Consider the following 72,089-nt stretch of genomic DNA (forward strand, 5'->3'; position numbering starts at 1 on the left):
CCCTCCGGTCCTAAATATAAGCAAATTTGACTTTTTAGGTTCATTCAATTAATGATGTATGTGGTTCATAATATGGACCACATACATCATTAATTGAATGAATCTAAAAAGCTAAATTTGCTTATATTTAGGACCGGAGGGAGTATAATTTAATAAGATATTTCTAGAAATATGATTAATAAGTATTAAGTACTGGGGAAAGAAAAATATCAATAGAGAAATTATATTTTGACAACCACTTTTTGACAACTTTTGGACAACTTTCTCTTTCATACTCACATGATATTGTTATACTCTCTCTTCCTTTTTCTCTCTCCATTGTTTTTGACCAATAAGAAGTGAGAAAAACAAGGTTGTCAACAAAGTTGTCATCAAATGGATGTCAAAATATCATTACTCATATCAATACCTTTCTCTTTCGTTAGCTTCTTTTGGATGGAACATATTCTCCATTATTAGTTCCAATGTAGCTACAGAACTTCCATGCTTATTCCAGAATATTGCAAGCTCATTATTCTAAATGCACATGATTGATCAGTAGAATATACGAATGTTCATTCATTTCAGTATAACAGTATATAATTTTATTTTGTACATAAAATACAAATGGCCACTATAGTTCCAGTAATTTATACAAGCATCCTCACACCCACTCCAAAGAAAAATAAAAACAAAAGATTCAATTTTCGATATTATACATGTTAGAGCCTTGAAAAAGAAAAAAGAATAAGCCATGGATGCAGACAATACAACTTTAAACAGAACGAGATAATCTCTCATAGACAAGTTGCACATTTTTCATCCTAATAATATCCTAGAATTTCCAAAATGATGATATCCTAGTATTACCCCAATAGACAAGCCAAGATAATTCTACTGAACCAACTTGCAATTCAACACCCTTGCTTCCTCCTAATAACTCCAATGTTCACCAAAAACTTCTCCCCAATTCTAAGGTAGTGTTTTTTTTTTTTTTAAATTTTTTTTAATAACAGTGAATTATTATTTTTTGATAGACGAGCACAATGGATATTTTAGTCTTCAAAAAGGTAGTTATATTAGAGGGTTCATTTAGTATGAACCTCTCTAAATGATCCAAAGGTGGAACCTTGTCATTTAAAAAAAAAAAAGAATTTTATAATAATAAAAAATGAACACCAGATATAATATATTATTACAATTTACTGAAAATAGTAGAATTTAGATTTGGACCGAATTTATATTAGACTCATTTTTTGTCTATAGATGAATTAACAAACATCACATAAAACTCATACACACAACTATAAAGTTTCAAATTCAAATCAAGATGAAGATGTCCAATCTAACAATATTGAGTTAGACTTTACAGACCATTAAACTCCATTTATCAGAATCTAAAATGTTTTACACTACCAACACATCATAACTAATAATGTATTGTATGTGACTTTAATTGGTGTTGTGTGTGAGGTGTGTGGCTAGCTGCCTGTCATTCAAGAGGTGCTTGATACAAGTTCTATATAAAGGCAATGCTGATTTCAGTTTTGAAAGGCCAGAAAAATGTAAATCTTATGAAACTAAAAGAGGGGACTCTTGTGAAACAGTTTGTGCCTTTTCAGGAGGGATTCTACGTACGGGTGGAAAACATGGAAAATGCCTTGTGAGAGTGAAAACCAGTGAGTGATTCTAAGAGTGTAAAAAATAGAAATTTAGGGGATGTTAAATTTTTTGGTCACTCTTGTAACTCTCTTGATTAAGGGAAAAGAGTGAGAAAATGGTAGAAATCAATTTGCTTTTGGAAGCTAATTTTTTGTAACTATTTGTATCTTTTTGTAAGAGGATTGCTAGCAACATTCTCTTTAATTTCAACAAATTTTTTTTTTGAATTGTTGAAATAATTTTTTTTTTGAAGAAGCTAAATTAGCCCACCTAAATTGGCACCGGAGAGAATCGAACCTGAGATGTCGAGGAAGAGCATACTCCCAAATCCCAAGCCAATACCACTAGGCCAACCCAAGTGGGTTAAAAGTTTGAAGTCTAAGCCAATTTTTCTAATGTGGTTAACATTCAACACTTTCTTAAACAACCACTCTCTTATTGAATGAAATCAATGTACGTCCCACCACTTTATACGAGTTCCATTTCCAAAATGTAAGACTATCATTGATTTAACTCAATTAGAGAGAGTTCAAAAGAGAGTGTTGCTAACACTACTTCTTTTTGTGAAGACTTTTTGACAGTCGATTGGAGAGATGTTCACTCTCCTTCATATGTAGGACATTGTTGAACTGAATTGGATAAATAAATTTTTGGTGTGTTGTTCCTCTACTCCATTCTCTTTTATCTTTGTTTTTTTGTTCCATTGTGAATTTTCTTTATTCTCTTTTATCTTTGTTTTTTTGTTCCATTGTGAATTTTCTTTACACGCAGATTAGATATAGATTTGGATATTGTTGCTTGATTTGTTTGCATATTGGATGCCATGTTCTGATAGTTGCTCTATACATTTAAGTTTATTAATGTAGCTTGAGTCTGAATTCACATTATGCAAATATATATTTTGGGATGGAGAAAATATTTTATTTGACTAATGAACTTTTATATATATTTTTTGTTTTATTTTATTTAAATGTAGTTTTGAGTCGGACACACCATCAATATCTAAACTTTAAGCTCAACTTTAATTTGTTTCCTTTTGCAGAAAACTTACTCCCTCCGTACCGGAATATCTGATCCATTTACTAAAAAAAAAGTGTCCCAAAATAACTGAGTCATTTCAATTTTCAATACAACTTTCATCATTTCCAATACAATATAACTCTAATTAATACTACTTTCATCATTCCCAATTCAATATATTTCACTTTCCCCTTTATTTATACATTTTTCTTAATCTGTGTGAAAAACCAAACTGACTCAGATATACCGGGACGGAGGGAGTATAAAAAAGCAATGATTACAACACAATCAACCCACCATCATCAATCTGTCCCTAATATATGTCTCTGTTACCACACGGCAAGTGGGTCCAATTTTATATCCCTCTTCCTATTTTGGTACATTTCGTGGGGACCTTAATTTCGTTGTCCAATTTATTATGCCAAAAAAACACAATTCCTTAGTCACGCTACACATGTAGTAATACTCGTCTTCTCCATCAATTTCCTCATTGGTTAAGGAACGTTTCAATTTAAAATATGGGATTATGCTAACATGTTAAGGATTTCACAATTAGTTTTATTAAAAATACTAATTAATTTTTAACTTTTTAAAAAATAAATTTGCACGATTTCTAATACATAATTTTTATTTTGATACCTTATTATGTGTTCTTGAGCATACGTTAGTATATCCCTAAAATATAAGCTTTACTATATAAAAATGAATTTAGCAAACAAAACAATACTGCTTTAAAAAACACATTTTTAGACAAGATCATATTTCATTTTGGTCATATAAATTATCTATTTTTATATGCTTCCAAAAAAATTATATTTTTTCTAAGAAAGTCATATAAATTATCTATTTTTATATGCTTCCAAAAAAATTATATTTTTTCTAAGAAAGGTTAGCAACACTCATATTTAACACTCTCTCTAATTCTTATTATTTTATGGGAAATGTTAACATGTGTCCTTAAGGCATAAGTTAATGAATCAAATATAGAAAGAGTTTGTTGGAATGTGTGTATTGTATTTAATTTTTAACTTTTTAATGAATTGAATGCACAAAATTTTAGAAAATATTTATTTTTTTGGGTTTCTTAACATGTACCTAAGAGCACAAGTTAACACTACCATTATTTTATTAGGTGAAACTCATATCAGTCTCATCATTTTATATAGAGTTTATTTCTAAAAAGGAAGTGGAGGTTAGACAAAGTGTTAAAAATAGTGCCCATTGCATTTCTATATACAGTATAATTTTCTCTAAGTTGATATAGTGATTGAGGTCTCTATGACATCACCTCGTGATCATTTAATGCCATATATAGAGAGAGTTTAGTCCCCAAGTATTCCACATTTCTGTTCTGTGTGAGACTTAGTACAGCAGTTTCAAACTTTCAGTTCCTTTAGTCGGTCATTAATTTCCATGGAGGCCCACAATTCACCTAACCAACGACACTCACCCTGTATTTAATGTGCTCCCAATCCTTATACTTACATCATCATACTAAAAAAATTACATTAAAAATAGATATGGTCTCTCTGAAAAGAGTTTATAGAAAAAGATATCACAGTTTAGAACTCGAATTTATTAATTATAAATTAAGTTTAATCCAAAACTTATATGATATCAAAGCAGATCCATATATCATATGATCTATCTTATTATCCGCACACAAAAATTCAATAGTATAAGCATAATGAAGTGTATTCAATAATCTAGGTGTCCATAGATTGTGGTATATGAGTTTAACCTCAACTAGGTGTCCATAGATTGTGGTATATGAGTTTAACCTCAAATAATAAAGTTCAAATTTCTCAATGACAATTATAAAATTACTAGTATTAATTTTTTATTAATAATTATATTCCATTCTCTATTTTGTAATTAAAAAAATGTATTTAGAAAAAATCCAAATCATTCAATAAAGTTTAAAATGAATGTATAAAAGGAAATTCTTAACACTGGGAACGCTAGTTAGACACTTAACATAACCCATAAATAGTACACATATTTCATATTATAGGTTGATTTTACAAGAATGAGTTAGTAGTATAAGAATTCATATAAAAATAAAAGTACATATTATATTTCTCTTTCTCCTTTCATTACCTAATTCATTTGGCAATACTCTCACTTTTTGTCTGGTTAATTAGTTTCTACTATCCACAACTTGATGAAAACACCCTCCCTAAGGACCCGTTCCAATGCCTCATAAAGAGTTTCTTTAGTCACTTTTTAATTGGATAAAAGTATCCTTCAATTTTATTTTTGTTGGATAAAAGTACTGTTGCTTCATGTTGTCTCATTTATTGCTACAAGCTACCAAAAGCATAGCACAAATATCACTCCCCAACAGCCAAATCTTAAAGCACATGATCCTGCATTTACTCTCCTCCCCCATTTTTCCGCACCTTGTTCTTCTTCATTAATGCTATCTTACTTGGTACCATTTCCATAAATTCATTCATATTTACTTCAAATGCAAGCCACCCTAATTTGCACTACATAAATTCCCTTCTTCATTTATTAACCTTGCTTCATTAATTCATCATACTCTATTTTTCCTATTTTAAATTTTCCTTTCTTTAAAAAAAACCTCCTTCACTCTCTTTTCTTTTGAGGTTCTTGTCTTGTTATAAAGGAAACTACACTTTCGTTGGAAAAAATGAATAGGAGACATTTCAATGTGATACTAGTGCTACTACTTTTGGTGATATATTTTGTTGGTCATGGTTATGGCTCTAGACACAATCAAGTTTTCAAAGTGTATCCCAAAACTAAGGATTTTCCTTCAAGTGTCCTTGGTTTGTTGCCAAAAACAATGCCAATTCCACCTTCAGGGCCTTCTAAGAAGCACAATGACATTGGAATACAAAGCTCAATGGGAAAACCATAGAGGGTTATATATCTTATTCCTTCTTATTAATTTCACCTAGCCACTATTCTGATCTTATATAGAAAACCTAATAGGTAATGTATATGCATGGTGTATTTAACTCTTCATTGTATTTTGTGATCTTTACCCTCCTTTTTATTTTTCATTTCCCTTCTTTCTGATTACTTTTATATAAGATCATTTTCAAGGGACAGAATAGAATAATTTCAGAATGAGCATAGCCTTTAAAGGGTATATGTAGATTTGTTTTCTCTTCACATAGCTTGTGAATGATATACTTATTTAACTTAATATATGATTTGTAATATAGTATCCTTAATGTTTTGGTTCAAACCAAGAAGTGTTTTGTGGCTTAATTTGCTTAAGGATAAAAGCTTTGTACAAGCAAAAGAGAAAAAAGTAACAAATTAACCTTGCAAAGGTCATGTATATTGTTGATATTTAATTATGGTTGATTATTTTTATTATTATGATCAAGTAAGAAAAGAATGAAGTTGCATTGTTGATTCTAGTTGCTTCAAATTAAGCTCTTGTATTTGTGTTCTAATTAAGCTATGAATATTTTCTAATTAATTTCAGTGAGATCTGTCGTTTGAATGATGCATGCAATTAACTCACTGTTGGTAAGAGTGACCATACATAGATTAGATTCTCATAAAATTTAGGGAAGTGACTTGAGAATGGTCCATTGTTTTGATTTGATTCTTGATCTTAGTAATTAAATGCCAAATAAATGGTTGTACGAGGACCATTGTTTTCCTAGCTATACTGCATACTACGCCACCTATAATTGCGATAACTTGTATCTCGTCGCTAACCTAATGCCTAGTTTTTTGTAATTCAAGTACTAGTGCTACATAGTTTGTCTCAATTACTCATACATGCTAATATGCTATACTCGACTACTTAACAAGTCAAATTGAATCATTTCCTTCCCTTTTATCTTCTTTTTCACTCCCAACTTTCTATCTCTCTTAATCTTACTCTCTCTTTCTTGAATATGTTTTTATTTTTAATGAAGAGAGAATCATATTAAGAAAGAGATAGAGAGGGAAGGAAAGAAAAGAGAATGAGATACTCCATATATGATAAGAGTAGTTTAGCAAATGAAGTTCATGTTATCATAGAAATAAACATGGTCAATTATTATTTTTTAAGAAGTGTACGTTAATCGCCTTTAAAAGACATGTAATGTAACGCCCATACTAAACTTATCTAGAATATTTAGAATGTGCGTTAAATTTAGTACTGGATACATTAAAATTACAATAATAAAAATTTCGACCGAATAAATATATACATCACTGCAGGATCGTACATTTGCTATCTGAATACATCAATCTATTTATAATTTAGCGGGATATTACATGTAATCGGTGAAGTAATTTTTTTAATTAATGAAAAGAAAATGGCATTTGCAAAAAAAGATTTGATTTTTTTATACCATGTTATTGGTGTGAAGTTTCTATTGTTGCTTAACAACGACTGATCTTTGTCGGAGATTTCAATGCTTAAATTCTTCATTGCATTTAATTTTTAAAGGCTGAGATCTCACTCAACCCTCTAATCATCGATGATGATCCAGTCCCCCTGCCTCTCATCATATCTTTGCTTTCAAACCTCGAATATGAACCATTTGAAATACGTGATTGTTTTTATATTATTATTGGTCAATTTCAAAGACCAAACGCGCAAAGGAGGAGTAGTAGTCATGAACTTTTTTGATTTAGGTATTGAACTTGTCTTTTAACAATTCTCAATAACAATCTTAGTTAATTATTTTCAAAAACATTAAACTAAACAGTTTGTTATACACAGATGACGGATATTATTTGGTTAAACAATTATTTTATGGTCATGAATGTGTGAGACACCGTCATTATAGTTTATGAATATTGCAAATTTAGAGACTAAATTGACTAACAAAATACACAATTGAGGATCAAAATGACTAACAAAAGGATCAAAATGACTAATTTACGAGACACATGAGAATGTGTTTGTAATTTTGATGCATTTAAAGACGATAATGACAATGTCTTACACATTCCTATAGTTTCTATAAGCTTTATATATCTAATCAGATTTCACTCACTTGATAAATGTTAAAAGAATAATATCATTGATTTGGTAAAATATGAAATATTATTAGATATCTTTGTAAAAATATGTTTATAAATATTAAACTCTATCAGACAAAAACATAAAAATTAAAGCATTTAGAATTCAACAAAATTTCATAATTTATTTTTGAATTTATTAGATATCTTTGTAATATATGTTTATAAATATTAAAATCCATCAGACAAAAACATAAAAATTAAAGCATTTAGAATCCAACAAAATTTCAAAATTTATCTTTGAATAACTAATAAGACCATTACAGAGATAAGTATTTTTATCTATGGAGTTTGCTAACACAGACTAAAAGATAGTAGAATTATTACACAAAAATACACATACATATTTATGAAAAGTTTGATAGAGCAATTAATATATCTGTGGACTTTGTTCAGTTGGTAGAGATATTGCATATTATATACAATTGTTCATAGTATTTCAATTTCTAACCAAACGCAAGCATGTCTAATAGCTCGTGTGAAAAGAACTGCGGTTCATTCTTGAACTAAATGTGCTTTACATTCAGTAGATTCTGTTTAGATTGAAGATTATCATTCTTGTATTGATTTTTCCATTACCACCGATTTGGTTGTCTAATGAATACATTTTGCTGTCAAAAGAAAATAATATAACACGAGCAAGTCAAAGGTGGTTAATGCTAAATATTATACTTTTGGTGTAAAGGAGACAAGTTTAAAGTAGGTTTGGTTAAACAAACAAGGATTGTTGCTCAATTCTACGGGTTATTGAAACCCCCTTTGAAAAATGCAAGTGGCCTATTTGTAAAGGGTCTTGTTAACGAGTGCCCCCGAGACACTCTTTAAGCATACTAAATTAAGTAACTATTCTTTAATAATGTCAAAGTTTTCAATTTCCAATGCATTGATTACACAAACTTCCATAAAAAGTTACCATTTAAGGTCCTTAACTAGTGCCCCAGGGGTACTAGTTAACATTTCCCATTTGTAAAATTAGCTTTATTGTCGGTACCAATGCATAGAAGCTTTGTGAATGTAGATGTTTTCTTCACCAAAAAATTGAAGACATTACATCCTTTTAAATACTATTAACTGTTTATTCTAATGATTTCACAATTTAATTTATTTATAATACCAAAGACTTTGCAGTTTGCACCCCAGAAATTTGTTTGGAAGTTGGGAGGAAAATGAATTCATGGCTGGAGAAAAAGGTTTTAGGACTTTAGTCTATGGAGAGAACCAAACACAAAAGACTAGTTCATTAAGTAAAAAAGTGTCATGACTTAAAATACCATATTGAACATATTGATCTACTCAATGCAAAAAACAAAAAAGTTACTCAATGCAAAACTCCTAACAGGACTTATTTTCTCCAAATTACACAAGACTTATTTTCTCCAAATTACACAAGACTTGCTTTCTCCATAAAACTAAAATCCTCTAATATGGAGAAACTTAGAAAATGTATTGGACAATTTTTTTGGATAAATTTGCAAGACTTTTCAAATTCTTCAAATCATTTTTCTTTGTAAATAATTATGTTTCTCTTTAGATTACTCTTAAAACCAAAATATATTAATCATAGGCACTCCTCACTCTTCTCTTCCTCCTTAAAAAATATTACCCAAATAAGATGAGAAATTCCAATTAAATAATAATTTACAAAAGATATCACAAGTACATTTTATGCATGATGTATAACAATATACACGGTGATAATAAAACAAAGCAACAGAGGGAAACAAAAAAGAACCAAGAAAATAATAAAGTTATATCCATGATTTTATATACACTACAGAATACAACATATATGTAAAGGGAACCAGCCTAAATAAAATGGAAACACTTAACTAAAGATAAATTTTTATAAAAAGGTTGAAGAGAAAAATGATAGATAATAAAAGGTGCCTGGTTCCTTCATATCGATTTCCTACAATTATATTCATTGCAATAAAATGTGTCTAAAAAGGAGAACTTTTCTCCATCTATTTTCCTAAAACTATTATAGAGCAGGTGAACCAGCGCTCTCTGCCCTCTGTGATGCCTGGCTCGACGACTTGTCTGAGCTTCGAACATTGTACCTTTCATATACCCTATCGCGATTCTCTGACCACCAAGTCTCTGCTTGATTCTCTCCAAATCTTCTCCGGCTGCATATATGTTTACCACCAAACACATCAAACATGCAAGATGACAAGTGTCAGATAATTTAGAAATCTTAGTTTAAAGCAACAATAACCATGTACCGAGTGATAGAGGCTAGGACATTAGCATTGTGTAATATGAGATGCTCAATGAAGTACTAAAGTGGTTTAATTCCTCTCTCTTGAAAAACAACTTTTAAGGGAGGTTTTTCCAAGTGTCTGGGTGCTTATAATTCTGTCCCTAGATATAGGATCTCTGAGGGAAATTTTCTTCCCCCTTTTAATAGGACCTCATTCAAATTTTCAACTGCATTAATTATTTACTATAATACTCCTAATTACTTTACCCTTTTTTTTTGTAACCAACAGGTAAACAGTAAATATTGTTATGGGAAAGATACATTTTTATTCTCCCACATCAAGGCTAAACTAGGAAAATAATACATATTGCTAACATATTTAATATTACTATTAATTGTCTTAATTCCAATGATTTAGTCAACGAGATCCTATTTAGGAACGGAGGTAGTACCAACATCCATTGTTGGCATAAGAAATAGGGTTATTACTTAAAAAGCAATGAACCAATGATAGTAACGATCTTTTAAACTCCAATCTTTTTTAACCTACTAAATCCCAACCATCACATGAGTATAGAAGCAGATAAATATAATCTAGAAATGTTGGAGATTTCTTTTATTACCTGAAACGCACTCTCCGCAGATCTCTTGTTCCATCACGCATGGCAACCAGAGTTATATAGACACCAGGTTCATACTGTTCAATCCATTCTGCCTCAACTTGATTACTATTAGTAGCCAAGACATCATTCCTTGATCTGGAACCACTCTCATCATCACGGAAATTCCCAGAGTTCCTACCGTCAAAAGTATCCGACACACTACTGTTGGTTGCCTGAATCATACTGCCACTATTTGGCAATCTGTCATCTCGGTAATCATCTGTCCCATTAGAGGTCACAGATACTCTGCTTTGCTGGTAAAGATTAGTTGCATAGCTTCCAGTTGAATTCCTCTCAGTTCTATTCATCAGAGAAGATTCAAGGCCTAAAGAAGCCAAGCTGGAGCCGCTGATCGACTCTGCCCTTGTGTGGCCCTGCTCGCCGTTTGAGTCTGGATGGTGGATGCCATTTGACTCGACGAAACCGTTAGGCAGGTTCCCTGGTCTGATGTTATCAGTATCATATGCACCAGGAGGAAGCCTCTCTGCCAGATCTTTGAGCTGAAAAAACAATGTGATATGTCAATTAAAAACCACATATTTATCTTTCAAATTACATACAGTTCCAAGAGAAATAAATGAACCAAAAAAATTAACCTGTGCCGTAAGTGACTTAATAACTTCTTTTGCAGCCTTGGATTTGGCAGATTCCTCAGTAGCCAGAACCATAGCTTCTTGAGTCTTTTTTGCTGACTTTTTAAGCTCTAACTCTTGCAGCTCACATCTCTGTCTCAGGGTCTCAACCTAATGAGAATTGTGTTAGATTTCTTTAGCTACCAAAATAGGTGTACTCCACATCTCTATTCTTCGTTTTATTTAATCTAAAGGACTAAATTGAGTCTTATTAATAGTCATGTAACCTCATCTTCCTTGATCATTTTCACATTATTAACAATTTCCTTTTTCGGATCCAATAAATATTTATTTTTCATAAACACAATTAATTATTGGGAAGTATAATTCTTCTGCCATGGATACAAACACTCCGATTGAATTTAGATAGTGAGAAAATCGATTTGAGAATTGGAGTTTTGAATTGAATATTTTTTTTGAAAGGGGAAGTTTTTTCTTAATCATCATATCATCGAGATTAACTTTTCTGGTGAGTGACACATCCTTATTCTCGATTAACACTGAGATCAGATATTCTTGTTTTGCTCTTTTTGAATTTTTATTCCCTGGATGGACAAAAAAACACATGATAGCATTGATATTAAGAAAGGGAACGAATGAAACATACTATTTCAACCGTGCAATACATAGATTCAAGAAATAATACCCCCTATAAATTAAATTTTATGAGGGTAAGCCAAATTTTATGAAATAACATACCAACAGGGAAGGTGATGGATGATAAAGAACAATTGAGTCAAAAGAAGTAGTCCTCACATGAAATGGATTAATAATTAACCACAACCATCAGATCAAAATAAAATGGAGGGCTATAATTTGGAGTAACTCTAGATACAACCCTTTAAAACCAAACATATGATTCTAGAAGACCATTGACAATAATTCTTTTATTAAACCGATTGAAGAAAAACTGTAAAAAGTTGAGCTATGCAGTTGAAGAGAAGAAAAAAAATGAATTCGGTATAACAAATTAAATCTAAAAGGCCATCGAAAATAATTCTTTTATGAAATCGCTGATAGAGTTAATTACTACTGTGTATAAGTAGTACAGCAAGTTGGGTCTGAGCAAAGGAGTTTGAGAGATAGAATACACGAGAAAACTGATAGAGAAGGAGGAAGGAGAAGGGGTAACTAGTAAAGATGAATCATGTGTAATTAATTTAATATGTAGCTTTTAATCTGACCCGCACAGTTTGATCTAATGGCTATTAATGAGCCCTCTCATCTCACAATAGATACTCCTCTCACTTGATACATCCCCTGTATACGAGGTTTGCTAACTAAGACCAACAAAAAACATGAAGGTCCAAGTTAGCAAAAGTGTACCTTTTCATTTGGACAAAAATTTCCTTCATCTTTATTATTTAAAACTAATAGCTTGAGGGTTACTTTAGTAATTTTTATTACACATATTTGTTAACTTGCACCAATTACCTAACTTAGACCCACTTTTATTTTATAACAAATAGCTTGAGGGATATTTACTAAACTATCCCTTACTTTAAATTGGTTTACACTAGTGGATATTGGTTTTTTTGTCCAAATGAAAAGGTGCACTTTTGCTAACTTGGACCTTCATTGTTTTTGTTGGTCTAAGTTACCAAACCCCTATATATATACACATACATGTTTGGTATAACAGTGCACATGTTTGACATGGTGTCCTTATGTGCCAGACTCAAACATTACAGAGAAGAAATTTAAAATGGAGGAAAAATTCTGCAGTTTGATCGACACGACAGAAATGAGGGAAGTATAATATACCTGAGAACGCAACTTCAACACTTCTTGATTCAAAAGATCGTTTGTTTTCTTCAAACTATCAGTAATACTTTTTGAGAAGGCAAGCCCGGAGGTTGTCGGAATGGGCGTAGCTGAACGAGGGGGGCTCGATCTTCTAGAGAAAGGTGACACGGACCTGGAACTCACTCCAGATGGCGTATGAACAGGTCTTGGGACAGTGCGTTTCAGGTCCATAGCAGTAGACAAGACAACATCTTTCAGCTGTAGCAAAGATGGAGCTTGTGTGGTGGGAACCAGAGAGAACATATCAGCCTTTTTCCCTTGTTTGGCTGCCTTACTATCTAAATGCTTTATCAAATCCATATTCGAAGGCCCGGCTGGCTTTGACAATCTTAGCTCAGACTTTTCTAATCTGTCCTTGTTTTCACCTGGAAAACGTGGCATTGCATTCCTCCGGTTGTTAATGCTAGATTCTGCAACCTTGTTCAATTTTACATAACAAGTATCACAAACACGATACAGCTTCCCAGGATTAGGAGCAAGGGCTGCTCTTAATGCTTTCCTTGAACTGCATGAATGGCAGTGCACAAGTCCACAATTATAACAGTTGTGACGCTTTCTAGTGAATCCAAACGCTTGTCTACAGGTAGAGCACTGAGACTGCTCGGCACCAGATACCCACTTATGTAGGCATATGGCAGCTGAGTAATTTGAACCACATGCAATATATTTCACATGTCTATCCTTCAAGGCTTCAACCAAAGTTGGTGTTTTTCGATCTTCAATGTCTCCATGACCCAATCTTCCATTTGCACCTTTCCCCCAGCTATAAACTTCATTCCTGGACGTTAAAACAGTAACATGATAAGCCCCACATGCAATTTCTTCAATGCATTCTCCAGCAAGCTTGTCTTCAACCAAACAGGGAAGCTTTCCATCAGACTGGGGATTCCCGAGCTGGCCGTAAACAGTGCTACCCATTGTAAAAACACGTCCGGACGTTGTCAGGCCTACCGTCAAACTGTGCCCACAAGCAATTCTATGAAAATTGTAATCGATAAGAGCAGATATACAGGTTGGTTCGAGCCTGGCGTCCTTGTCTCCGTGTCCTAGGCGATTCTTATCTCCATCTCCCCAAGTAAACAATTTACCTGAAGATATACTTGCACTGGATTGTGTAACAATGACCTCTACAATCGCTGCAGTATGCCACACTCCACATGCAACAGATACTGTCCTCAACCCAGATAAGGATTCTACTTCTCTAGGATATGAAATATTTTCTCTATCTCCATGACCGAGGACCCCGAATGTTCCATCACCAAATGTAAAGAGTTGCCCAGTTGAAGTTATCAAGGCTGTATGCCATGGACCGCAAGTGACAAAGGCCACCTGAAGCCCCTCTAGTGGACCCGCGATTCTCTTTGGAATCCAATGACTAACATCGGTTCCATGACCAAGAAGTCCAGCATTGTGAGTGCCGTCACCCCATGTGTATATTTCCCCGGCCATTGTAACAGCACAGGTATGGAACTCACCACAAGCGACGAAATCAACAGTTGAAGAAGCCAGTGCTTCAACTAGACGAGGTTGAACCACATTCTTCCCAACACCATGGCCAAGACGACCACCGGATTCTTCACCCCATGTAAACATTTCACCTTGCCTTGTGACTAGAGCAGCATGTTTAACACCGCATGCTATTTGAAGTACATCTAAAACCACATTGGATTCGAGAGGCTTCGGGAGGAGAATGTCAGTTCTCGGGCTACAATAACTGATATTTTTATCAGCTCCAACTTTTACAACATTCTCAGAGATAACCTCCCCCCATATGTATACATCCCCAAGAGCATCATAATCATCCGGTGCAGACCCATGACTGGACGTGCTGGGGGCACTTGAAACACTAACACGAAAAACATCTGAACTAGATCCTTTCACTTGCATATTTGGTGAGTATGCTGGTGAAGGTGACTTTTCAAAATTTACAGTATTTTCAGGATGAGAGGACTTCGGAGAAACGTTTGGTATGCTAGCAGAAACGTCGGGAGAACTGATGTCTTGAGAAGCACGAACTGAACTTTCACTAGGACTGTTTGAAGTCAAATTTTTACCATCCTGAAAATAATTGAGCCAGAAAGAACTATAAGCAACATTCCACATGTTTTATCATTCAAACAATCACACAGCATAATGGCATAATGAAAAGTAGAGGAACTTTGGAGAAGCTATAATAAAACCAGTCTATAACTTTACCAATAAAGTACATCCTCATGGAAAATTTAAGGTAGGAAAATGCCAAAACCAACTATTTCTTCAGAGGAAACTAATAATTACTCTTACAATGAAGCAGAACACAACAAGTTTTCTCAACTGTGATTCATCCAAAATATTCATTTCAGGGAAAATAATGAAACATGACATACTGGCTCAAGAGTAAGATCTATCATCTTTTCCCGTCAATACCTCGTAGTACAAGAAACAAAATACAAGCAAAATAAACAAATTACAAAGGCAACAAGTAGGTGATTTTACATCAAGATACAGGCCTCCATCACACCATCCATCAATTTTGGACCGCCCACCTTGACCAGAAGATATCAATGCCCCGAGACCAGCAATCCACACTTCTGCCTCAACTTTATCCTTGCAAATCTGAAAAATGACCAAAAAAATTTGTGTAATGGTGGAAAATTCAGAAAATAGGTACAAAATAAGACGTGGTTATTGATGGATTTTTAAACTTAAGTACCAACCAAATCAAGGGATCGCTTCCCGTGGTTATAAATAAGTGAAAAAGATAAATAATCCTTCTCAGGACGCGGAAATCGCTGGAAAACAGCCTGTCAGAGGATTAGGAAAAATAATCAAATAAGATATCTTTTTTTGACGCAATAATCAAACAACATATAAGAAACAGTTTATTGAAATTTTTCTAATTCACTAAATATTAGTATTAGTACTATGATATAAATTAGTATTGTAGAAATCTCACAGTTCTTTGTCCAGGAATAATTTTCGAGACAGAAGATAGTTTCAGACTTCTTTCTTCGCTACTCGAAAACCAGATTAATGACAACTCATCCTGCGGTTTTCAGATAGTCCAATGAATACAGTTAGAAATAACTCGAATGGGTGTCAAAACAAAAGCCTACTTATACATGATTGTGAAGTTTATATACGACAACCAAGGAAGCAACGGAAACATAAGTTCATATTCGTGAATAAGACCGTCAAAAGATACATCAGATAAAGAAGCGCAAGTTCAAGTCACTACTAGTTAGCACCAAATGGAGAAAATTATGCCTTGCAAAGCAAATCAGTAAATCCAACCCATATCTAAAAAGATTTTAATTCTTTAATTTTCCCCCCCTAATTGAACATTTATCACTGTGAATGAAGCCTCAACAGATCGTACTAAACCCAAATGTGAAATCAAACCAATAAATAGCATCATACCTTGCAAACTATAGGGCCCATTACTTAAGATACTGAAAAATCTATGCTAAATCCCACAATATTGAGTAGAAATAGTTCTTAATATGGGAAAATTACTTTATTGAATTGCTTGAGGAAACCCTGAACAGAAAGTTTACATATTCATCTAAGAAATTTCATAAAAGAGGAAATCATACAAGAGTAAACAAGAAAATAAGAATCTAATTTTATACAAAATACATGATACTTTCCAACAATAGTAATAATAAACAGTGCCCTGCATCTGTCCACCAAAAAGCAGAGATGAACCAGAGAAACCCATGTACTAACTCGAGATTTGAGGAAGTATTGGTTTTATCAAAGAGACAAAGTTGCACAAATTAAAACAGGGATAAACTCATGAGTCGTACTCGGAAGTTTTGAGCACGAATAACTGCGCGGAGATTAAAACGAGAGCCTTGTGCCATAGAAAATATATACTAGCTAGAAGCATTGATGAAGAGATGTCAAAGAGATTAAAAAGCATACAGATGATTTTTCGTGATTGGGAAAAAGCGTATACGAAAGGATTTATAAAAAAATCAGGTTTAGGGTTTAGAGCAATCAAAGATCATATGTGAGGTGACAATGACTAATGTAAAATTACAATGTGAAAAATACAGAAGATTTCCCAATAACTATGGGTGTGCACTAAGGGTCATCTTTGAACCTTTCTCAAGTTCCCTTTCTATCTTGGTACAGGATGGGTTTGCTAAACAATGTACATGAAACTATGGGACAGTGTATGCTTTTTGTGGAATATAGTTCTAGTTGGGTCTGAGAATAAATAAATGAGATGTTAGACATATGGAGACAAGCTTTAGAAACATGTGACCTCCACCTAAATATGAGAGAGATGTAGAATTACGTGATAGAAAAGTGCCAACCAAGTTTAAAGAAGTTTTTACCAGGTAGCTATAAGACCTACTGTGTTATATAGAACTGAGGCAATCAAAAGACAACAAAAAAGCAAACTTAGTGGTGCAGAGATGAGAAGGGTTATCATATTGAGGATTGCCCAATAATTAGAAAGCGACTAAGAAAAACTATAGGTCAAACCATCAAGAGATATTTAGAGGTAAATGGTCAATCGCTAGACCTGGTACATGATATAGGACTTTATGCATTGATCGATCTACATAGTCGACCCCAGTGAGAAACTACTCAACCATTGTCATTGTTGTATTTGTAAATACCTTTCATGACAAAATATTAAGGCCATGCTTGACTTATGTAGTTGACCCATCTAATGGGAGAATATTTTATTGTTTATTAATTTTGATCAAGAAGCATACTTCTTTTGGTCAAGACCAAGATGCGTACTTTATATATGGCATACTAGTAACATTAAAATGCATAAATTGTTTGCCAATTTCAATGTAATAAACACAGATAGATTGTATCCAAATAAAAAAAGGAAATGAGATGGCACTGATAAAATTGGGAGTCGGTTGTACAGTCAATATGTCAAAGTTACTAAGCGATCACAACTTAATAGCCATTCACGATTGATGAAATAAAGGACTTGGAAGAACAAAGGACACACAGTATGACAAACTTTAATCCTACAGAAGATGGAATGGTCCACTGGTAGAAATCAAACTTGATTGCATTTGATATCATTAGTAATTCAGTACAACAATAAACTTAACGTACTATGTGAGGACAGCTACATCCATCAATGGGCTTTATCATTAAAAAAATTATAAAAAAAAAATACCATACGTAGCTTTGGTTTTTGAAAGGTTTTAGTACATAAAATTATTATATTTACTATGTAAGTAAACAGCAGGTAAAAGCATTAAAATACTTAAAAGCTTTCCATAGAATAAATATGTATAACATCTGCTAACATTTAGTCAAAAATAATAATAATCTGGTAACATGAAAAAGAAACTATCCTTAATTAGACAAGATACATGAGAGATATAGAGAATCCACAAAAAATTTCCTGAAAAAGATTTCCCTTAACATACCTTGGAAAGTCTAAATGGACAAAACTTCGGCTTTCCTTTACGACCATATTTAAGTAATTGAGCACCCTTTTTCAAAGCAATCAGAGCCTGCGTAACAAATATAGTGCACAGTAAACTATACGAGAGATTAAATGGACAAAAAAATATTAATATAATAAAAAATAACAACAACAAACATAGAGGTTGGAAAATGATGTGAAGGCCAAAGATATTTATGGGGAACACAATCATTATTGCCCAACAAAAATCAACATTGATAGCAGGCTCTCAATTTCACTTGAGGAATGCTAATTCAGTAAGCTTCCGTCTAGTTATTACAGCAAGTGCAACACAAAACTGATTGATGGTATAACATCCTTGTGCTATACCAAAGGATCCAAAACATTTTTATAAACCATAAAGTGCTGCACTATTAAAATCTTAGCATTTAAAGAAAGCATCAAAAGAAATCTACCTTCATACAAAGTTGGCTTGGCTGTTAACAGTTTAAACCATGCCAGTCACATTCAAACACAAATAAATATGCCCTATACTACCAACATTATGTTGGTCCTAGTGGAACACGACTCGGATCCTGCAAGGTCTTGGGGGTTGAACCTTGTGGATGAGAGGAGAGACCCCACTAAAGGTGGTCAGGCTGGTCCCCTAACAGAGATTAGACATCGGCAAAGTTAGGGCATAGCATACTTCACACCAACATCATGGTTGCCATCATCAAATAGTAATAGTAACAATAAACATGCCCTAATTTTCCATTTTCGGACATCCCATTCCAATGCAATTTATGCCCTAATAGTAACCACCTACACCTCATTTAATCAACTGCAAATATTTTATTTTTTGGGTTATCATGTTATTAGCACAAAATTTCCAATGCAAGGCCTAAGGAGCATGTGGGGCACCGGCACACAATGTGTGTTCTCCAGTCCCAACTAAAATTTCTTTTTGATGATCAACTGCGCCTCTTTAAAAGGGTAAAAATCAAAATCCCCACTTCACAAAGATGATATTTTTAATCAAAATTCATATCCTAATTTTGGTGTCCCAAAACAAAAACATACTTAAAACATAAAAAAATTTGCTTTCTATGTCTTCACTCCCATGCTCTCACTTCCATCAAATTTCCCAATTAGTACAAACAAGAAAACACTGACACACAAAAATCACTTGATCATAATAATCATAACATTCTTAACAACCCAGAAACAACAAAACCAGCAACTAAATTTCACCAAAAACATAAAACAAAAATTGAAAATTTAATTAAAAATCAAAACTTTAACATAAAAACTAGCAACCACCTGGTGAATGTGACGGTCTGCATTCCTGTGATCAACAAGATCTGCCATTCAATGTAAGAGATTCACCGAAACTCCACCATCCTCTACTGCGATCACTTCTTAGAGTTCCGTACATGATAAAACTTCAAATGAAAAATCAAAACTCACTTTTTATTCGATTTGTTACTCTACTCTTCACGAAAAATACAAACCCATTAATCTCATTCACAATTCCAAGTCAAAGACGCTGTTTTTTCAACTCATGCACCAACTTCGACCGGGTAAAGAAACCGAAAAAACCCACCCGGTTCTCCGAGACTTGGTCGGAGCGGTTCCTTTGAAGGAAGTGGATGAGAATTTCCGGTGAAAAATGCGGGTTCCGGCGATGTCTCCGAAGCGGTGATGGTGGAGAGAGAAAATTTAGAGAGAGAGAGAGAGAATCGAAGTCTGTAAAAAGTACAAAGTAGTCAAAAAAGAAGAAGAGGAAAGAAAGAATGAAGAATAAAATAAAAATAAATTATTTATAATATTAAAAAATTATTTATGTAGGAAAAAAAAGAAGAAACTCTCGTGAGATTCCAAATTTAAGAAAATTTTCAATGGAGAGAATCCAAATCCCAAATGTATATTTGTTTTTTTTTTTTAAAAATGCACGTGTATAAAAGTGAGTTTAATAGTTTAATTATAATTTTTTGTGTAAAAATAAATTTTAGAATCAAAAGCTATAAATTTTAGCTTAAGTAAGATCAATTTTGAAGTTAAAATCAATTTAACTAAAAAATAATCAAACATCAATTAAAATAATTTTTACTTGTCTAGTCTAGAAGTGAAATTAAACCAAGACCCACAAGAAATGAGAACATTGCAAAGCAAAATAATGAGTAATGACACTACCATTTTATGTTTGGAAAAGAGACACGTAGGTGACAAGGATGGTTTAGTAATTTAGACAGGGAAGGGGGACAAGGCAGTTTGTACTTTGTTGAATACATGCTATGCTAGTTAAGGTTGTACTAATAATGAGAAAATTGCAAGAGGGTATTTTGACTTACATTTTTGTGTTCATCCTAGATCAATCATTACTCACTATTTATTTTGATTTAACTAGAAATTAGAAAATTAGAGGAAGTTCATAGGGAGTATGGAAGTGTGATAGTTCAGATAGTTTCCATCTTATTGAAGATAAAATCTTTTATAGACACAATCATAAATTAATATTGTTAGGCACATCCTTAAATAAAATGAACTTCTTTTTAGGAAAAAATATTTAGTCTGATATTATTCAATTTTATTCTTTTTTATTGTTTTTATGGTTCTGTGTTTGTGCCCAAATCTATTTATTAGAGTTTGTGCCCAAACAAGTATATCTCCTTAATAAAATGAACTTTGGGTTTGCGAACAAAATTTAGAAGACATTAAATATGACTTTTTTTAGGATAATGATTGAATTCCACGCAAATTATCGGATGATCAAAGGGAAATTTGTTTATTTGTAGCGTTGATTTCAAAAAAGATTTTTTTTTTAAATATCAGATTTTAGGCCGATATCTTTGATAGGGTATTTATACAAAGTCTTGTTAAAGTTTTGGTCGATATATTGAAAAAAGTAACTGGTTATGTTATTTCAAGGGAAATAATGACATAAGCTTCTAAGAGCATTCACAATGGAGTAATAAACTAAAAATGGTCCTTAGTTGTAATTGACGGAAAAACAATGAAATTGAAATATGCATAGTATATTATGTTCTGCTTTTGTTCATGTCTTAAAAAACCGTTTCAGTTATATTAAAAATCGATTTATGGATCCTGTAAGTTTAGCTCAGTTGACATGAACAATACATTGTTATATGCAGGAACCATAATTTAAACTCGGACATTCCGCTTATTCATTTTAAAAAAATGAATTATAGCCGCTAGACTATTTGACAAACAATATATAACCAGAATTTAAACTCGGACACTCCGCTTATTCATTTTAAAAAAATGAATTATAGCCGCTATACTATTTGACAAACAAAATATATTTTGCTAGTTAACATTTGTTCTATATATTTAACGCTTGAAGATTCTATGTGTTATTTTACCTCAACTACTTAAATAAGGCAAAATTTAGGTGGTAACTTTCTTTAAGCAAAATTTTGGTGATAATTTATAACAACGTGGGAGTTAGTGGTTAATGGAAATACAATAATAGGAACATGATCACCTTGAAAGTCGACTAATTTGTTGATTTGATATGATTTTTTGGTAGGTGAAAAATGTGTAAAATAAATCTCGATGCAAGAGAAGAGAGGCAAAGCTTGGAAATTGGAATGATGGAAAAGAGAATGAAGATGGTTACAAAATCCAAAGGCTTTGCTTTGGGGACAAGAAGCCAAAATTATATGGCTAAGGTCCCCCCACTTGATTTAACACAATCACACCAAATGACCAGCCTTGGTCGGTCACTTGAAATGCTAATGGGTCCCTATTTGATCAACTTTGAGAAGGAAATAAAGAAGAATGTTATACTCATTCACTCATTCTTCATTAAAAGGCTCAACTGTACAGTTTAATGTCCTTTTTCGTTATTCCTTTCCTTTTCAAATGTTAAGTCTCTCATAGAATATAAGATAGGATGAATAATAGAGTTGATCATTCCAATTTAAAAAGAAATTGGTCTCTTGAGAAAATGTAATAGTTAAGTTTCCTATTACATTACTACATCCGTATAGAACAACCTTTGTTCTCAAGGTTGTAATTAACTCAATTAAATCATTCACAAAGATCATATGATATGACATTGTATTCCATAAATATGGTATCACCAATTAATCAAACCATTGATCAAATTGGCAAATTGAAGGAAATCCAACAACACTATTAATGGTAATTCCGTTTCCTTGTTGTCGTTGAATGGCATCTGCTGCTAGGATATTTTTCTTGTCAAATTGTTCTGTTACTGAAGACATGTTGACCAACAACATTGTCGAGCATGATTGCGTTTTCAACTGCGTTTGATTTTCCACCATCGTCTCTGGCGTTTGATGAACGAATTGACTTCAATTGATTCTAGTAGAACAATCAATTTGTCACTAACATCACTTGGTTGCATCACCACTTCTAAGGATTGTTGAATCCGCGTAAGATGAGGTTGACGCAGAACAATCATGTCTGCCTCCACAATGATAGACTATTCAGAAGCAACAATCTTCTGTTGCACTATGTCAAGCATTCTTGTATGTGTCTCCATGATTTAACGACATTATTCAACTATACATCAATCAATTTCTCTAACTGATTCGAGTATGAGAGAAAGGAAGTTCATGGATGAAATGGAGTTCGAAGATGAAATCACCAATTATGGAATATGACAAATATTAGAGTTAATTATTCCAATTTGAGAAGAATATAAATAGGTTCCTAAAAAATAGAGAAAGACTAGAACTTTTGTTATGAATAGTTTTCTTACCTCTCTTGAAAACACATATTTAATAATTTATTTATTGATAAAAAAGTTCAGGTGAGTTAGGTTTTAAGGACTCATCAGATTTAGGACAAACCTTAAGGCTCAAAGAACACTTATAAATATACTTACATGTATCAACCACTAAAATTTTTGTCATATCGACAATGAGAGTTGAACCACAACCTTACAAAAAAAATTTTAAAGGAAAAATACTTGTTATTTAAAGTACAAAAGTTCCTTACTATACAACTACAATTTTACACACCTGGGAAGAAAATGATAGATGGCACAATTTGGCAAAAATTTCGCATTGGACTTTTCGCCTTGAAAACATTCCTTGAACCAATAGTAATAAAGATGGATGGAGAAGGGGCTAAAATATAACAGCTGAATTATGCATTCATCTCATAACAAAGGAATTGAAGACCTGGAACAAAATTCAATTTCAGTATTTAGAGACAATATTAAAGTAGTGGAATTTCATGCAGGGAAATTAAACTTTGAAAGAAAAACCAGCAATTAACAATTTTATGCAGGGAAGTTAATACAAATAGATTAACTTAGCTTTTTGATCAAAATAATTGTAGTTTCGTTAAATTGAAGATATAACTTCAAAACTGTCTAGGATACAACATTAAAGCAGTGCAATTTCCTTGGAATAAACTGGTTATGGGAGCAAATGAAAATAGCCATTAAACAAGAAAAGATAAAAACAAGTAACATGTGATGTGTATAGATATTTTTTTTTTTTTTAAAAGGATTATAGATTAACTTACCAAACAACGATAATTTATATTATTAGATTGATATTTTCTTTGATGATAGATTATTGAACAAGAATAAATTGTCATAAGCTTAATAAATTTCAGTAGTTAATAAAGCAATTATCCCAAGGCTAAAAGTATTCATGATTCAGTTAAAACATAAAGGCTTAAATATGTGTCCAGTCCCTGCAAATAGGGCTCAGTTGAATTTTAGTCCCTGTACTTACTAATCCTCCCAAACCTTCCATGCAAATATTAATCACTTGAACTTTGGTCCACATTAAGGTAATCTGCCTACGTGGCAGGTGATTAGCGACGTGGCGCTTACATGGCGTGTGGTGACTGGGTTTCTGTCAGGCTGACTCAGCTTTTGGCACGCGGAAGGACCCTTTTGCCCTTAATGAATCCTGAGACCGAAAAAAGACCATTTTGCCCCTGAGTTTTCCAACTTCCCTCTCATTTGTTCTGAAACACGATTTTGGGGGGAAAATTAACAAAAACTAGGGTTCATTAAGGTCAAAACTAAATTAGTAACCCAGCAAATCTGAAGAAGCAGAAACCTGAAGAAGCAGAAGCGATTGAAACCTGAAAACGAGAGTACAACAGAAGCAGAAGCGATTGTGGTGAAAACGATTTCGCGACGAGGGTGGTGAAAACTTATTCGCTGGTGTTAGAGGTTATCGCAGGTATGTTTGTGTTTGATTTGTGTATTTTCTAAACCCTAAAGGTTGAACCTGTGTTAGATCTGTGTTAAAAACTAAATTTTTGAAATAAAAACCGTAAAAAATGTTTGAACTCGTGTTTGATTTGTTAAAAACCCTTTTTGATTTATGCATTTTCAAAACCCTAAATGTTCAACCCGAATATTTATGTTAAAAACCCTGTTCGGTTTATGCATTTACAAAACCCTAAATGTTGTTTCTGCAATTTTTTGTTTAGGAATGGGTACTATTACTGTTGATTGTCATTATGGAGGTTGTTTTAGCAGGGACTGGTTGATAAGTTATACAGGAGGGGAGGTAAAAAGGTTTGAAGGTTTAGACCCTGATAAGTTTAGTTTTTTTGAATTGTGTGGGTATGTAGAAGAAGATTTGAATATTAAAAAGGGTACATATAGGTTATGGTGGATGCCTCATTACGAAGTAAACTTTCTGGCTGTTAAGGTAGATGCTGATGTTAGTAAGATGAAGGAATATGCTTTGAAAGTAAACAAGCCAGTTAACTTTTTTGTAGAACATGATGTTGATGAAGTTAGTAGGTTGGTGGATGTTCCAAACTGTGTTACTGTTACTAATAGGGAAGGTGGACAAAGTTCTCAGGTTGATGTAAATGGAGAAGGAATAGAGAAGGAATTGGTAGATAAGAAAGGAAAAGGTGTGTTGGTGTGTTCTGATGATGAGAAGTCAGGGAGCAGTGAAGATGAGTCAGATGTTGAATATTTTGATGATAGTGAACATGAAAGAACATTGGGGATTGATGATGGGTTTGGACCGTATGATATAAGTCCATTGGATATGAATGAAGTTGGGGCTAATGGTAAAGAAGGGGGTAAAGGAGGGGCATATGAGAAAGGTGCAGAAACCAAGAAAAAATCAAAGGCTGATAAAATTTCATTAAACCAAACCAACACATTACACGTTGTCACATTACAAGTTCAAATAAACACATACACATTACATTACCACAAACTCATTACTAATCCTATTCCAACTTCTCCCCTTAACTCACTACTTCTTTGCATAGCATACCACAAAGAACACCCAGCTAACTATAACAAACAACTTCAACCAGTCAAATTTCTTCTTTTCTTGCACCAATTTCATCTTCATTTTTTCTTTCTTCTCGTCCCACATTCCCTTCAAAGTTTCTGCACAGTTACACTTCTCTGATCTAGCCTCCACTGCTTTCGACGACTCTATCCTTGGCTGCTCAATTGATGCATTTGATGGAGTAGATGGCACTGTAACAAAAGGTCTTCTAGCTGGACCAAGTTCATCATCCCAGATTAACAAGTTACATTTCGTTGCTTTCTGTGCATAATGAACAACATTCCAACAACCCATAAATTTTCATTCTATAAAAACTACATAATAAGCATTATGAACAAGCATTATGAACACACTAACCTGCCAATTGCGACACTTCCAGAACATACGGCCCTGATTCTGTAAAGTGGTTGAGATGTAGATCACCATAGGTTGATGACAGTAGCACACTGGAAACATTCCACGCGAGGTCTGGATCTCGTCAGGTGGGTCTTTACGATAACATGCCCAGCCCATTGAGTAAGAGTATTGACTGGAAGTTGCAGTTGACGACATTTTTTGGAGCAAATCGGATTTAGAGGTCACGAATTGATTATTGCGAATGGATTTGGTGAGAAATTCGATCAATAATGGAGTTGTGAAAATTAGGGTTCTTGTGAAAATGGAGGAAGAATGAAGAAGGAAGAAGAAGAAGTCGTGAACGAAGAAAGAAGAGGGGGAAGGGGGAAGTTGGAAAACTCAGGGGCAAAATGGTCTTTTTTCGGTCTCAGGATTCATTAAGGGCAAAAGGGTCCTTCCGCGTGCCAAAAGCTGAGTCAGCCTGACAGAAACCCAGTCACCACACGCCATGTAAGCGCCACGTCGCTAATCACCTGCCACGTAGGCATATTACCTTAATGTGGACCAAAGTTCAAGTGATTAATATTTGCAGGGAAGGTTTGGGAGGATTAGTAAGTACAGGGACTAAAATTCAACTGAGCCCTATTTGCAGGGACTGGACACATATTTAAGCCAAACATAAAAGTCAAAATAGAAGAGTAAGAAAGAACAGAAGTACCTACCTATCATTCATCAGCTTTAGAGAAACTAGCCAGATACATTGATCACTACTTCCACCACACGAAGATTTTCAATATCAAAGTGTTCAAGAATTTGGAGTAGGTTTCTCTCCAAGACGGCAGTAACAATATTGAGCCTACCAAACCAACAAAGCCAGTGAAGAATCCTATGCCCATGCTCATGTATAATGCTTCCAAAAATATTGAATTCTCATATCCTGGATTTACTGTTGGAACTTGTGGTTTTGCTGGTTCTTCTCCTGGACATTTTCTATCAAGGGGTTCTCCACAGAGATTGGAATTTCCTTTAAAACTCGAAGCATTAAAGCTTTGCAACTGTGTTCCAATTGGAATTTTTCCATAGAGCTGATTGTTTGACAAATCCAACATAGTTAGACGATCAATGTGAGCTAGACTGGAAGGAATTTCACCTGACAGATGATTTCTTGACAGATCTAGAAATTCGAGTGATTTGAAGTTTCCTATGTTTGAAATGATTTCTCCATTGAGGTTGTTCCTTGACAAATTTAAGGAAATCAAACCAAATAAGTACTCCATTTCAGTTGGTATTTCCCCTGTAAGATGGTTGCTTGAGAGATCAATCGTTTTTAAAAAAATTTTGTACCATTGGTCTACACCTTTCCAAATCAAGGATATGTCAAAACCATATGGTCTTGAGTAATACACATGATTGATTATGACTGTATACATATGATCTGTTGAGCTCATGATGTCCTGAGCCATTGAAGTTAAATTGTTTACACAAGTTGGGATTCCTCCTGATAAATTATTTAGTGACATATCTAAGACATGAAGTTTTGTCAAATAACAGAGATTTGAAGGTAGACTTCCATTGAATTTATTGAAACGAAGGCTTAAGATTACTAATTGTCGTAAGTTGTCTCCAATCCATGAAGGTAATGGACCTTGAAACATATTTTCTCCAAGGTCCAACAAAGCCAACTTGTTTGAGCAATTCTTCAAAGAGGAAGGAAGTTGTCCACTCAAACTGTTATTTCTTAAAACCAAAGCCTCGATGTTAACAAGGGCACCCATTGAGATGGGAATCTTTCCCCATAATTTGTTATTGCTCAGGTCAACAAATTTTAATGAGGTTAGATTATTCCAACAATCAGGCAACTCACCCTTTAATTCATTGTTTGCTATTTCCAAAACTTCCAAAATGTTAGGCTTACTTCTATTGCACAGAAAGGAAACTAAATCTGAAAATTTATTATTGGAAAGATAGAGTGCTCTTGCTTGCGATAAGAAAGAAGGAATGGAGCCTTCAAACTGATTTGAAATCAAATCAATAATGTTGGATCTTGTGTTGGGGGTCTGCTGCAATAACTTGACCAAGAAGATGATGAAGATGACTATGATGAAGTGTGCACATAAATTCCAAAGATTTGTTGTTATCTTGATTGTTGGGAAGATGCTGCTGTACTTGAAACCTGAAAAGATTAATGGTTATGCATGCAAACTCAAAGCGTATGGGGTTGCCATACTAACCTTTAGGTTCGATTCGCCCCCACCAATAACTGTATATTGGATGCAATAAGGAATGACCGGCGAATCCCCTTCAGGATACTATGAGTTCCTTGACGTGTATTGCACAACCACACCAAGCGTATCTCCTAACAGTATTTTACAGATTTATGGTTCCAGCAATTCACTCATGCATTAGAGAATTGATGGATGATTTAGAGTAAGAGAATGATGGAGAATTATGTTGTTGTTCTTTTTTTGTGTGTTGTTGTTCTGTGTTCTTTTTGTATCCAACTAATGCCCAAATGCCAAGCATTTATAGTGCATTATATGACTCTTCACATGAGAGAAAACACCCCTTTGATTTGAAACAATGTTATGGTTCATTAAACATCCCTTTGTCAAAGGTTATAATCATATACACTTGAATCAATGCAATGTTTTATCTTGGTTTTCGGGTGTCAAACATTGATTACGTTTGAACCTTTTAAACCGGTGATATCTTATTTTTTCTTGGGAAGGGAAAAAGTAAGCAAAACCCTTGAGAATCGAGGTCCGGGAGTTGTTTTCGCTACGGGAAGGTGTTAGGCACCCATAACGACTATAGTAACCTATAGGAACCGTCTTTAATTTCTGCGCGCGCGCTTTATTTTTAAATGCTATTTGAAAATGTTATTTACACCTAAAATTTGCTAAGTGAAGAATTGGAGGGAGAAGAAAGTGTTTGAATTTTTATTTTATTTGAATTGAAGGAATTTTGTTCCTTGCCTACGTACCCGTTTAAGGGATCAAATCCACCGTAGTTCTCTTCCAAAAAATGTTTTTGTTTTTGTTGGTTGATTTTAAGTTTGAAAATTGGAGTTTGAAGAATAGAAGGAGGCCTCAAGGGCATGAGATTAGAAAAAGGTGAGGTGGAATTAGTCATTTGCAAAAGATAGTCTAAGTATGATTAAAGTTCATTGAAATTTGATTAAGAAAATAAAAGGGAAAATTACAATGGGATTTTGATCCCAAGGTTTATTTAGAAAATGGTTTGAGTGATGTTGTTCATATTTTTTTTTGGAAAAATGATTTTTTCTAAGTGTAAATCCTAGGCATACATCTAAAGCATACAATCCTAAACATACATCTAAACATGCATATTCTAGCTATATACCTAAAGTGGTGTGTGTGCATATGTCGGTGCTTGTGTCGGTGTACATTATTAGAGTCCATTGTCCTTATTACATCATTGGCCTAGATACATTCTATGGTCTTGCAAGAAATTAAAAATGGCATAAAAGTAAAGTACAAGATTTCCTAGATGTTACATTCTAAGTATTAATATGGGAATTAAAGTGCAAGAAATGAAACTATAATGGAAGAATGAAGTAAGCTTGTGGAGATGCATGAAACATGAAACAAAATGGTTAGTGGCACAAGGAATAATAAGGATTGAAATGGATGCAAGTAAAATAGCATAGGAAAGTAATGAAACTTGACAAAAAAAAAAGTAGAAATCCTAGCACACAAAAGTGGTAAAATATGCCTAAACTTTGTCATAAAATTCCCACAATCATAAGGCCTATAATTTTCATGCCATGACAATCTTCAAAGAGTTTTATTTCAGCTATGACATGAAAATTATAAGACAATATTACACCAAGAATTATGACACATTTTAAGCATATTTTACACTTTATTTCCACAAACAATTATTTACATGACTTGTAAAACAAGAAATTAACAAATCAAACTCCAAAATAGTAAAGAATAGCACCAAATCAGAGGCATACACATTGCAAATTCTCATATCAAGGGTCAATATACCATAGCAAGATTTTGGGATCAAGAACATGCAAGAATTTCACAAGAAATTAACAAAAAGTAACATAAAATCACAAGAAAACTCCACATATATTTTTATCAATTTTAACATGCAACAATTATCACAAAAATACCACAAAACTATCAAGAAATATGTGTGAAAATTTTTGGAACTTTTAGAGAATTTTTAGATACAAACACATATAAAATTTCACAATTTTTAACAAAAAAAGGTAAACTTTTAACAAGAAAATACTACATATTTTTTAATCAAGATTTAACACATAAAAACACCAAAAAAATGTCAAGAAAATGATCAAGGATACATGAAATTTTTTTAGGAATTTTATCAAAGATTTTGGACAGACAGGGGTGTAATTAGCAATTTTTAGCAAGAAATGCTGGGAAAGGGGGGGGGTGCACGTAGCATACTGGAAAAAGAAGGCAAAAAAAAACGTTGGGCTTATGGTAAAAAACGAAAATGGGCTAGGATGATGGGTCATGGATCATGGGTTATGGGTAGGGTTATACAATTATGAAGGAAGTATAAAAAGTGTTGTGTGGTAAAAAAAAAAGCAAGTCACCAAGTATTCCTTCTTCTTTCACGTTCCAAACAATTGAAATATGAGTGCTTCTTCTTGCTGAGAAAAATATAGCGCCGCCCTACACCTTCATCCCTTCCGGCGAGATAGTTTCTTCCGGCACGGTGGTCGGTGGTGGCACCACCGTGCCGGAGTTTCAAAACAACTCCGTTTTCAAAGAAATTTTATATCAAATTGAAGCTCTCTTCGCCCTCTATTCATTTTCGAAATCGGCTTTTAGCAAAAACAACACAAACAGCCTAGATCTAGCTTGCAAGTTTCGAAAAAAAATTAGCAAGAAAAGATGAACAACCATGAAATGAAACCGTTACCTCTGGTTTAAGTCGGAGGAAACATCGTTTTGAGAACGGAAAGCTTCACATCGGTCTTATTATGCTTGCTTCTGTCCACGAACTCGACCTTGTTCTTCTTCATCTTCACGGATTCAAGCTTATGACTCTATCTCATGGATTTACTTTCGGAATTTGGCGTTTGACAAGAACAGGGACGAATTTGCGTCACCGTTTGTGTTGCTCAGCTCCAAATCGAGCTTGTCTTGGTTATGGTGAATGAATTCACAATTTGAATTTTGTGTGGTTGAGGAAGATGATCCGAAAATTGTTCATGTGATTTGAGAATTCCGGAAATTTTTGTTCATAGTGTTCTTGGGGAATTCGGAAAATGAATGCTGTTTGATTCGGAAGAATAGAGGGAGAAAGTGTATTGGTGTTGGATTTTTGGAGGTTGAAAGTAATGATCAAGGTTTTGGTTATGGAGGATTTGTGGTGGTTGTTAGAGGTTGAAGATGAAGAAAAGTGGTGAAAAATAGTTTGTTAGGGTGGTGGAAAAAGTTAGTTAGGGTGGTGAAGGAGGTGGTTAGAGAGAAGAGAAAAAAGAAAAAAAAGATTTTTGTGATTTTGTGTAAAAAATGATTGAAAATAAAATTGGTGTAAAAAAAAATGATTAGTTGTTAACCTTGACCATGACTTTGACCTATTTATAGGTGATGTGGGAAGCTTGGACCAATGAAATAATGCCATGTGGCACTTGACTCTAACAAACTTTGACTTTGACTTAAAAAAGGATTAAAATGCAAATAACAAAAGTACGAGGACCAAAATGAAAATCAAAACTAAAATTGAATTGAAAAAAAAGTAAATTGAAAATTAACGTAAAATGAGACGATTAAAAACAACAAAGCAGATTAAAACGAATCAGAAATATTATGTGAAATGACCAAAACGCCCCTAGGGACTAAAATGACTCGAAACGACTCAAATGCAATTTAAAAATGATTTTTTAACAAGGGATTAAAGCAAGAGTTTACATAAGCAAAATAAAAAGACTCAGAGACAATTTTTAAGATTTGAACAGAGTCTTGACACTTGAAAAGACTAAAATGCCCTTAGGGGCAAAACTGACCTAAAATGACTTCAAATGCAATTTTTGAAATGGATTCTGACATAGAATGAAACAAAGACTTATTCAAACTTATTTGAAAGGTCTTAAACAAAATTTTGAAAGACTGAGAGAAACTTTGACATAGGAAATGACTAAAATGCCCTTGCATGTGAATTTTGCAAATAACATTGAAATAAAATGCAGAGAAAGATGCAATTGATCAGAGATAGTTCAAATGACTTATAATGCAAGAAAAGAGGAATTGAGTTAGTATTTTTAGGTCCAAAATTAGGGTATAACAGCTGCCCCTATTTAAGTTTCTTTGTCCGGAGAGTCAAGAGACGAAGTCTTAGAGTTGACGGGACGAAGATACTTAAATATTAACATTTGCACTGCTTTTGGACATAAAAATACGCTTTCAGATTTTCAAAATTATGAATGCTATGCAATATTTGATTATGAATGCAAGACAAACAATTGGAGTCTATGGAACCTGTCATGTCACTGGGGATTCAGGTGGACATTGACAGGGTAGACAAACCAGGGAGTAGAAAAGATAGGTACAAGTTGTTCTTTGGGTCGAACTAGCCACTTGACCAAGGAATACAAAACAAAAGATAGGTGCAAGCTGTTCTTGGGATTGAACTTGGCACTTGACCGGAAACATAGACATATAGGCAGATACAAGTTGTTCTTTGGATCGAACTCGACACTTGATTGGAGATACAAACAGATAGGCAGCACAAACTGTTCTTTTGGATTGAACTGGCTGTTTGGCTAGAGACATAGACAAGAGGGCTGATACAAGCTGTTTCTTTGGATCGAACTTGCTTGTTGGATTATCACCACATCATGTGGGAAAGTGCAGACTGTTCTCTTAGATCGAACTCGTCGTTTGACCGATAACAAAGCATAAGCTGGGTACAAACTGTTCTTCAGATTGAACTTGCCGTCTGACTGATAACAAAGCATGAGCTGGGTGCAAACTGTTCTTTTTAGATTGAACTTGCCGTTTGTCCGGAAGCATAGGTATAAAAGCAGGTACACGTGGTTCTTTTTTGGATCGAACCTGGCACTTGACCAGTAACAAGATACCAATTGAAAGTCTGGCTTAACAAGATACCAATTGAGGGTAAATTGTTATTGACTTGATTTGGAAATAGACATGACCATTTTTGTTGGCCCAAGAGTAAATTGAGAGTAAATTGACATTGATTTGAATTGAAAATTGACATTGACATTGACATTGGCTTGGAAATTAAAATTGACATTGACATTGACATTGACATTGATTTGAATTGAAAATTGACATTGGAAGTTGACATTGGCATTGGATATTGACATTTGACATTGACATTTGACATTGACATTTGACATTGACATTGAGATTGGATTGAAATTGGAATTTGACATTGACATTGGAGTTTGACATTGGAAATTGTCATTGAAATTGGAATTGAAATTGGAATTTGACATTGACATTGGAGTTTGACATTGGAAATTGTCATTGAAATTGGAATTGAAATTGGAGATTGGAAATTGCTTCGAATTTGACAGCTGACATGATTGGAATTGAGATTGCTTCGAATTTGACATTTGACATGATTTGAAATTGAGATTGGAAAGTTGCATCGAATTTGACAGTTGAAATTGAATTGAACTTGACATTGGGATTGGAATTGAAATTGAAATTGAATTTTGACAGTTGACAGTTGAAATTGAGATTGAAATTGAAATTGAAAATTGAGTTTGACAGTTGAAATTTGGATTGGATTTGACAGTTGAAAGTTGGATATGCAACATGTATGTATGGTATAACAAGGTTATTGGATGTATGAGCACATAAAATGCATGATTATGCATGTATGAATGCTTGAAATGCATGATTGGTTTGTAGTTTGACAGGGAAAGTTTCACAGAGACAGACAAGACATTGGAAGATTGGGCACGTAGTGGCTCGTGCTGCAACATATTCACAGAGGAAAACCTCTTTTGGAGAGACCGTCGTTGGGAGACGTATCGAAACCATGGCTGAGGGCAATAAAGCTTGTAAAGGAGGACCCTTGGAAGGTTCTTGGATACAGGTCGCCGTTGCTAGGCGTGTCAGTGCTGGGTAAATATTGGATGTTCGCATCTGTGGTCAATGCTTTTTCAATATTCCATTCTTTCATTTTTCATTTTCAAACCCCACTTTTGCCTGAACCGCCCTTTCGGGTTTTCGATTCACCGGGGAGTAAAGATTCTTTTCATTGCCCCATTTTTGCCTGAATTGCCTTCATAGGTTGTCAATCAGCGGGGTGCTCATTTTTGCCTAAGCCGCCCTTTCGGGTTTTCAACTTAGCGAGCTTTCATTTGTATTTTTTCCATTTTTTTTCATTCTGTTTTTTCATTCTTGCCATTGACCACAGATCATCCTGGGGAGTAACCTGCTTGTAACATGTATTGAAATAGACATTGCCATTCATTCATTCATGCATGTTTCATTGAAATGTACCCTATTGCTCAGGTTTGCTTTCAAAATAGACAGAAAAAGATTTTCAATTTTCAAAAGATGTTTGTTTCAGTCATTAACATTATCAAATAGAAAGAAAATGTTTTGTATATAGCATTGAAGGTAGAAAGAAAAATAGAGTTTCAAACAACAGAAAGGCTCAAATTGATGTAGAAGAGTGATAGTCAGCCAAGGGCACGACTCCACGGATTTACAAAGCTTGGAAAATGGTAATTTTATTGGTTGGTGATACATTGAACACGATGACCGCTATATTTCATAGAAATTTTGAATTCACAAGTACAGAAGTCTCTGATGAAGACGACCATTGACAGTTGCAGATGCCCCAAGGGGTGATGGTGATTTGCCAGATATAGTTACTTGTCTTTTATTGTTAACCTCATTTTTGCATGAACCGCCCTTTCGGGTTTTCGGCTCATCGAGGCGCTCATTCTTGCCTGAGTTGCGTACAATCTCAGCGAGCTTTTTCATATTCATTTTTTTGTCCCTAACTTTTGCCTGGATCGCCCTTTCGGGTTTTCGATCCACCGGGAAGCGCATTTTTGCCTAGGCCGCCCTTTCGGGTTTTCGACCTACCACGCTGTTCTTTTCTTTCTAGACAAAGTATTTCTTGACTATATCGGCATTAACAGGATTTGGGAGTTCAACACCATCCATGTGTGTAAGAATCAAAGCACCACCAGAGAAAGCCTTCTTGACAACGTAAGGACCTTCATAATTAGGCGTCCACTTGCCCCTTGGGTCGGGTTGCTGACTTATCCTTCTTTTCAATACAAGTTCGCCTTCCTTGAATTCTCGAGGTCGGACTTTCTTGTCAAAAGCATTCTTCATTCGTACTTGATACAACTGTCCATGAGCCATGGCATCCATACGTTTCTCTTCAATCAGATTCAACTGGTCATACCGACTTTGACACCATTCAGCCTCGGTTAGTTTTGCTTCCATGATCACTCGAAGAGATGGAATCTCCACTTCCAGAGGGAGAACTGCTTCCATGCCATACACCAGAGAGAAAGGAGTTGCCCCGGTTGAGCTGCGCACTGTGGTACGGTAACCATGCAAGGCAAAAGGTAGCATTTCGTGCCAGTCTTTGTAAGTAGTGACCATCTTCTGAACAATCTTCTTGATGTTCTTGTTAGCGGCCTCAACTGCACCATTCATCTGAGGTCTATAAGGAGAAGAGTTGTGGTGTTCAATTTTGAATTCTTCACATAAAGCTTGCATCATACTATTGTTCAGATTGGAACCATTGTCAGTGATGATCTTGTTGGGAACACCATATCGACAGACGATGTTATTCTTGATAAACTTGACAACCACTTGCTTGGTCACATTTGCATAGGAGGCAGCTTCAACCCACTTGGTGAAGTAGTCAATTGCCACTAGGATGAAACGATGTCCATTGGAAGCCTTCGGTTCAATCCTTCCGATCATGTCAATGCCCCATATAGAGAAAGGCCACGGGGAAGAGATAACATTGAGAGCATGTGGAGGCACATGAATCTTGTCAGCATAAATTTGACATTTGTGGCATCTCTTGGCATGTCTGTTGCAGTCACGCTCCATAGTTATCCAGTAATAGCCGGCTCTTAACAGTTTTCTTGACATGGTGTGGCCCGAAGCATGGGTCCCAAAAGTACCGTCATGTACATCATGCATCAATTTCTCAGCTTCTTGTTTGTCAACACATCTCAACAAGACCATGTCATAGTTCCTCTTGTATAGGATTTCTCCGTCCAGAAGGAATCTGCTAGCCCATCGTCTCAAGGTCTTTTTATCCCTGTTGGAAGCACCAGGTGGATATTCACGATTCTGCAAGAATTGTTTGATGTTGTAATACCAAGGCTTTTTATCATTCACATCTTCATTAGCTTGATCTGGTATATTCTCAATGGTAAACACATGAGCGGGTCTATCAAGACGCTGCACTTTGATTACAGGCACATCATTCCAATGGTTCACCCGAAACATGGAAGACAGAGTAGCAAGAGCGTCAGCCATCTGATTTTCATCCCGAGGGATGTGGTGTAGCTCAACCTTGGTAAAGTATGTCAACAGACGTCTTGCATAGTCACGGTAAGGGATCAGCTTCTCATGATGAGTCTCCCATTCACCCTTTATCTGATTAATAACAAGTGCAGAATCTCCATAGATGTCAAGGTGTTTGATTCTCAGGTCAAGGGCTTCTTCAATGCCCAAGATGCATGCTTCATATTCAGCTATGTTGTTTGTGCATTCGAAAGTTATTCGGGCAGTGAAAGGAATGTGGTGCCCCTGTGGAGTTACAATGATGGCTCCTATTCCTTTACCATAAGCATTAACAGCACCATCAAACACCAATCCCCACTTGCTATTGGGATCTGGCCCTTCATTGATCAGTGGCTCTTCACAGTCTTTTGCTTTCAGATACATAATCTCTTCATCAGGGAAATCAAACTTAATTGGCTGGTAATCATCAAGAGGCTGACAAGCAAGATGCTCAGCAAGGATGCTTCCCTTGATTGCTTTCTGAGCTTTATACACAATATCATATTCAGACAACAACATTTGCCAACGTGCAATCTTTCCAGTAACAGCAGGCTTTTCAAAGATGTACTTGATTGGATCCATTCGGGATATCAACCAAGTCGTATGATTCACCATATAATGACGCAGGCGTTTGGCAGCCCAGGCTAAGGCACAACAGGTCTTTTCAAGCATTGTATACCGAGTCTCACAGTCGGTGAACTTCTTGCTCAGATAGTAGATAGCATGCTCTTTCTTACCAGTCTCATCTTGTTGACCGAGAACACAGCCCACTGAATCATCTAACACTGACAGATACATAATCAAAGGCCTTCCTTCCACTGGCGGAACAAGGATAGGTGGCTCCAACAGGTATTCTTTAATGCTATCAAAAGCTTCCTGACATTCATCATTCCATACAACAGGCTGATTCTTTCTGAGCAATTTGAAAATGGGACCACAAGTAGTAGTCATGTGAGATATGAATCTTGAAATATAATTCAGACGTCCGAGGAAACCTCTGACTTGCTTCTCAGTTTGAGGGGCCGGCATCTCTCTGATGGCTCGGACTTTGTCAGGGTCAACTTCAATGCCTCTCTGGCTGACAATGAAGCCTAGCAACTTTCCAGATCGTACACCAAATGTGCACTTGTTAGGATTCAGCCGCAGCTTGTACTTTCTCAGTCTTTCAAACATCTTTTTCAAATACTCAACATGCTGCTCTTCATCACTTGACTTCACAATCATATCATCAACATATACTTCAATTTCTTTGTGAATCATATCATGAAATAGAGTTGTCATACCCCTTTGATAGGTAGCACCAGCATTTATCAAGCCAAACAGCATTACTTTATAACAGAACGTTCCCCATGGAGTGATGAAGGACGTCTTTTCTCTATCCTCAGGAGACATTCGTATCTGATTATAACCAGAGAAACCATCCATGAAGGAGAACACTTTGGATTGAGCCGTACTGTCAACAAGCACATCTATATGAGGCAATGGGAAGTTATCTTTTGGACTAGCTTTGTTCAGATCTCTGTAATCAACACACATTCGAACTTTCCCATCTTTCTTTGGTACTGGCACGATGTTGGCAATCCACTCAGGGTATTCAGCTGTCATGAGGAAACCTGCATCAATTTGCTTTTGTACTTCAGCCTTGATCTTAAGAGCCATGTCTGGACGAGACCTTCTTAATTTCTGTCTGACAGGAGGACATTCAGGTCTTGTCGGTATCCGATGTTCCACAATCTTGGGATCTAGTCCCGGCATATCTTCATAGGACCATGCAAAGACATCTGGATAGTCATGGAGAAGCTGAATGATCTTCCTTTTCACTTCTGGCTCAAGTGCAGCACCAATCTTGATCTCTCGCTTGTTCTCTTCAGTACCCAGGTTGATAAGCTCAATCTCTTCCTGGTGAGGCTGAATGGCTCTTCTTTCTTGCTCAAGCAGTCGAGTGATCTCATACGGTATCTCTTCATCATCATCCTCATCTTCAGCTTCATATACAGGGAATTCAAAATTTGGAGGAACCATAGGGTCACTGTGTTCAACGGGTTTATTATGGTTCAATCTGCATAATATGATTGGGATGATTTTAGAAAAAGTTTTTCATGCAGATTTTTGAAATTAATAAGAAAATACAGATGTTTTGGTTTTTTCTGGTATTACCATTATTTCCAAGAAAAAGGCACTAAAAAGTAAAAAACAAAGAGTCGTGGGAAAGACGACAACTTTTTATTGATTAACGGCAATGCCGAAACAAACATGCCCTTACAAAGATATCACTTTCGCCTTGGGCAGAGCGAAAGGATTGTTATTTTGAAAACAAAAAACATGAGCAACAAGACACATTACATGGAAGCATGCATGACTAAGGGAACATCAATGGCTTCCCAATTTCTCACAGTGCCTCCTGGTATAACAAATGCAGGCACGTGACCACCTTCAGCAGCATCTTCAGTAATAGCATTGATGAACCCAGCACTGTAGAAAGTTCCCTTTGAAACAGCAGATGTCGGGGAGAATCCAAGGCCCTCTTTACGCTTGTTTTCCAAGATCTGAATCACTTTGCCCCAGCCAGCAGCTTGCCCTGCTTGAACAGCCTTCTGGGCGTCCTTGAGTGAAGCCATGCTAGCACCAGCCCTCCGGGGCTCTACACCCTCAACAGTCAAGCCTTGGAATGACGTCCCTTCTGCGGTCCCTGCTTCAACACAAGAGAACGATGATATTTGGCTAACCAGAAATGCCTCCTCACCATATACGGTGACAACCTTACCGTTTCTCATGAACTTGAGCTTCTGATGCAATGTGGATGTGACTGCTCCAGCGTCGTGGATCCATGGTCTTCCGAGGAGACAGCTGTAAGAGGCATTGATATCCATGACTTGGAAGGTTATTTGGAATGTCTCGGGTCCAACGGTAATTGGCAAGTCCACTTCCCCGAGAACATCCTTGCGGGATCCATCAAAAGCTTTAACCAGATAACTGCTACCCCTCAGAGAAATTCCATGATGGCTCAATTGCCTTAGTGTGGATTCAGGCATTACATTCAGAGACGATCCAGTGTCTACCAATACGTTGGATATCAGGTCAGATCCACAATGTACTGAGATATGTAGAGCCAAGTTGTGGCGTTTCCCCGCTTCGGGGAGCTCATCGTCACCAAACCCCAAGTTGTTGCAGGCAGTAATATTACTCACTATCCCATCAAACTGATCCACAGAGACCTCGTGGTCAACATAAGCTTGCTCGAGTATCTTCATTAACACTTTCCTATGAGCCTCAGAGCTCATGAGCAGAGACAGGATGGATATCTTTGAAGGAGTTTGTAGCAGCTGGTCAACAATCTTATAGTCACTTTTCTTGATAAGTCTCAGGATTTCGTCCAGATTGGACTCTTCAATAGATTGGCCTGCTGGGCCGGTGTTCTTGTCAACAGGGGGAGCAACTGGTGGAGTTACCGTGGCAATTGGTGTCACCACCTGTCTTTGAAACAAGGGTGGACGGACTTTCCCGCTTCTGAGAGCTGTAATTTCACCGGCAACATTGTCAATTGTAGCTGGGGATACCGGAGGTACTTCCACCCCATTTTCAACCATGGTTGCATTGTATTTGTAGGGAATTGCTTTGGTAGAGGTATAAGATACTGGACCAGGTAGCCTGATCACCAAAGGCTCAACATTCTTTACCTGAGATGCACTTTCAACAGGAGAGTCATGGAATACTGGCACAATCACACATACATCACTGGCAATCAAGTACTTGTCATCCATCAGGCTCTGGATATCATTTTGCACAACACAACAGCCCATAGGATTCTGCAGACATTCTGAACAAGAATCATGATCATGTTTGAACAGAGAAGCCTGGCAAAGTTTGACATGTAATGGCACCAAGGGAGTAACGACATTGCGGACATCCAGCCTGGGATCCTCTTGATGGACAGGAACCCTTTCAAAGGCCTCAATCATATTGACAGCAGCATGGTTTGGAAGCGGGTTGTCAAGGACATGGGGAACACTGTTCTCAAAAGTCAACCGTCCCTTTTCTATCAGATCTTTCACAATATATTTCAGAGCAAAGCAACCTTCGATATCATGGCCTTGAGCACCTTGATGAAATTCACATGTTAAGTCCTGACGGAACCTCGGAGGTAATGGATTAGGCGGAGGCTTGCCTGGTCTGGTGACACAGTGCCCCTTGGCCAGCAGAGTTGGGAGCAATTCACCATACCGCATTGGTATTGGCGGGAAAGAAGGCTTAGGTCGGGGACCCTGTTGTTGCTGTCGTTGCTGTTGAGCAGGAGGCTGTTGTTGTGTTTGCTGAGGGATAGCATTGACGGGCATTGGTTGTTGACCCGGTGGCAGAGGATATTGTTGGTAGAATGGTGGGAAGAAAGGATGTTGAGAGTATTGCATGTATTGATAGGGCGAAGGTAGTTGCATGGCTGCTGCAGACGGGTTACCAGACACCATCCCTACATCAGATTCTTTTCTCTTGTGATGACCGTTACCATACTTCTTTGGTGCACTGTTTGATGATTCACCTTTCTCTAGGACAATAATACCATCTCGGACGGCCTCCTCTAGACGCGTTCCCATTGTAACCATATCAGAGAAGTTGTTTGGGGCAGAGACTATCATTCTCTCCTTATATTCCTTCTTCAGAGTCTTCAGGAATGTCTGTGTTAACTCTTCCTCATCAAGTCGAGGAGAAACACGGGCAGCTGCCCCTCTCCACCTTTGAGCATATTCACGGAATGTTTCATCTGATTTCTGAGATAGGGCTTTGAGAGAGTCCCTGTTTGGCCTCAGACGGGTGTTGAACTCATATTGACCTTCAAAAGCAGCAGCGAGTTCCTCAAAGGTATGGATGTTATCTTTGCTCAGACTAGTGTACCAATCTGCTGCATCATCTGTCAAGCTACTCTGGAAGCAGTGGATCATCAGTGCATCATTGTCGGCATAGTTAGCCATCTTTCGGACATACCGGATAACATGGTTATGTGGGCAAGAAGTCCCATTGTACTTGTCAAATTCTGGCTCTTTGAATTTCTTCGGAACCTCAAATCGGGATACCAAGCACAGGTCACGAGCTTTAGCAGGAGCACCATTGTTTCCTCGGCTAGCCTTGACCTCACGGAGTTCTCCAGCCAACTCCCTTAACTGTCTCTTCATAGCTTCCATTGCGGGATCTTGTCCACGCGGAGTATCAACATCAATCACCTGTTGCACAGTGTGTACAATAGGGTCGGTAACAACAGTAGTTACTTGAGGCATAGTAGTAGACACAGGAATCTGTCCTTGACCAGCAAAACCAGAGACACCAGCAGCAGTATTAGGAGAGTAGTAAGCTGAGAGGCCATAAGGACGGCCGTTGGGCATAACAAAACGAGCATCAGTAGCCACAGTAGATAGTGGGATAGAGGGAATCACCTCAGCAGTAACTGGAATAGAAGTGGCTGGCTGTTCCTGTGAAGCCATCATAGCGGACATAGCGTCATGAGCCTTAGCCAAGTCTTCTTTCATAGCAGCCAGTTCGGCAAGGAGCTGAGCATTTTCTTCTTCAAAGTTAGCCATTATCCTTCTCTTGTGAAATCTTGTTTGATGAATTCTATCTGGTTGGTAGACTTTGCGAACACGAGCCACTTTTCAGACTGCGGCGGACAAAACCAGGAGGCAATGAGCACGAGAGAAGTTTTTTTGTGGTCAATGAATGCATATGATGCATGAAATGTGTTGATGTATATGCAAAAAAGACTCTCTTTAGGTTATCGAAGGGTTTTAGACAAATTATGAACTTGTAAACATTACCAAGCAACAATTAACGTAAACGGGAAACAAACAACGACATGTAGTTTTACAAGACAATTTTAACATAAACAAAAGGAAATAACAACAGGAAATGGAAATCCTCAAGCATAGGAAGTGGAAGCGTCGTCCTCAGAGTCGGACTCATAGCTGCAGTATCGTGCGTAGAAGTCACGGGCACTCCTAGCCCTCTTGGAGTCCCTCATAAGCAACCTATCTTTCTCCTCAATCTCTCTCCTAGCCTTAGCTAACTCTTTCTTCAGTGTCAAGACCTCATGAGTCTGCTGCTCACCTTTTCCATCCAAAGTCATGATCAAATTCTCAGCCTCATAGTATCTAGCTCTCCACTGATGCTTCTTCCGACTCTCCATAGCTAGATGCTCCTGATACATCTCCTGGGTAGGTGGGAGTAGAGGCAAAGGCATGGTAGGAACAGATGCAGACACATATCTCATAGAGGGGTAAGGCGTACCAGCCTCCTCAGCTCGGTTTATCACCCACTGTGTATAGGCCTCATGAGCGATACCGGACCTCACACCCATATGCTTTACCTCTTTCTTCCGAAGCTTGGTCCAAGCTTGCATGAAATCTTCTCTAATTCCGGTGGGAGCATTGGAGTAGTGAAAGAAGTAAGGAGCTGTAGCAAAATTGATGGGTTTATCTTTCATCGGGAAACTGAATTGTCGCAAAGCAAGCTCCGGGTTATAGTTGATTCCACCCCGGGTACCGAGAAGAGGTACATTAAGAAACTTTCCACCACCAAAGATGATTTCCTTGACCCTAGAAGCGGGAGTGAGCCAAACCACTTCATTAGGAGTGAGAGCCATAATCCTCTGTGAAATAGACCAATTCCTCGGATTGTCGTGGAAAGACTGCGGAAGGTGCGAAATAAACCACCTATAGAGGAGAGGCACACAACAAAGAATGTATCCACGACCTTTGCTGGAACGATCGTGAATAGCATGGTATGTGTCAGCTAGCAAAGTAGGAACCGGATTCTTGGAGTGGAAGATCATAATAGCATTCATGTCCACGAAGCCATCAAGATTCGGAAAGAGAATAAGCCCATAGATGAGAAGTGCAAGAATAGCCTCAAGAGTGTCCTGACAAGTGGTATTGAGGTTGGCTTTCCCAAGAAGATACTCTGAAGTGAACCCTCGGATATGTGCTTTAGTAACAAGATTCTTGGAGACATCGGTGGTCTTGAGATAGAGATCTTTAGCAATAACCAATGGAGGAAGAGGATTTTCAGGTCCTGAGAAAGGTATCCCCTTAGCAATAGATAAACCCATCAAGGAAGAATAAGCCTCTAGAGTAGGTACCAACTGAAAGTCCGGAAAAGTGAAGCACCGATACCCCGGATCATAGAATTGCACTAGAGTGTGCACAAGCTTCTCATCCACATTAGTATGAAGAATCGGAAGTAAAGCCCCGTAACGACGTCGGAAACCAGTCGGATCCTCAATCTTGAGTGCCAAATCTCTCAAACTAGCCAAATCCACTTCCTTGAACTTGTAGGACTTAGTCATCTTCATCCCTACAATGTTTACAATTTCAACTTGTCTAAGCCCTTCGATAACAATGCATGACAAAAAGTTTATGCATGTATGCATGTATGCATGAATGCATGATTATGTTCAAGTTCGGAGAAAACATGGTGGGTTTGAAGTTCAAAGTCGAGGAGTCATGGGTGGACACGGTGTCCGGTGAAACTGGGGTTTTAGGATAATAGTAACCGGGTTCTAAAAAAGGTTCCCAAGTTGCAACCTCTCCGACGTATCTCATGGTGTCACGAGACAACCCTCGCTCCATGATTATACGTGGAAGGTCTAACTTGAGTGTAGTATCGCGTGACGACTAAAACTCGAGACAACACCCGGTTTAGCCTCCGCACTACATCCTAGAAAATGGCCATGGATGGGTTTGGTTATCTACGGTTCATAGCGTCATAGAACAATTAGAAGCAAAGTGCCTAAACGCGACAACTCGCGCCGACAACATCACCCCCAAAATGCCTCAGCTATGTGGGATTGATCGCGTAATCCAAAACACGAGGCAACCCCCGGAATGAATTGTCGATTATATCCCTCCTAAATCCTAAGTTCCCTCAGCCCGGGTGCAGGACTTTTGATATTCTCACCCCACACGTTTGCAAGAAATTAAACATTTATTCACATAGGAAAGCAAGTAAAAGAAGCAAGTAAAAATACAAGCGCAAGCGTGGAAATAAAGACTAGGCGTAACTCTCGAATCTCCCCAGTGAAGTCGCCAGCTGTTTTATCTTGGTTTTCGGGTGTCAAACATTGATTACGTTTGAACCTTTTAAACCGGTGATATCTTATTTTTTCTTGGGAAGGGAAAAAGTAAGCAAAACCCTTGAGAATCGAGGTCCGGGAGTTGTTTTCGCTACGGGAAGGTGTTAGGCACCCATAACGACTATAGTAACCTATAGGAACCGTCTTTAATTTCTACGCGCGCGCTTTATTTTTAAATGCTATTTGAAAATGTTATTTACACCTAAAATTTGCTAAGTGAAGAATTGGAGGGAGAAGAAAGTGTTTGAATTTTTATTTTATTTGAATTGAAGGAATTTTGTTCCTTGCCTACGTACCCGTTTAAGGGATCAAATCCACCGTAGTTCTCTTCCAAAAAATGTTTTTGTTTTTGTTGGTTGATTTTAAGTTTGAAAATTGGAGTTTGAAGAATAGAAGGAGGCCTCAAGGGCATGAGATTAGAAAAAGGTGAGGTGGAATTAGTCATTTGCAAAAGATAGTCTAAGTATGATTAAAGTTCATTGAAATTTGATTAAGAAAATAAAAGGGAAAATTACAATGGGATTTTGATCCCAAGGTTTATTTAGAAAATGGTTTGAGTGATGTTGTTCATATTTTTTTTTGGAAAAATGATTTTTTCTAAGTGTAAATCCTAGGCATACATCTAAAGCATACAATCCTAAACATACATCTAAACATGCATATTCTAGCTATATACCTAAAGTGGTGTGTGTGCATATGTCGGTGCTTGTGTCGGTGTACATTATTAGAGTCCATTGTCCTTATTACATCATTGGCCTAGATACATTCTATGGTCTTGCAAGAAATTAAAAATGGCATAAAAGTAAAGTACAAGATTTCCTAGATGTTACATTCTAAGTATTAATATGGGAATTAAAGTGCAAGAAATGAAACTATAATGGAAGAATGAAGTAAGCTTGTGGAGATGCATGAAACATGAAACAAAATGGTTAGTGGCACAAGGAATAATAAGGATTGAAATGGATGCAAGTAAAATAGCATAGGAAAGTAATGAAACTTGACCAAAAAAAAAGTAGAAATCCTAGCACACAAAAGTGGTAAAATATGCCTAAACTTTGTCATAAAATTCCCACAATCATAAGGCCTATAATTTTCATGCCATGACAATCTTCAAAGAGTTTTATTTCAGCTATGACATGAAAATTATAAGACAATATTACACCAAGAATTATGACACATTTTAAGCATATTTTACACTTTATTTCCACAAACAATTATTTACATGACTTGTAAAACAAGAAATTAACAAATCAAACTCCAAAATAGTAAAGAATAGCACCAAATCAGAGGCATACACATTGCAAATTCTCATATCAAGGGTCAATATACCATAGCAAGATTTTGGGATCAAGAACATGCAAGAATTTCACAAGAAATTAACAAAAAGTAACATAAAATCACAAGAAAACTCCACATATATTTTTATCAATTTTAACATGCAACAATTATCACAAAAATACCACAAAACTATCAAGAAATATGTGTGAAAATTTTTGGAACTTTTAGAGAATTTTTAGATACAAACACATATAAAATTTCACAATTTTTAACAAAAAAAGGTAAACTTTTAACAAGAAAATACTACATATTTTTTAATCAAGATTTAACACATAAAAACACCAAAAAAATGTCAAGAAAATGATCAAGGATACATGAAATTTTTTTAGGAATTTTATCAAAGATTTTGGACAGACAGGGGTGTAATTAGCAATTTTTAGCAAGAAATGCTGGGAAAGGGGGGGGTGCACGTAGCATACTGGAAAAAGAAGGCAAAAAAAAACGTTGGGCTTATGGTAAAAAACGAAAATGGGCTAGGATGATGGGTCATGGATCATGGGTTATGGGTAGGGTTATACAATTATGAAGGAAGTATAAAAAGTGTTGTGTGGTAAAAAAAAAAGCAAGTCACCAAGTATTCCTTCTTCTTTCACGTTCCAAACAATTGAAATATGAGTGCTTCTTCTTGCTGAGAAAAATATAGCGCCGCCCTACACCTTCATCCCTTCCGGCGAGATAGTTTCTTCCGGCACGGTGGTCGGTGGTGGCACCACCGTGCCGGAGTTTCAAAACAACTCCGTTTTCAAAGAAATTTTATATCAAATTGAAGCTCTCTTCGCCCTCTATTCATTTTCGAAATCGGCTTTTAGCAAAAACAACACAAACAGCCTAGATCTAGCTTGCAAGTTTCGAAAAAAAATTAGCAAGAAAAGATGAACAACCATGAAATGAAACCGTTACCTCTGGTTTAAGTCGGAGGAAACATCGTTTTGAGAACGGAAAGCTTCACATCGGTCTTATTATGCTTGCTTCTGTCCACGAACTCGACCTTGTTCTTCTTCATCTTCACGGATTCAAGCTTATGACTCTATCTCATGGATTTACTTTCGGAATTTGGCGTTTGACAAGAACAGGGACGAATTTGCGTCACCGTTTGTGTTGCTCAGCTCCAAATCGAGCTTGTCTTGGTTATGGTGAATGAATTCACAATTTGAATTTTGTGTGGTTGAGGAAGATGATCCGAAAATTGTTCATGTGATTTGAGAATTCCGGAAATTTTTGTTCATAGTGTTCTTGGGGAATTCGGAAAATGAATGCTGTTTGATTCGGAAGAATAGAGGGAGAAAGTGTATTGGTGTTGGATTTTTGGAGGTTGAAAGTAATGATCAAGGTTTTGGTTATGGAGGATTTGTGGTGGTTGTTAGAGGTTGAAGATGAAGAAAAGTGGTGAAAAATAGTTTGTTAGGGTGGTGGAAAAAGTTAGTTAGGGTGGTGAAGGAGGTGGTTAGAGAGAAGAGAAAAAAGAAAAAAAAGATTTTTGTGATTTTGTGTAAAAAATGATTGAAAATAAAATTGGTGTAAAAAAAAATGATTAGTTGTTAACCTTGACCATGACTTTGACCTATTTATAGGTGATGTGGGAAGCTTGGACCAATGAAATAATGCCATGTGGCACTTGACTCTAACAAACTTTGACTTTGACTTAAAAAAGGATTAAAATGCAAATAACAAAAGTACGAGGACCAAAATGAAAATCAAAACTAAAATTGAATTGAAAAAAAAGTAAATTGAAAATTAACGTAAAATGAGACGATTAAAAACAACAAAGCAGATTAAAACGAATCAGAAATATTATGTGAAATGACCAAAACGCCCCTAGGGACTAAAATGACTCGAAACGACTCAAATGCAATTTAAAAATGATTTTTTAACAAGGGATTAAAGCAAGAGTTTACATAAGCAAAATAAAAAGACTCAGAGACAATTTTTAAGATTTGAACAGAGTCTTGACACTTGAAAAGACTAAAATGCCCTTAGGGGCAAAACTGACCTAAAATGACTTCAAATGCAATTTTTGAAATGGATTCTGACATAGAATGAAACAAAGACTTATTCAAACTTATTTGAAAGGTCTTAAACAAAATTTTGAAAGACTGAGAGAAACTTTGACATAGGAAATGACTAAAATGCCCTTGCATGTGAATTTTGCAAATAACATTGAAATAAAATGCAGAGAAAGATGCAATTGATCAGAGATAGTTCAAATGACTTATAATGCAAGAAAAGAGGAATTGAGTTAGTATTTTTAGGTCCAAAATTAGGGTATAACATGCAAAGGTTCATTAAGCACCCTTTTGCCAAAGGTTATAATCATATACATTTGAATCAATGCAAATGTTCATTAAGCATCTCTTTGCGAAAAGTTCCAATGTATATGAATGATTCTCATGAAGAGTTACAACTTTTGATTTAAAGTGATTCCATTATTTTGGAAATCACCAACAATCCCCCACCATTTTCAAAATACTAAATCACATAAATCCGGAAATTCCATGCCTTCAGATAATGGTATCTCGCGATTTGAACCATTACTTAGTAAGTTAAGTTTTCACTCATTCCCAAATAGTATGGTAGGCAAGCTTTGAACCAACTATTCATTAGAACAAGTGTGCATAACTTACACATAGAATCTCGGTACCATTGATAAAGAGACTTGTAAGATGACACATTAAGAAGGCCTTGTGTCATATATCCCTTTTCATGAGAATTTAAGAGTCAAACCCTTGAACTCCGTGAAGCGGCCAAACTTCATTCTCACATAGGTAGACTATATCGGAAATGCCCCATAAGTATGCATTCCAGCAAATATATGCTATATGTCCATTAAGAGGAAAACCTCATCCTACCCTTTTTCTTCTTATGGTCCAAGTACTTTTACCCCTTGGGATGTATCTATTGTCAAGTACTTCAATCACTCTAATAGTGTACTTTCACCATTGAACCCAAGACTTGATGCTACTCAAGTGTGGGTTGAGTTTCCACCATTGGTGATCAATTAGATTTGGGTTTGTACCACATCCCTAATAATGTCTTCAATGTATTCAACATCATTTCCAAAGACATCATTCCTTGTCAATCATTTCGTCAAATAATTGCAAGATTTTCTGTTAACTTTTATAAACTTTGAATATTCAATTCTTCACATAGATTTTTAATTCTCATAGCTATGTCTATGGATCAACTTATATACTCTTGATAGTATTTACCAACTATCATCAAACCATGACACTTTCGTCAATTGAGTATATTGTAATAGTACACAAACTTTTATGTCATTACACCTTTGCTATAACAATATTTAACATGCATTTCAATTCCAACTTCAACTTTTCTTTTATATCTAGCCAAGATATATCATACATTGAATGCATTAAACATACATAGCAAAATAAAACTAGATCATAAAAGAATGTCATTACTAAACTTAATAAGATGGGATTAAACATGTAAGTCATATACTCCACATAAAATTAAATATAACACAATCATTTTGATTTTAGTTATCATATAACTAATACATATATCATAAATTCATTGTGTTAAATTCAAGTTTATGTTTAAATATGTTCAATACTAAATTTCAATAAATAATGACATAGAAGAATAAACAATGAACCAAAATCATTAATATTTTCTATGACTTTCTTCTATGAACATATATCAACTTACAATAATTCAAAACATACCCAAATTATTTTAATATCATGATAAACAAGAAATTAACCATTACTTTTCATATTATCATGTACATATAATATCAACACAATACTAATGATAATAATCTCTTACACAAAGTAAATAATATCATTAAAGCAACCACTTGATATTTTGGCAATTTATCTACACTACTTTCATAAATAAAATAGTGTTTAAACATTCTAAACGTATTACTATACTCATCAAAATTCATATACTTGAACAATTTCTAAATCATGCATATATATGTCACCACATGTTAAATCTAACATATTCATATTTTACTTAGATACTACACACATGCATTTAGAACACCAAATATTTCATAATAGGTAATCACACATTATCTCATGTTCAAATTAACATCAAACAAATTTCAAACGATAAATTTCATCCATACCAAAATTTATCATGCATATATTATCTACAACCACATGTAAATTTAACATCAACACATCACAAATGAAATATTTATCCATAAATTTCCACAACATATGTTCATAAAAGGAATTTGTTTACCGTTCACCGTAGTCATGGATGAAAATGTAAACTTTCATCTCTCCCAAAATTGCAGCCATTAATCACAAGTAAATCATAAATCGAACCTAAAGATTGTTGGATCTTGTGTTGGGGGTCTGCTGCAATAACTTGACCAAGAAGATGATGAAGATGACTATGATGAAGTGTGCACATAAATTCCAAAGATTTGTTGTTATCTTGATTGTTGGGAAGATGCTGCTGTACTTGAAACCTGAAAAGATTAATGGTTATGCATGCAAACTCAAAGCGTATGGGGTTGCCATACTAACCTTTAGGTTCGATTCGCCCCCACCAATAACTGTATATTGGATGCAATAAGGAATGACCGGCGAATCCCCTTCAGGATACTATGAGTTCCTTGACGTGTATTGCACAACCACACCAAGCGTATCTCCTAACAGTATTTTACAGATTTATGGTTCCAGCAATTCACTCATGCATTAGAGAATTGATGGATGATTTAGAGTAAGAGAATGATGGAGAATTATGTTGTTGTTCTTTTTTTGTGTGTTGTTGTTCTGTGTTCTTTTTGTATCCAACTAATGCCCAAATGCCAAGCATTTATAGTGCATTATATGACTCTTCACATGAGAGAAAACACCCCTTTGATTTGAAACAATGTTATGGTTCATTAAACATCCCTTTGTCAAAGGTTATAATCATATACACTTGAATCAATGCAAAGGTTCATTAAGCACCCTTTTGCCAAAGGTTATAATCATATACATTTGAATCAATGCAAATGTTCATTAAGCATCTCTTTGCGAAAAGTTCCAATGTATATGAATGATTCTCATGAAGAGTTACAACTTTTGATTTAAAGTGATTCCATTATTTTGGAAATCACCAACAAATAAAAGGATTGTTGGTACCAAGATTGAGTTCCAAATTAGGAATCATGCCAGTGAGATTGTTGTTTGAAATGTCCATGCTAGTTATTGTTTGCAATTTTCCCCAAAACCAAAGAGGTATTGGAGATATATTACTGACATTTGAAAGGGAAAGATCGGATAAGTCATTTTGTGTTTGAAGCCAATTTGGAAATCTAGAATTCATATTACAATTTGATAAACCCGATTCTAGTAATTGAAAAGGAAGAACCCAATCATTACTAACCTCCATAGTCAATGAGTTGTCGGACAACCATAGCCTTTTCAATTTGGAGAGGTTAGTGAAATGGGATTCAGAGACGACACCTTCAAAAGAGTTTCGGCTCAGGTACAAACTCTCTAACTCTGTAAGGGATCCAATACTTTGGGGTATTTCTCCAATTAATTTATTGTCCACAAGACTCAATAGTCTCAAAGATAAGAGGTTTGAAAGGTCTGGTAACATGCCTGAAATCTCATTATACGATAAATCTAGTTCCTGTAACGATGATAGATTACCAATGCACTGGGAATGGTTACTAGAGGTGATCAAATCTAAATCACCACTTAAGCGGTTCTCATAAGCTTGGAATGTCTGCAAGGTGCATATATTCCCTATGGATTTTGGGATCTCACCTTCTAGACTATTACTTGAGATATGGAGACTTACAAGTGAATGCATTATGTTTCCAAAATCATCAGGAATGGGACCTCTCAACAAGTTACGAGAAAGGTAAAGGTGTTGAAGATTAGAGCTGTAGTTAAGCACCCAATTGAATATTATTGATGAAGACATCAACTGATTGGAAGATAGAGCAAGGACAGTAAGGGAACTAGTGGAAAAGTTCAAATAAGAATCAAATAAAGGGAGAATATTGGCGTCAGAAAGGCTACAACTTCTTAGATACAATTGGAAGCTTCATTATGAATTGCAAGGTGTGATGAGAAGAATTGTTGAGATTTTGAATTGCACTCAAGTCAATTTTTCTCAAAGATGAGAGCTTTGATAGCCACTCAACATTTCCTTGACTTTGGCTGTTGATTCTAAGATCAGAATTGTAACCGAGCACAAGAGACCGCAACAATGATAGATTTCCGAGTTGGAAAGGGATTGCTCCATTGAGATCATTCCTGCTAAGATCAAGATGTCGCAATTGTGATAGATTCCCAAGTTGAATAGGAATCTTCCCATCATAACCACCAAATGAGAGATCAAGGTATTGTAAGTTGCTGAAGGATCCAATAAATTTTGGGATTTGACAACTGGTATTAAAATAGCTGAGGTCTAGATATTTTAGATGTTGCAATTCAGTTATTGAAGGATTGATTTCACCAAGCAATCGGCGTCCATACGAGCCCTGCAGATCAAGACTTTGAACATTACCAGTTTGATTGTTGCATTGAACTCCTATCCATTTGCAACAATCTTCATTTGGACCGTCCTTCCATGTGGACAACATGCCATAATCATCTTTAAGGCCTTGTTTGAACGTGAGGAGAACATGTCTTTCCCTCTCTTTGCACTTTGTGTCCCCATCCTTTGTTGCTGAGTTGAACCCAACAATGAAGGACAACATCATCAATGCATGCAATGTATTAATATTATGGTTTCTCATCATCATTTCAACTGCAAAATAAAAAAAGAGGTTCTCTAATGGATGATATATTCTTAAGAGTTATACATACACACACAAATATATATATATATATATATATATATATATATATATATATATATATATATATATAATGGATGATATATTCTTAAGACTTTTTATTAGAAAAAGCAAGTCTTCTAACCGTATGGAAAGGGGCAAAGGGCAAAAGAACGTCAAATGGACATGGTAGCTAGACCCAATAATGCCTATATGATTCCTTGACGTGGAAAGGCATTTTAATTTTATAACAGTCTTATTAATTACTTCTGTCCAAAAAAAAAGCCGTCTTATTAATACTTTATTATTATAAAATATGAAATCGAAAAATGTGTTTTTGTTAGCACACTTTCCTGAGAAAGTCACTATCAAGAACTTTTACTATTTATTTAATAATAGCATCTATATGAAATCATCAAAGAATACTATGGCCTCTTAAATGTAATAGAGATGACTTGACTAGGGGTTGCACTTAAGTGCCATTGGTTTTTGGTGTTATTGGTGCATTTCTTCTTATCTCTTTCATTACTATCTCTCATCTAAAATGAACTGATAACACCAATGAAACCAAAGGCCAATGACTCCCAAGTATTTTCCCTTAACTCTACCAAAAAAACAGATGACTTGACTTGTATGAAAATTGTTTCATCCATAATGAAAGACCTTGAAAAATATGTTTTTCTAAGTCTTTGGAATTTGGAAAGGTTTGGTCCATCTTGAGCTCACTCAGTTTAAAGAGTGTACTCATTAAGCCATTTGTTATCACAATTTTGTTCTAGTTAACTTCTTTCCTGGAAATTTGGCTAGTTAACTTCACAAAAGGAATTTAAAGTATCATTTGGCCATATAAATTTTAAAAATACCATCAAAGCTTGACAAATTTAAAGTAGGAAAAATAGAAATTTTATATATAAGGGAGACCTGTAATTGATGTTAGATAAATAAAAATATGCTTTTGGAACATCTCTATGGTAAGTAATACATTGAGCTTCAAATTCATCCCCTTGTTTTGTGAAGGGACTTTTTATCAAACTGCAAATGAGAGGAAAAATCTGAAATTTCTGATGACATATATACTTGTCCATCTTAAGAGGTGAATATTGCGCCATGCCTAAAATGATAGATAGTATATATGAGGTAAATGTTAGACGTTGTGTTACCTGCGTCGGGACTGAAACTGCCATTTTTCCAGTAATGTCTTATGTAAAATTAAGCCAGAAAATACACACAAAGATAAATACACTTTAATTAGTGATGACACTTACTTTGTGAGGACCATCCTGAAGTGAAGGGGCATCTAAAGCCTGAACAATCTTGCTCAATTTTAGCAATCAACATTCAACAATCATTATTATCTCTCAGAATTTTTATTATTCTATCAAAGACAGACCCTCTCAATCAAATACTTAATTTTTCAAAGGTTCTAGAGCAAGAAATGTGAACAATGTACAAACTCTTTTAAATTAAGAGTACTTTGAGACTTGGGAGCAAGGTTGTCAAAATCGAGTGTTTATGTAAACTCGTTTAGCCTATGTGAAATCAATTTGTAAACTCAACTCATACAAGTTTTCCTTGTTATAAAATAATGTTAAAAATTATCTGTACATAACATATATACGTGTATAGTACAATAAATGCACCAATAATTCAAAATTTCAACTCAATTATAAAGCAAAACACTAACATGAACAAAATCAAACTAACATAGGAGTAAAGGAACCAATTGTGAAAACCAAGAAAAAAAATTCAAAAACTTTTTTAAGAATTCCCTACGAGTTCGGCCATGTTTGCTGAAGTCATTGTGAGTTCAACCAAGTAAATTCAGTTTCATTTATGAGTTTACGAAGATTCTAGTTTAAAGCTGAATCAACTCGAAATTGATACCTTAGCTCGTGAAATCGTATGACTCCACGCATTAACTCGCAATTTTAACATCCTTGCTTAAGAGAGTGTGTTGCCAGTGTTACTTTAATCCCAATTTCACAAGACAGAACAGGTATCAGCTAGTTGACATAAGTGATATTCACTTAACAGTGTTTGTTTAGGGATTGCTTATTTGCTTTTAACAGTGCATTTTTTTCCAACTTGGAAAGTCGGGTTTAGTTGCTCTTGATTCTCAAAAGTCTTTAGTGAGAGAATTGTCTAAAAAAGGTGTATGGAACATGATTAACTAGTTTTTCTTTTGAATGAAGTGTGTTTGACATGATAAATCTTGTCATTTGCATTTTAAGCCATGGAATAAACTTCACTTGAGATCAATGAAATGGGCGAGTAAAAATTAGACTATTTTCGATTTATAAAATGTGAAGAAAAACTAGCGTTTAACCATTTAATGCAGGAAAGGTAATACAGATAGATTAACTTAAGGGAGCAAGATTTATAGACTTTGAAGACTTGATTCTTGCACTTTTCAGCTTGTTAAAGGAGCATCGTTGAGTAGATGACTACCATGTATAATATTCGTGTGCAATGTTGTTTCCTGTACTGTTATTGTATTGCAGTATTTCTTCTGCTATTTAGTTGAAGATGATATTCAAACTGGTATGTGTGTTTAGCTGCATTTGTGGTTCGCAGGTTGATTGCATATCATTAGTAGAGTTATTTTTAATGATGATGTCTAATTTTGATCTAGGAACACATATTTTCTAGTGGCTGCTTGGATAATTCTTTTGTTGGGGAAATTATTGTCTTTTTAGATAAAACAGAATACTATCACTTTTAGAGAGAAACAGAATGTTGTAAATTGTGACATTCAGGTTTCATGTAGCCCATCTCTTGTTACTTCTATCACTTTTTATAAACTATACAAGTATTATAAGATAAAGGATATTATCAGATATATTATTAAAAAAAATGAAAAATAAATGTAAGTGTGTTTATTTGGGCAAACAGTTGGGATAATGAAGAAAGTAAGAGTACAAGTGAAAGTTCATGATAAAATGTATGACTATATTTGATGTATATCAGATAATAATACAAGAAAGTTTTAACTACATAACAGAATACTTATCCATCTTATGTGACTGTGTAACCAAAGAAGCAAAAGTGTACTCCAGGATGCTAGACAAAATATAACACCAGAAATCCATTCACTTAACTCAGATTCTAATGATCCTGAAACCAAATCTAATTTCAGTCTTTTAGTTGGGTGTGTTTTGGATATTGTGGTGATGGCATTCACATAACACTGATTCTGCTATAACCCTTAGCTTCTGTCGAAGTGATTAGTATGAGTTGAAAACTTAGCTTCTTAATCAGAATAATTTTATTTTCATCAAATTGAAGATAAAACTTTCAAAACAAGATATTGATATAAAGTGTCAAAACAATGTCCTTGATTGTGTTCAGGTATCATATAGGCCATCTATTATTATTATATCACTTCTCTTAAGAGTGTGTTGATAGAAGGATATCATCAAATATATCATTAACAATACAAAAAAGATCATGCTATTATTTTCTTACTAGTAGAAAAAAGATCTACTAGTAATAAAAAAAGATATTACATTATAAACAGTATTGTCATACAAACTGTAGAAATGGTTTAATTATACATGTATACCAACAGTAGTAATAACAAAGCATCTATGCCGAGACAAAAGATTCATGATTCAGTTAAACAATAAAAAAAGTAAGAAAGAACAGAAATACCTGCTCATCATTGTAACTAGACAGATAGACTCACTGCTTCCACCACATGATGACTTTCAATAACAAAGTGTTCAAGAATCTGGAGTAAGTTTCTCTCCAAGACTATAGTAGCAATATTGAGCCTACCGAGCCAACGAAACCAGTGAAGAATCCAAACCCCAGGCTCATGTATACTGCTTCCAAAAACATTGAATTGTCATCTCCTACATCAGTTGTTGGCACTTGATATTTTGGTGGATCTTCTTCTGGACATTTTATATCAAGTGGTTCTCCACAGAGATTAGCATTTCCTTCAAAACTTGAACAGTTAAATGTCTGCAGCTGCGTTCCACTTGGAATTTTCCCAAAAAGCTGATTGTTTGACAAATCCAACATAGCAAGACGATCAATGTGAGCTAGACTTGAAGGAATTCTGCCTGACAGATGATTTCTTGATAGATCAAGAAATTCGAGTGACTTGAAGTTTCCTATGTTTGAAATGATTTCCCCGCTGAGATTGTTCCTTGACAAATTTAATGAAATCAATCCAATTAAGCATTGAACTTCCGATGGTATTTCCCCTGTAAGATGGTTGCTCGAGAGATCAATGGTTTTTAAAAACCTATCTGCGTTTTTGTATGGTTGGTCTACACCTTTCCACATCAGGAATAGATCAAAAACATATGGTATAGATTCCACATCAGTCATATTCAAGATACTGATACTGAATGTATATGAATTATCCATTGATGTAGTAGAGCTAATGGTGTCCTGCCCCATTGAAGTAAAATTATTTACACAAGTTAGGATTCCTCCTGATAAGCTATTTTGTGAGAGATCCAAGACATGAAGATTTCTCAAATAGCATAGATTCGGAGGTAGACTTCCATTGAAGTTATTGAATTGGAGGCTTAAGATTACTAATTGGTGTAAACTCTGTCCAATCCATGAAGGTTATTTTGACCAAAGGTCCAACAAAGCCAACACTGAGCAATTCTTCAATGAAGAAGGAAGTTTTCCACTCAAACTATTATTTCTTAAAATCAAAGCTTCAATATTAAAAAGGGTACCCATTGAAAATGGAATCTTTCCCGACAATTTGTTATTGCCCAGGTCAACATATTGTAATGAGGTTAAATTATTCCAACAATCAGGCAACTCACCCTTTAATTCATTGTTTCCTATTTCCAAAACTTCAAATATGTTAGGCATACTTGTATTGCATAGAAAGGAAACTAAATCTGAAAAGTTATTATTGGACAGATATAGTGATACTGCTTGCGATGCGATAAGAAAGAAGGAATGAAAACCTTCAAACTGATTTGAACTCAAATCTATATAAGGAAGGATTGTTGGTGAGTTTGAGTTCCAAATTAGGAATCCTGCCTGTGAGATTGTTGTTTGAAATCTCCATGTAACCTAGTGTTTGCGATTTTCCCCAAAACCAAAGAGGTATTGGAGATAGATTACTGACATTTGAAAGGGAAAGAATGGATAATTCATTTTGTGTTTGAAGCCAATTAGGAAATCTAGAATTCAGATTACAAGATGATAGATCCAATTCTTCTAATTGAAAAGGAGGAATCCAGTCATCACTAACCTTCATAGTCAAGGGGTTGTCGGACAAGTCTAGTATTTTCAATTTGGAGAGGTTAGTGAAATGGGATTCAAAGACGAGACCTTCCAAAGAGTTTCCGCTCAGACGCAACATCTGTAACTCTGTAAGCGATCTGATGCTCATGGGTATTTCTCCAATTAATTTGTTGACTTCAAGAAATAACACCCTCAACGTTGAGAGGATTGAAAGGTCCGGTAACTTTCCCGAAATCTCATTATTCCATAAGACTAGTACCTATAATGATGATATAGATTTCCAATGCAGTGGGAATAGTTACTAGAGGTGATAAAATCTAAATCTCCACTCAATCGGTTACCATCAGCTCTAAATGTCTCCAAGGTACAAATATTCCCAATTGATTTTGGGATCTTTCCTTCTAGATTGTTGTATTCGAGTTCAAGACTTACAAGTGATTGCATTATGTTTCCAAAATCATCCGGAATGGGACCTCTCAACAAGTTTTCAGAAAGGTCAAGGTATCGCAATTGTGAGAGATTCCCAAGTTGAGAAGGAATCTTCCCATCATAATAACAACATGACAGATTAAGGTGTTGCAACTTGATGAAGGAGCCAATAAATTTTGGAATTTGGCCACTAATACTCGAATAACTGAGGTCTAGATATGTTAGATGTTGCAACTCAGTTATAGAAGGATTGATTTCACCACTCAAATAGCTTGTATACGATCCATGCAGATCAAGACTTTGAACATACCCAGTTTGGTTGTTGCATTGAACTCCCTTCCATTTGCAGCAATCTGCACTTGGATCGTCCTTCCACGTGGACAGCATGCCATGATCATCTTGAAGGCCTTGTTTGAATATGAGGAGTGCATGCCTCTCCCTCCATTTGCACTTTGTGTCTCCATTATTATTATCTGTTGCCGAGTTGAACCCAACAATGGAGAACAACACCAACAATGCATGTAATGTATTAATATTATAGTTTCTCATCATCATTTCAACAACAAAACAAAGATGAGATACTCTAATGGGTGCTATATTCTTAAGAGTTATACAGACACACACATATATATAAATAATTGTGTCTAAGGAAGGTGTATTTTCCTGCTTCCTTCTTATCTTAACCTGTAATTTTATGGTCCATCCATTTAATGTTCAAATTAATCTTGTCTTATATGAAGGAAAAAAGAGAGATTTTTTCGATCAATTATTATTTGATGGAACAAAACAGCAACTTTTCTTTACAAATTGCTCACAAACGTATGGAGTGGAAATGGGTTTGAAATTTCTGCACTTAGAAAATCTTCTAATTGTGGAGATTTGAAATGCACATGCCACAAATACATAATTTGCCAACGGGTAGTACTTTGGGTGACATTGCGGTTGGTTTATATTGATCAACTACAATGTTACAAGTGATTTTCTTTTTTTTCTTTCATAGGATTTTTTTGTTTTTTGTACACTTATAATATTGTGGTTGACCAATATCAAAAATCACAATGTTACCCAAATGATATCCTTTGTGAACGGTGGATACCAACTCCAGAATAAGAAACACATAGAGTGGGTCCAAAAATAAAAACAGAGACTTGTAATTTTGATGACTATGCATTTGGTTATCCGATTAAAAAAAAGGGGTTAAATATGTTTTTGGTCCCTATAAATATGTCAATTTTTCGTTTTAGTCCCTCTAAAATTTTCCTTCAACATTTAGTCCCAATAAAATTTTCAATCACTACTTTTGATCCCTATTTTTAATTTATTTTTTGTATTTTTTAATGAAATTTTGCAGAAATGTGTAAAATATTCTAAAAAAAATTCCTAAAAAATTAGAATTTTTTAACAAAACACAAATTAAATATGAATTTTTGACAGTAAAAAATATAAAAATTCATATTAAATTCATGTTTTGTTAAAAAAATTTGAATTTTTTTTGGAGTGATTCTTATAATATTTTGAATTTTTCTGGAAAATTTTATTAAATAATATGAATTCTACATATGATTTTACTTTAAAAGAGGGACCAAAAGTGAAGATTGAAAATTTTCTAGGGACTAAAAGTTGAAGGAAAATTTTAGAGGGACTAAAACAAAAAAGTTGACATATTTATAGGGACCAAAAACATATTTAACCCAAAAAAAAATTTGAGTTTAAAAAATGATTTATTTTTGAATATATTTATATAAAAAATGAATTGCATAACAAATTTGAATGTAAAAATCATGTGTGGAATAAAAAAATCTTCAATTTTTAGCTTAAAGTTAGAACCAATTTTGGAGAAAAATAAATTTAATTTCAAGGAGTTAAGACCCTCCCCATTTTGTACAGAGCAACCAAACATATCAAAAATCAATTGTTTAATGTAAAGTTTAACTTTTGAGAATAAAATTTTATTCTTATTTTATTCTCAAAAGTTAAACTTTACATTAAACAATTAAGGAGTTAAGACCCTCTCCATTTTGTACAGAGCAACCAAACATATCAAAAATCAATTGTTTAATGTAAAGTTTAACTTTTGAGAATAAAATAAGACATTATTCGATTTTTTTTGTACAGAGCAACCAAACATATCAAAAATCAATTGTTTAATGTAAAGTTTAACTTTTGAGAATAAAATAAGACATTATTCGATTTTATTTTTTTTGTTAATGGTCTGGGTTTGAACCCCGGACCTTGCATATTTTATGCATTGTCTCAACCAATTGAGCTAAGCTCACTAGAACACATTATTCGATTAGTTAATCATCAATATTTCCACCACCAAAAAAAAAAATCATCAATATTTGATATTATTTATTGTATATGGATCCAAAAAGTATTAATCTATTTTCCTTTTCATTTAGGATTGAATTATTGGCTAGGTTCTAACCACAATTAAAATAATTCATTTAAGTGATTAAAAACAGTTGAACTGTATAATACTCACTTTGTCCCTTTTTATAATACTGTTTTACAAAAATCATAAGTATTAAGAAAAGTTGTTAGAGTAATAAATTTGTCTGAAAAATGTGTTACTATTACTAAATCGCCCTTTTTGTATAAATGCATTGAATGTTGACTTTTCATATTCCAAAAGAATTGGTGGTATAAATAATGGTATAGTTGAAAAACGAGTAGTAAATGCATCTAAAAATTTATAGATAGTCTCATATTCAGGACAGTTTTTCTTTGAAAATTGTCTTATAACTAGTATGTAGACCCGTGCCAAGCACGGGCTAGATTTTCGACTTTTTTTATTATATAAATATTATTTAAATGGAAAATTCTTTATTTTATATTCAATTTATCAATAACACGTATTGTTATCGTATTTTTAATTAAATATTATATATCAATATTAACGTGTATATATTTATTTGGATTTTTGTAACATTAAACAACAGTAATTTAACGAATGTAATGTTGAAATATTAATCTTTAACGTTGAAATATTTTACACGGTTGACTAAAGTTAAGAATATATTTTGAATATATTTATCGATAATAAATGGATTAATTCAAAAACGAAACAAAATTAATTATGGAGTTTTTTTTTTGTGTTCTGTGTATATATAGTGTTGCTTGCTTGGTTTTTTTTTCTCGTCAGTCTCTATTGATCTTGTGCAGGGAATTGACTATTAATAACTTATTTAATAACTGGGGTGTCTGAGTTTCGAACTCGGCCCCTATATATATATATATATATATATAGAGAGAGAGAGAGAGAGAGAGAAGCAACATACTATTTTTTTTGTCAATTTATTATTATATCACCAACACTACTAATAGTTATTCTCTCAAAAAAAAAAACTGCTAATAGTTATGTTAGGTTTATGACATTAAACTAACAACAACATCACAACCCCATATAACATAAAAAATTAAAAATAAAAACCGAACATATAAATGAAAAATATGGACACTCGTGCCAAGAACCGACTAAAATTTAATCATACTTGAGGGAGAGAATATTGTTATGTATGAAGTGTCAGTTAAAGGCTCCCTAAAAAAATGCCAGTTACAGGCTTAAAGTCGAACATTAGATAAATGAGTGGATGTTGAGCAACAAATAAGTAAAAAAAACTTATATACTTAAGCCTTAAACATGTGGTATCATTCTCACTTGCGTAGTTTCTTTTTATTCAAGAAGTGGATCCACACCTGTGTTGCTTGCTCCAGAAGGCCCAATGATGGTATCATATCTCGGTTCAACATATGGGAGAGCGGGAGTGTCAATTGTGGGTTACAATTTTACATTATATGCAAGAGTAAATGTTGAACAACATAAAAGTGAGATAACCTATACACATCATGTCTCAAGACTTTGGATGAACACGTGATATCAACCTCATTTGTGTGGTTCATCTTAGTCTAATGTAACGATACAACTCAATGTAGACACCCAAGAAAGTCCCAACAATATCATGATTTATTTTGTTAATTTCTGGATGTCATTTTTTTAATATTTTATCTTAAATTTTAGTCTTTGGATATCATTAGCTTTCATGCAAATTTTTTATCAACCTCTATTATTTCAAAATTCCGTCACTTTTGGTCTTTGGTCGGATCTGATAATGCAATAATGTAGATGTGTTCTACTGAGTTCACAAAATATGTGGTTATTAGACAATGTAAATTAATGTGACTTTTGTTTAGTCTAATATTTTGGCAGCATAATTACCCAACAATTAATCTCAAATTCCTTCAATAAATTCATAAAATTACCAACAACTCACTATATTTTCTATACTTTTACAGACTAAATACACACTACTTAGTTGTTTCCCTTATCATTTCTCTCATTTTGAAGTTGCTTTTTAATCTTTTTTTTCTAATTTACTTTCTCTTTTCTAAAAAAAGAAAAATGGAACAAAGACACCCATCTATGAAACATCTACTAACTCATATATATATATATATATATATATATATATATATATATATATATATATATATATATATATTTATCATGTTGTGTCTCTGACCTTATTTTACCATCTCAACATATTACAAACACCAAGAGTCTCTTGTATAAGGAGAAAGGTTAATGTGTCATATGTGAGGTAAATTTTACATTAGATGCAGGAGTATATATTGAGAAACATAAGTGAGATGACCGATATACATGATGTCTTAAAGTTTCTGGTGAAGATGTGGTGTCAATCTCACTTGTGGAATTTCGCTTAATCAAATATGATGATCCAACCCATTGCATGATCCCTCTGAACTCCAAACATTATGATGAACCATATTTTTTTAATATTTAATTTGAAATGACTAAAATTTAAACTTAATATTTAATTTCAATCCTTCAATCATTTTTCACGTGGTCAATTTGAGGAGATCTTCTCGAGTAACTTTAAAAATACCTTGAAGCGAACACATCCCACATCCTACATTTCACATAAAATATTAGAATTAGAGAATTTACAAAAAAAGACTGAAAAATAAGATTTCAATTTGATAAGGATGTATATGCAAAGAAACAATGGAGAATGAACACCTTAAAAATATGCATGTTAATTTGAGGAGATCTTCTCGAGTAACTTTAAAAATACCTTGAAGCAAACACATCCCACATCCTACATTTCACATTAAATATTAGAATTAGAGAATTTACAAAAAAAAAGACTGAAAAATAAGATTTCAATTTGATAAGGATGTATATGCAAAGAAACAATGGAGAATTAGGTAGCCTAGTGGCTAGAATTCACCTTGTAAGGTGAATGAATGGGGTGTCCGGGGTTCGAACCCCGGCCCCTGCATATAATAATGCATTGTCCTACCAATTGAGCTATGCTCAAGGGACATAGTATGAACTCCATTGATTGAGTACATAAAATTAGATTTAATTATAAATTAAAATCGATTTTTAATTACACATATCACATCACTCCCACAAATTGCAATGATCATTCTTTATCGTTATTTTATTTGAGTGGTGAGTGTAAGTTAATTTTAGCTATAAGTATGCAATTATAAAGGTGATTGGAGAATAATTTATTCCTATTTGATGCATCTTTTTTTTTTTGAGGGGTTGATGGAACCATTTTGTTTTCCATTAAAAAAACATTATTGTACCGTTTTTGTATCCCTTACACACCTTTTTAAGAATTCAAAAATTAAAATTATTTCTTAATAAAAACAATGATGACGCTGATACCTTTTTAAGAGTTCACAAATTAAAATCATTTCTTAATAAAATCAATGATCACGCCAGGCAAATTAATAATACTATCATAACATATGCCCAAATCATAACAATCAATGACAATTAGCATAGAGAGAAGGACAGACACATGTACTATAAAAAAAATGTAATCAAATGTTTATAATAGAGATTTTAGTTGTCAGCTGATAATATAAGAATTCTTTGAAAAAAAAAACTGATATTATAAGAATTAGTTGAATGAAGTTTTACCATTATCAATTTTTTTTGGGTAATATTACTATTATCATTATCCTTTTTTTTGTGTGTTTGAATTCAAAATTCAAAGTTAATATGAGGGTTGATTTATTCTGTGTGAATTCAAAATAAATTGAATGCATTTATAACTTGTTATTTTGAATCTCAATTAAAAGGAATTTGCTTTAAACCTTTTCTTTTAAGTGATGCTTTAACTTCTTTTTTTTTACAATAATAAGTAATCTCATTTAAGATTAAGAAATGATGGTATAATTTTTCTTTTCAAACTTGCCACATATATACTTTTAAATGTTACTTTGGTTATAAAAAAAAATTGTTGCAAATATTTTGAAGTTTTAATGTGGGAGATTTGTTTGACATTATAGATACCTTGTAGAACCAAAAAAATAGCTGCAAGTTTTTTTTTTTGAATAAAAATAGCTGCAAGTTTAGTTGCATCACATTTCATTTTTTTTTTTTATAAAACAACTTTAGGCTACTTGGACTTCGGAAACTTCACCACAATCAGGATAAACCTTAAGACTCTAACAACATTTACACAGATACTTATAGAGCATCTATCAAAGATCAGGTCCTCACATCGCCAACAGAAAATTGAACCCACAACCTTGCAAGTAACTTAATTTCTTACCAACTGAATCAACCTTCATTTGCTATTTGCACCACGTTCTTTTAGCTGCAAGTATATATGTTAATTTTAAATTAGAATTTTGTTTTCAAATATGTTGTGGTATTTAATATTTTTTTATTGAGAAAATTTATCAATTCTGAAGTACCAAGAGGTTTCGTTGGATATCGATAACATGCAAACAAAACTCATTCAAAAATTAATTTATTTTTTAATAAATTAATACCAAAATATGACATGAGATTAATCAATTAGATGATAGATAAATATCAAACCAAACTTCAAAGGCACCATTATGTCACACGTAAAAAAAATTAGGATAGGAATTGGCAAAATGAGGCTAAATAATTTAGCACATAAAATAGATCTCAGAGAATAAGCAATATTTCAAACAATAATATTAACAAAACTATAGTATTAGATTCACTCTTCTATCTCATTTTAAGACGTTCCATGTAAACATGACAAAAAAACAATACATTCAGGTTTGTAACACGTTTAAAATTAATTTTAATTTTATAACAAAAAATACTAATATATATATATATATATATATATATATATATATATATATATTCTTATTCACCAATATACATCTCATGCTCTCGTAATTATTGTTTCTACATTTGTAGATCAAAGGACCATGAACAAAATTTGGATTATTTTTCTTTGACTCTTTTCTCTTTCGATTGTGATCTTTGTAGATTCAATATATATCCAAACCATACTTAGACTCATCAATCTTCTCACGTGAAAGAAAAACTTCTAACCCATTTTTTTCCCACATCTTCTTATGTCTTATCAATCTTATCAAATTCAAAATCTTCACACAGTGACATGAATTTTGTTACCCTGAAAAATGCAAACAAACAAAGATAAAAAAATTAGATTAATTTAAAAAGTGAAAAAATTATATTCATAACATACATAATGATGCATCCATGGGAAAGATATATAGAGAACCGGTGTGTGTCACAGTTGACATCACATCATGAACAAACCAAACCCAAATGATTCGAATGATTATGTTCCATGATTCTTTGACTGGGTTGATCTCATAAACGTTACCTGATCTTGGTTCCATAACAACTTTTTGGAGTTTAACAGCACCATATGGAAGAAATATACAGCTAAAAATGATGAAATAAACAGAGACTATATATAGGAAAATAATAGAATAGAAAGTAAATTACATTTTGAACAAATAAAAAGTGTGATGTAAAATTGGCACTCTTCCATGATTCAATTGCTTAGAAACCGAAATATGAAATGGTAAATAGAAAATTAATAGAAATAAATTGTAATTAATGGCAAAGTCAAATATGTATTTGTGATTTATGAGGTGATGTGGATCAATGATTAAGAAATACTTTTATTTTTAGAGATGATGATGAATATGTAATTTTTTTTTGACATATTCAGAGTAACAAAATAATGGTATTCTTTGTCAAAAAAATAAAGAATGGTATTCTTAATTTTTCAATATATCAATACGTCGTTTTAGTTTTTCTTTCAAAAAATATATATTTCATTTTATTTTCGCTAAAAAATTTGTTAGTTTTTTAGTCTTCCAAAAGTTTTCATCACCATTCTTGGTATCTATTTTTTAGTCAACTCAAATTTAGTCTTCATATTTTTGAATGAGATTCTCCAGAAATGTGTAGAAAATGTCAATCTATTCTAAAAAAATAGAATTTTTTTAACAAAAACATCTATTAAGTATGAATTATTAAGCACAAAAAACATACATAATTCATCTTTAAGAATTTTTCACAAAATTGTCATATACTGTAAAAAAAAACAAAATATTCATATTATTTGACCATCACTTGATAATAAAAAAGGTCATAATATTTGATCATCATTTGATAATAATTTTTTTTTACGTATTTCATAATAACATTGATAATAAAAAAATTTGTGTATTTCATAACAAACTCGTTATTAACAAACGTTAATGGTATTGAAATAATTTGCTGATTTCATAAACTCTGTCATTATACGCGATCCCGTGCCAATTAAAACTCGTGGTATACTTGCCAAATAAGAATTCACAAAAGAACATTAAAGTGAAGATGTGTATTTTTTTTTTTTTTAAATATCAAAATATCAAAAGAACATTAAATGCTCCTTAGAATTTCAGCTTGGTTGTCCGATAAGAACCAATATTCGCAGCGACACCAAAGTTACTCATATTGTAGACCTTTCCCTCTTGCAAATCCTTTTCAAACTTGTAGATAAGAGTCCTCCGCACAGTTGCATGAATTTTGTTGCCCTGATCACACAAAAAAAAAACAATTAAAAAACAAAATAAATGGAATTCTAAGAAAATTTTAAGTGCGAAACAAAAATTAGGAATAGCCTAACCGATGCATCCATCAACACCATATCAAGTGAAAAAGGGTGAGCGTCACGATTGACATCACGAACGAACCAAGCACGGACAATTCGAACGACAATGGTCCATGATTCCTTCACTGGACTGACCTCAGAGATGTTATCAACTGATCTCGGAGCCATTGCAAGACTTACTTTTGTTATTACCAACAACAATATGTGAAAAAGAAACAAAAAAGCAGATGAAATGATCAAATATGACATGACCTTTTGATAGGCAGTAAATAACAAATTAATTATCATGGGTAGCAACCAAAAGAATAAAAACAAAAACAAAACATGATGAATTCCGATTGGCTGACAAAGTGAAATTGACACTTGTCATACAACCATTGGATCGGCCATGGAAATAATACGTCATTAAAGGAAAAAAAACGCATGGAACCTTTTGTTTACACAAAAAACGCATGGAAAAAAAACGCATGCAAGGAAACCATACACATTCTATTATTTCACAAATTATACCACACACTTCGCCTTTCTTGGAACAATACTTTTTTTTTTTGAAACGGTTCTTGGAACAATACTAAGCAAGGATATATATTTATTTTCAAAAAAATAGTTACCATATATATATATTTTGTTAAGAAAGAAGCTACCATATTTGTAAACCAAATTAAATATGCATTGAATATGGCAATAGCATGATATCATAAAAAACGGAGACAAAAAAAACAATATGGCTTGTACCAAAAAAAAATAAAATTGGAGTCCAAACAGAGTAATTGCTAAAAAAAATGGTACTGCCAATTGCTATTTTTTTCTGATTAAAAACAGTGCATACGCACCTTACACGAAAAAAATGGTACCAAATTATTGAAAACAATTTATCATATATATGGACGACATTTTTTTCGAAGATTTAAAAAATTAGTTTGATACGATGATATATAAAAGTGGTACTTTGATTTGATACGATGTACATAACGTTGATCCCATTTAAGATAAATCTTATTTCCGAAGATTAAAAAAATTTCAGAAAGAGTATACAATAATTAACTCCTTAAAAAAAAAAGTACACAATAATTTTCAAAATAATAGTTACCATATATATATTCTGTTAAGAAAGAAGCTACCATATTTGTAAACCAAATTAAATATGCATTGAATACGGCAATAGCATGATATCATAAAAAACGGAGACAAAAAAAACAATATGGCTTGTACCAAAAAAATAAAATAAAAAATATTGGAGTCCAAACAGAGTAATTGCTAAAAAAAATGGTACTGCCAATTGCTATTTTTTTCTGATTAAAAACAGTACATACGTACCTTACACGAAAAAAATGGTACCAAATTATAGAAAACAATTTATCATATATATGGACGACATTTTTTCCGGAGACTTAAAAAATTAGTTTGAAACGATGATATATAAAAGTGGTACTTTGATTTGATACGATGTACATAACGTTGATCCTATTTAAGATAAATCTTATTTCCGAAGATTAAAAAAATTTCAAAAAGAGTATACAATAATTAACTCCTTCAAAAAAAAAGTACACAATAATTAAGTTATCTCCGAGTAATTACAACAAATATCGGTAACTAATATGTAAAATTGATCGGTCAATCAGAGTCGAAATTAGAGTGGAAAAGAAAAAAAAACTTTAGCCTGGAATGAACGTATATAATAATATCGTACGTATACAACACGGTTGGATTCCTCCATAAACATAAAATACGGTTGGATTAAAATGTATATAATACATATTGTTAAGGCAAAATGCACATGTACATAAAACAATAAAACAATATTGTATATTTGATACCATTTCTTAATCAAATATTTACATAATACATAATTAAGGCAACTATCTTGATATCTTGATCAAAGGTCTAATCAAAGGTCTTATGCATTGGAAAAAAAAATTGTTTGAGGAGCATTAAATGCTAGAAGCAAAATGAGGCGCCACGTGTACTTTGCTCATAGAACTATTCTTTTGTATTATATAGAGATAGAAGTGAAGGATGAAGCAAAGATTGTGGAAAGAGTTAAATATGGAGTTGAATGCATTAATATTTTATTATTAGTTTTAATAATAGCATGAATGCATTAAATACAAATATATGGCGTTGAATAAAACATTAATATTTTTTCTCTAAAAAAATAGAACAATTTAATAATCTTTAATTAAGATATTAATTTTAATAATAGTATGAATACTTTTAAATATTTAATTAGGATGAAGGGAATAAAACATAAATAATTGTTGGGTTTATTTTTTTTTTTTAAATACACTTAAAATTTTATAGTAGCACCTTGCTCCCTTTTAGTAAATGGAAAATGAATTTTTTACCCAAAAAAATAAATAAAAGGATCCATAAAAAAAATGTCATTTGGAAGATGTTGCATGTATGACTTTTTTTTTTGAAGGTGTCGCATGTATGACTTAAATAGTAAAATTGATCAATTTTGTTAAATCTATGGAGTAGAACAGGGGCGGACCTGCTTTAGGCTGGCTGTGGCTATTGCCACACCAGTCCAGCCCCATTTTTTTTTTTTTTTCATATTTAAAGTCTAAAGTTTATATTATATATCTTAAATTTTTAAAGTCTAAAGTTTATATTATATATCTTAAATTTTTAAAGTCTAAAGTTTATATTATATATCTTAAATTTTGAAGTGTAATCAAACATGATGTATTGGCCTAGTGGTTAAGTGTGTTTTTTTCTAACTCATAGTCATGGGTTCAAGTCCTATCTTTTGTTTTTGTTATCTTTTTTTTCCTCAAAGAATGAATATAACTTACTCACAGTCATGTGTTCAAGTCCTATCTTTTGCTTTTGTCATTTTTTTTCTCAAAAAATGAATATAACTTAAGTGTAAAAAGGAACACGACATAATCGAACTCGTGACATAAAAGTTTGTATCTTACTCGTAAATAGTCAATAAAAATATATAAAGGAGTATGCTTTTTGGGTGAGATTTTCTACTTATTCATTTAAAATATTTTATCTTTTTTATAATATTATTTAAGTTTTAATTAAAAAATGTTAAATTCTACTAAAATATGAATAATATTTATTATGTTTATCGTAATTTATTTTGTTAAAATAATTTGCCACACCGATAATTTCCTTTCAGATCCGCCCCTGGAGTAGAATAAGAATTATCTAAACAACGGGATTAAATTTGAATGTTTGAAAAGTAGATTGGATTAAATTTGAATGTTTGAAAAATAGATTCACCATTTCATACCCACAAATTGTGTAACTTGAAAAAATATTAAACATATGGAAGAAGAATGATTCACCACATGTATGATTTGTCTTTTTGAGGGAATGTATGATTTATCAAATATAATAGAAAGTCTATCATGTATTTTTTATCATTTTCAATCCAAATTTATTGATTAAACCAGTTTTGTGAAAAATTTGTTGAATTTCGTTGTCTATCGATTGATTTCCATCTCAAGTATAAAGTAGGAAAAATAAAGAAAATTCAAATAAAATCACCAAAAGAAAGTATAAAAGAGAAAAATATTAAAGGTAAAATAGCATATGAATTATTTCTAGAATATAACCAAAACTTGCTCAGAAAATTTCCACAAACTGGTTTTGTGGAAATGCATATGATTTATTTCTAAATTTCCACAAATTGTTCAAAAAATTTGGGAAGCAGATGTTGTTACAAAAATAAAATAATATACGTAATTTATTTGGATTTGGATATTAGAATACATTTTTTTTACACGTGAACATCGCTTCTTTCATAGGTCTTCTCTAATTCAATAGCAGTAAGCATACACATCAGATCTAAGCATGCATAAATAGATTAGATAAAAGAACGATGAAAAAAATATTTGAAAGTTCAATATTGAATAAAATAAAAATCTAAAATGCGGATGCTTGAATAAAATAATAATAAAATGATCAAACGGGGAACCATCTTACATAAATCTTCGTTGATCTTTGTTCCGTGTGACACAACCGCGGAAATAAAAAATAAGACGGAAAAAGAAATATATTTAAAGAGAAGAAAAATGAATATGAAATAGACGTGTGGTAACGTCGAGAAAAGAATGTTGAAAACATTGTAATACTGAATGACATAAAGAGAGAATGTTGAAAACACTGTAATACTGAATGACATAAAGAGGCATATGAAAATAATGGAAGAAGGATTGCCAATATATAGAGAGAAAAACAAATCTAAAAATGTTTGTCTTGAACCCTAAATTTTATGATGCAAACACATTGACAACATTTGATTGGCTGATGGTTTACCGATTCAAATTTGATTGGCTACAATTTAAATTGTGACGCATTAGAGTAAATTGAAAATTTTGATTGGCTAATGATAGAAATCGTGTTGTTTTGGTTATGCATTTTTTTTAATAAAAAATCAATTAATGTATATAGAAAAATCAAATGTGTGATTAAATACAATTAATTACATGATTTGCTAATGTTACACATTAATAGAAAATCATGGTACTGAATTATGATAAATAAATGGCTAATTCAAATTCAAATATGAGATGACGTGGATCAATGATGAAACAATAGCCAATAAGAAACTTATATTTATATGATGAAGTGTACACATCTATATTTTTTACAACATGGCATAGCATTAAATAAGACTTAGAACATTAAAGTGACATGTGTACTCTTCAAAAAAATTAGTGCAAATATATATAATAGAGATTAGAGTAAATTGAAAATTTTGATTGGCTAATGATAGAAATCGTGTTGTTTTGGTTATGCATTTTTTTTAATAAAAAATCAATTAAT

The 72,089-nt window shown here is 33.9% G+C and overlaps 4 protein-coding genes, 2 long non-coding RNA genes and 1 pseudogene across 6 annotated transcripts; all 7 read right to left on the bottom strand.

Moving 5' to 3' along the window:
- Nucleotides 1–9,408: 9,408 nt before the first annotated feature.
- On the bottom strand, nt 9,409–20,109 carry LOC146958306 (Regulator of chromosome condensation (RCC1) family with FYVE zinc finger domain-containing protein). The gene is made up of 9 exons (XM_085739818.1): nt 19,666–20,109; nt 18,365–18,451; nt 15,907–15,996; nt 15,668–15,754; nt 15,447–15,566; nt 12,930–15,029; nt 11,130–11,276; nt 10,495–11,033; nt 9,409–9,797 (listed from the first exon to the last, which is right to left on the bottom strand). The coding sequence occupies exons 1-9, from the start codon at nt 19,711–19,713 to the stop codon at nt 9,650–9,652; spliced, it is 3,366 nt and encodes a 1,121-aa protein (XP_085595944.1). The 5' UTR covers nt 19,714–20,109; the 3' UTR covers nt 9,409–9,649.
- A 3,065-nt stretch (nt 20,110–23,174) lies between these two features.
- Nucleotides 23,175–27,990, bottom strand: LOC146958307 (receptor-like protein EIX2). Its single transcript, XM_085739819.1, has 2 exons — nt 26,684–27,990; nt 23,175–23,519 (listed from the first exon to the last, which is right to left on the bottom strand). The coding sequence occupies exon 1, from the start codon at nt 27,734–27,736 to the stop codon at nt 26,729–26,731; it is 1,008 nt and encodes a 335-aa protein (XP_085595945.1). The 5' UTR covers nt 27,737–27,990; the 3' UTR covers nt 23,175–23,519; nt 26,684–26,728.
- LOC146958308 (uncharacterized) lies at nt 25,464–26,635 on the bottom strand. Its single transcript, XM_085739821.1, has 2 exons — nt 25,983–26,635; nt 25,464–25,886 (listed from the first exon to the last, which is right to left on the bottom strand). Exons 1-2 carry the CDS (start codon nt 26,175–26,177, stop codon nt 25,584–25,586), a joined length of 498 nt encoding a protein of 165 aa, XP_085595947.1. The 5' UTR covers nt 26,178–26,635; the 3' UTR covers nt 25,464–25,583.
- Nucleotides 27,991–51,026: 23,036 nt separating the features above from the next.
- On the bottom strand, nt 51,027–52,629 carry LOC146958309 (receptor-like protein EIX2). Its single transcript, XM_085751943.1, has 2 exons — nt 51,961–52,629; nt 51,027–51,851 (listed from the first exon to the last, which is right to left on the bottom strand). The coding sequence occupies exons 1-2, from the start codon at nt 52,627–52,629 to the stop codon at nt 51,027–51,029; spliced, it is 1,494 nt and encodes a 497-aa protein (XP_085608069.1).
- Nucleotides 52,630–56,134: 3,505 nt separating this feature from the next.
- Nucleotides 56,135–59,020, bottom strand: LOC146958310 (receptor-like protein EIX2; annotated as a pseudogene).
- Nucleotides 59,021–65,328: 6,308 nt separating this feature from the next.
- LOC146958311 (uncharacterized) lies at nt 65,329–66,627 on the bottom strand. Its single transcript, XR_015024611.1, has 2 exons — nt 66,146–66,627; nt 65,329–65,804 (listed from the first exon to the last, which is right to left on the bottom strand). It is a non-coding gene; the product is annotated as an uncharacterized LOC146958311 (long non-coding RNA).
- Nucleotides 66,628–66,988: 361 nt separating this feature from the next.
- On the bottom strand, nt 66,989–68,240 carry LOC146958312 (uncharacterized). Its single transcript, XR_015024612.1, has 2 exons — nt 67,320–68,240; nt 66,989–67,227 (listed from the first exon to the last, which is right to left on the bottom strand). It is a non-coding gene; the product is annotated as an uncharacterized LOC146958312 (long non-coding RNA).
- Between the last annotated feature and the right edge of the window lie 3,849 nt (nt 68,241–72,089).

This window comes from Medicago sativa, chromosome 1 (assembly GCF_051527215.1).
Source record: "Medicago sativa cultivar Bolivia chromosome 1, Bolivia_mono, whole genome shotgun sequence".
Classification (NCBI taxonomy): domain Eukaryota; kingdom Viridiplantae; phylum Streptophyta; class Magnoliopsida; order Fabales; family Fabaceae; genus Medicago; species Medicago sativa.

Excerpts from the sequence above, each read along its gene's own strand:
- LOC146958306 (XM_085739818.1), bottom strand. The coding sequence starts at position 19,713 with ATGGCAGATCTTGTTGATCACAGGAATGCAGACCGTCACATTCACCAG. Across the intron at positions 15,755-15,906 it reads TTATTCCTGGACAAAGAACT|GCTGTTTTCCAGCGATTTCC; the intron begins GTGAGATTTCTA and ends ATCCTCTGACAG. Across the intron at positions 15,567-15,667 it reads GGAAGCGATCCCTTGATTTG|ATTTGCAAGGATAAAGTTGA; the intron begins GTTGGTACTTAA and ends GTCATTTTTCAG.
- LOC146958308 (XM_085739821.1), bottom strand. The coding sequence starts at position 26,177 with ATGTCGTCAACTGCAACTTCCAGTCAATACTCTTACTCAATGGGCTGG. Across the intron at positions 25,887-25,982 it reads GGAAGTGTCGCAATTGGCAG|AAAGCAACGAAATGTAACTT; the intron begins GTTAGTGTGTTC and ends CATTATGCACAG.
- LOC146958307 (XM_085739819.1), bottom strand. The coding sequence starts at position 27,736 with ATGGGTGCCCTTGTTAACATCGAGGCTTTGGTTTTAAGAAATAACAGT.
- LOC146958309 (XM_085751943.1), bottom strand. The coding sequence starts at position 52,629 with ATGTTGTCCTTCATTGTTGGGTTCAACTCAGCAACAAAGGATGGGGAC. Across the intron at positions 51,852-51,960 it reads TCATAATGAAGCTTCCAATT|TTGATGTCTTCATCAATAAT; the intron begins GTATCTAAGAAG and ends TCTTCCAATCAG.